Source organism: Pygocentrus nattereri, chromosome 14 (genome assembly GCF_015220715.1).
Source record: "Pygocentrus nattereri isolate fPygNat1 chromosome 14, fPygNat1.pri, whole genome shotgun sequence".
NCBI lineage: Eukaryota > Metazoa > Chordata > Actinopteri > Characiformes > Serrasalmidae > Pygocentrus > Pygocentrus nattereri.
Window position 1 is genome coordinate 35304686 of NC_051224.1, and position 64103 is coordinate 35368788.

General features: G+C 40.2%; 4 protein-coding genes across 12 annotated transcripts; 2 read left to right on the forward strand and 2 right to left on the reverse strand.

Annotated features, from left to right (window-relative positions):
* The first annotated feature begins 2236 nt into the window (after positions 1-2236).
* cltb (clathrin, light chain B) lies at positions 2237-15745 on the forward strand. 4 transcript variants are annotated; one of them, XM_017706240.2, is made up of 7 exons: positions 2237-2642; positions 5142-5242; positions 5890-6007; positions 6671-6782; positions 7181-7201; positions 9190-9243; positions 12460-15745. In XM_017706240.2, exons 1-7 carry the CDS (start codon positions 2504-2506, stop codon positions 12629-12631), a joined length of 717 nt encoding a protein of 238 aa, XP_017561729.1. In that variant the 5' UTR covers positions 2237-2503; the 3' UTR covers positions 12632-15745. The 4 variants fall into 4 exon arrangements, with proteins under 4 accessions (XP_017561729.1, XP_017561731.1, XP_017561730.1 ...); XM_017706242.2 differs by lacking the exon at positions 9190-9243 and having other exon boundaries at positions 2238-2642; XM_017706241.2 differs by lacking the exon at positions 7181-7201 and having other exon boundaries at positions 2239-2642.
* A 1589-nt stretch (positions 15746-17334) lies between these two features.
* higd2a (HIG1 hypoxia inducible domain family, member 2A) lies at positions 17335-21466 on the reverse strand. The gene is made up of 2 exons (XM_017706220.2): positions 21230-21466; positions 17335-17789 (listed from the first exon to the last, which is right to left on the reverse strand). The coding sequence occupies exons 1-2, from the start codon at positions 21414-21416 to the stop codon at positions 17623-17625; spliced, it is 354 nt and encodes a 117-aa protein (XP_017561709.1). The 5' UTR covers positions 21417-21466; the 3' UTR covers positions 17335-17622.
* Positions 21467-25555: 4089 nt separating this feature from the next.
* faf2 (Fas associated factor family member 2) lies at positions 25556-32744 on the forward strand. Its single transcript, XM_017706239.2, has 11 exons — positions 25556-25687; positions 27420-27488; positions 27605-27739; positions 27832-27908; positions 28032-28170; positions 28283-28368; positions 28460-28551; positions 29488-29665; positions 29935-30106; positions 31550-31693; positions 32024-32744. The coding sequence occupies exons 1-11, from the start codon at positions 25625-25627 to the stop codon at positions 32204-32206; spliced, it is 1338 nt and encodes a 445-aa protein (XP_017561728.1). The 5' UTR covers positions 25556-25624; the 3' UTR covers positions 32207-32744.
* A 906-nt stretch (positions 32745-33650) lies between these two features.
* On the reverse strand, positions 33651-56616 carry rnf44 (ring finger protein 44). 6 transcript variants are annotated; one of them, XM_037544537.1, is made up of 11 exons: positions 56470-56616; positions 47714-47912; positions 45709-45931; positions 44213-44332; positions 43148-43321; positions 42007-42171; positions 41505-41620; positions 40530-40617; positions 40275-40396; positions 40062-40161; positions 33651-38367 (listed from the first exon to the last, which is right to left on the reverse strand). In XM_037544537.1, exons 2-11 carry the CDS (start codon positions 47818-47820, stop codon positions 38305-38307), a joined length of 1278 nt encoding a protein of 425 aa, XP_037400434.1. In that variant the 5' UTR covers positions 47821-47912; positions 56470-56616; the 3' UTR covers positions 33651-38304. The 6 variants fall into 6 exon arrangements, with proteins under 6 accessions (XP_037400434.1, XP_037400433.1, XP_017561724.1 ...); XM_037544536.1 differs by having other exon boundaries at positions 42007-42162; positions 44165-44332; XM_017706235.2 differs by having other exon boundaries at positions 44165-44332.
* Positions 56617-64103: the final 7487 nt, after the last annotated feature.

The following is a 64103-nucleotide window of genomic DNA, read 5'->3' on the forward strand; positions in this document are numbered from 1 at the left end:
GTGACGCAGCGTCTTGGGGAGCCGTTATTTTTTTTCTCACCCGTGTTCAGTCGTTCCCCGCCTATAGGTGCTGGGATTGGCTAGCGGTTTGTGTTCCTGCGTTCCGATTGGCTAGAAGTTCGTGCGCGCTGTGGACGGATGAAATACCAGCCAATCCCACCGCGGGGGGCGGGGTTTTCCGAATACGGGTGAGGGAAACTGAGGTGTGTCCTGTACCTTGATGCAACTGAACTCTATAGCCGTGCTGGTACAGGGCTGAGTCAATGGGTGGAGGGACAGACAGACTGAATTTAACGAGCCCCAAAATGAAATCGAATCAAAAAAATGATTTCATTCGTACTTTGATCGTATAGCCAGGTTTTATGTGAAGAGAATACCCAAAAAAAGTACTTTTATACATTACTTTTCTTTCAAATACTTCTTCATGCTTTTCTGACAGCCTATTGTACTTTTTCATTTGTACACCTGTGAGCAATGAACTATTAGGAATGTCTAGATAATATGGTGTCCTCGCTTAACATTTTCCTTTTAACAGGTCCCCGTGTCCTACCTCATTCCTGTATCTTACTTTGTCCCCTCTGAGGTCAACTCAAAATGCTTATGTGGTGTAATATTCCAAAAAAGGTCCATATTCATTTTCCAAACCTCTCTTTATCCCTTAGAATTAGTCATGCTGATGTTACTGTGGTTTTAAGGAGCATGCCACCACATTTGTATTGTATATATATTTGTATTTATGCTATGCAATTAAAGAGCCCTGCTGGTAACATCTGGCGTAAATAAAAATAATGTGTGGTTGTGCCATTTTAACGCGTGGAAACAAGGTCCGAATACATGGCCACCACTTAGTAAGGCATGGGAGTGAGATAATTAAGTCGTGGGAGTGAGATAATTAAGTTGTGTCTACGACTTAGGCATGGGAATGAGATCATGGATAATTAAGCTGTGGTCAAGGCTTTTAGAGCTTTTAGAAGCATTTGACATTCTGGACGTCTGGTTCCTATCACCACCACTGTGTAGAATGCTGCACTGCCCATCAAACCAGTCTGAGCGACTGTGTTTACATCATAACAATTTCATTAAGTAGAGTTTTTGAAGAATCGGTGGAATTTCTCTTTAGGACTGATATATGCAAATGATCCAGGTTCTGATTGGCTGCCCTATACGCCTCTTTCAAAAAGCAGTCAGGGTTGGGGTTTTTTTGTTTATTTGTTTGTTTTTTTAACCTTTGTGACGTCAAACTCTTTTATTTCAAAGAAGTGAGCAGAATTCAGCACTTTAAATGTTTTTTTTTTATACATTTGTCACAAAGCAACATACAGGATGCAGAAAGTGGACCAAGCAGAAGAATATACAGTATAAGAACAGGACACTTCCCCACTGAATGGTTCCAGTATGACACATTACAACCTGGTGGAGAATAAAGTCAATGCTAAACACATCCACTTATTGCTAAACAACAGCTTTACACAGCCACCACAATAACATCTGAGGTGCACATGGCTCTGTCACAAACTAATTAAAGGGGAATTCCATAGATTTTCAGAAAGTCTGCAGTGCTGAATCATTACGGTGTAAACTGAGTCACGCAGAGTGGTTTGGTGTGAAATGCTCTGTTCTAGAGAAACTTACCAAGTCGTCCTGAATTACAGAGGTGGTGATAGGAACCAGATGTCCAAAGTGTTCAGTATAATAATGCAAAGCAGACAAACTGATCAACTCAGATCTCTTTACAGTGGCGGTGATAGGAAGCAGACGTCACTTGCCTGCAACTGAGAAATAACCGGTTTATTTACTATCCCAAACCACCAGTGAACCTACACTTGTCTTCTGAGTTTTTAAATGTAAAGTTAATAATGATAATCCTGAAAAAGAAGTTTTAATTAAGGAATTTGTGTAATAGCTTCCTATGAGGGAGCTTTTAGACGCCTTTAACTTTTCAGACATCTGGTTCCTATCACCACCACTGTGAACAATGCTGACTGTGAGTTTCTCTAGAAGGGAGCATTTCACGCCGAAGCACTCTGAATGACTTTGTTTACAGCCTAATCATTTAATTATGTGGAGTTTTTTATCGGTGAAATTCCCCTTTAGTGGTCTCATTAAGAATTTTGAAAACTTCGGTGGAGTTCCCCTTCAGCGCTCCTAATGAGGACCGTGACTGTGTTTACTCCGAAAACGTGGATGTTCACCCGCGTCCAGCAGATGGAGACATACTGCCACAAATAGGCACAGTGTGCGTTACAGTCGCTCCTCAGTCTTTCTTCCACCGAGTTCTGACCCCAGGTCTGTTCTGCGCATCCGACTGTGTGGGTTTTGTGGACAACAGTGCCAGAGTCTCAACTCGACCTGACCTTGTTTCACAGTCTGGATTCATTCAGAAGAGAGCAGAGGAATGCAGAGTTGGTCTTCTGAGCAAAAATAAAAAAGCCACAGCTGGACCTCAACCTTTCCAGTCGAGTTCTCCGGAAAAAAGCAGGTGTTCACTCTCTCTCCGCTGAAGATGGCCGACGCCTTCGGGTTCTCCGACTTCTCGAACGGCGCCGAGGCCGAGGAGGACCCGGCCGCAGCCTTCCTGGCGCAGCAGCAGAGCGAGATCGCCGTCATCGAGAACGAGGCGGATGGGCTCGGAGTGGCCGAAGGCAGGTCGACTTTATGGGGCGTTAGCTTAGCCAGTTAGCTTAGCGGTCTAAGCCCAAAAAAGAGCTTCACAAAGGCGCATCATTTAACGAGGCTGAAGTCGGCTTACCTATTCGCCAGCTTCGCGTTAGAATTTTCCCGTTCCACCTTAAATGATGCTCCAGTTTCATTCTCGCGTCCGAGCGCCAGCATGTAACTGCCACTCCATTTAAGGTGGAACGGGAAATTCGAAGAACGTGGCGAATAATACGCAGCTTTAATTTAGTCAAACAGAAGTCTAGAACTAAATAAAACAAGTTTATATGACTCGACAGCGCATCATGGACAAGTTTAATCCACAAACGAGATTTTCAGCGAACGTCTCGACCTTCATGGCAGTTGCGCTCGGTCAGTTAGCGTTAGCGTTAGCGAAGCTAGCCTGTTCTTGCTAAAGAGCGTCCAGCTGTTCCAAAGTCAGCCGCGGGAGCTGGATAGCCCCCCTAGCTAACGGAAGCCACCCCAAATGGTGTAAAATAGACACTCGGTTCTGTTTTCTCGTCGCGTTCGGCGAGATACTGAAGCAATAAGAGCCATGACGTTAACTTGTGAAACTTGACTGAAAGCTAGTCGAACTAACGTTTCTGCTGCACAGCAAACTTCGCTAGCTGCTGGAGTTAGCCAGTTAGCTTAGCTCCTGATGAGCGAGCATTTTATTTCTCTCGTCTTCTGAATAATCATCTGTCCACAGCATTTCAGTGACACGTTAGTTTAGTGTAGTAAACATGACGATGCCCTGCTTTGCCCTCGCTCCGAGTGCTTTATTTCAGTTGCTGTAACGTTAGCTATTTCGGTTAAATAGCTACTCAGCTAACCTCACAGAAGCGGCTGTGGAAGCCGGACAGCTGCTGAGCTCCCTTACCCACAGCTAACGTCAGTGGGTTATAACAGACACGCCGTTTTGTTTTTTGATAGTTTTCAAGGTGAGAATCAAGCAGATAAATGAGATATTAATATAAATCTGCCTACCTAGTTGACCTCTGTAGCCTCTGTTGCAACTGTAGCCATCCAAAGTAACAGTGATGTCTGAAAAGTCGGATAAAGTAGCTTCTTTTCTCGAGTTTTTGTGATGGACTCCGTGGAAGCCCCTGAGAAAAATGTAGTGATTTAGTATGTAGTAATAACGAAAGACTTCTGTGTAATAATAGTTCAATGTATTAATACTAAGTTCAGTTTATTAATAATAAATAGGGTCAGTCGTGTGCTGGAGGTTAGGGAGCTGACCCTGTGACCGGAAGGTTGCCGGTTCGATCCCCAGCACCGACAGTCCATGACTGCGGTGTCCTTGAGCAAGACACCTAAACCCCAACTGCTCCCCGAGCGCTGTGGATAGGGCTGTGTATGTGGTGTTTCACTTCATGGATGGGTTAAATGTGGAGGTGGAATTTCCCCGGTTGTGGGATTTAAAAAGTATCAATTAATTAATTGTGGCTTATTAAGTCTGTCTCATAATTGTGAGTTGCTGTCTTATAATAATGAGATCTTATGACTGATAAACGTGGCTTCGTATCTCATAATAATAACAGCGTCTCATAACTCTGAGAAAGTGAGTCATTGTTATGAGACACTAAGTCGTATTAACAAGAAGGCAAGTCGTAATTATGAGAAAGTGTCATAATTACAAGGGTGCTAAGTCATAATTATGAGATGTTAAGTCATAAGTCGAGTTGGAAAGTGATAGTCGTTATTATGAGAAGCCAAGTCATAAATCGGATAAGAGGTCATAATTGTGAGATGCTAAATCATGAGATACCTTAGTCATTGTGATGAGATGCCAAGTCATAACCATGAGGTGTAAGGTCATAATTATGAGGGTCCTATGAGCAATAAGGGTCCTTGGGCAAGACTCCTAACACCACCTTTGCCTACCTGTGTAAAATGATCAAATTGTAAGTCGCTCTGGATAAGAGCGTCAGCAAAATGCCATAAATGTAAATGTAAATGTGAGATTCTCGTTTTGAGATACTGAGTCATTATCATGAGATACTAAGTCATAATCAATAGAAAGCAAGTCATAATTATGAGAAAGTGTCATAATTATGAGATGCTAAATCATGAGATACCTTAGTCATTATGATGAGATGCCAAGTCATAACCATGAGGTGTAAGGTCATAATTATGAGAATGAATCTAATTTTTTTGAGATACTAAGTCATAATTCTGAGATGCTAGATCATGATTATTAGATATGATCTCATTATTCTGACATATGTCTAAATTATGATATACTAATTCATGATTGTGTGGTTGGGTCTCATTATTTTGAGATGGTAGATTAAGTTTTGAGATTATAAGTCATTTCTCATTGTTATGATTGACTCAGTTGTTGTATAGTATTTGTTTTTCTAATGGTGGAAATGGGCTTTCATAGGACTCCCTTACGGTCACAGCCAGGCAGGGTTGACAGCATTCCTGTGATATCTGTAGTACTTCTGAATGGTAAAACTTGATGTGTTGCTCAACAGGAACAGAAACTGTGGATTTTACAAGCTGCCCGTCATCTTTTATTGAAGCAGATGCATTTGGAGGAGCGCCCACCACAGCAGTAAACGGAGACATGTTTCAGGTGTGTTACTTCTTTTTAAAAGAACTGAGGTAAACGTCTACATCGTAGTGACTGCGTTGACAAAAGCTTTTATTTTTGAGTAGTTAAAACTGTATGGGTGTAAATCAGAAGACACACCCTTAGCTTTACTGTGTGAGGTTACTCAAACTGTATGGGTGTAAATCAGAAGACACACCCTTAGCTTTACTGTGTGAGGTTACTCAAACTGTATGGGTGTAAATCAGAAGACACACCCTTAGCTTTACTGTGTGAGGTTACTCAAACTGTATGGGTGTAAATCAGAAGACACACCCTTAGCTTTACTGTGTGAGGTTACTCAAACTGTATGGGTGTAAATCAGAAGACACACCCTTAGCTTTACTGTGTGAGGTTACTCAAACTGTATGGGTGTAAATCAGAAGACACACCCTTAGCTTTACTGTGTGAGGTTACTCAAACTGTATGGGTGTAAATCAGAAGACACACCCTTAGCTTTACTGAGCGAGGTTACTCAAACTGTATGGGTGTAAATCAGAAGACACACCCTTAGCTTTACTGAGCGAGGTTACTCAAACTGTGTTCAAACCCACACGATGCATATCTACTTCTATATAAACCACAACTAAACTGATGATTTTTACATTTTGTGATGGTTGTGGTCAATTCAGGACTCCAATGGTGAAGCAGACAGCTATGCAGCCATCGCCCAGGTGGACCAGCAGAGGCAGGAGCCTGAAAGCTTGCGCAAATGGCGTGAAGAACAGAAGACCCGGCTTGAGCAGCTAGGTAGGGGACTCAGCACTGAGTTTGTCACTTTATACTATTCAAGCTGAACAAGCGCACTGTTAAAGTACCAGTGCTGGTTTGTTGTGTACACTGGCCAAGTTACACTGGTCTTCAAGTGTACAGTTGGTTCCAGAATTGAAGTTTGTACTGTGAAAAAATGTATTGTATAAAGTGTAATTACCAAAGTAATAAGATGGTAATAGCACAAGTTTATGCACTTCAGTGTTGCGAACATATTGTGTTTTGTGCTGGGACCCTTTATTCATGTGTGTTCACATGAGAAGAAACACTGGAATGAAAACCAAGGTTTAGGCCTATTCACACCAGCTAAGGTTTTGTTTTTGGACAAAAAGAAACGTGGAACCGTCACATCAATTCTAATGTCTTTATTTTTAAACACTCTGAGAATAAAAAATTAGATGGAAGAGAAAGGAAAATGGATCTTTTATTGTTATTTTTATAATGATTTAATTGCTTGGTCTGATTCTCATCAGCTTTAATAAAATTTCCACAAAATGAAAGTAATCGGAGGCATGCCATTTTTAACAACATCTAATACGTCTTCTTCAGTTTTACTACTCCTGTACACCTCTATCTGGTTGATTAATGTACTTTAGATCCATATCGGGTCGGCAAGACTTAGTTGTTTGGTTTTCACGGCAGATTCGGCCTCTAAAGCTGCAGAAGCCGAATGGAAGGAGAAAGCAAAGAAGGAGCTGGAGGACTGGCACTTGCACCAGCAAGAGCAAATGGAAAAGAATAAAGCCAACAACAGGTATTTCTCCCCGTCTGCACATCTGTTCCAAACATCAGTGAAACCCGGTGATTTCAGTAAAGTAATTAAAATGTTATAAATGTGAAGAAGTGGAAATAAAAGGAAAACAAATTCAGCATTGCCTTGTTCAGTGTGGTCAAAGCAGGTTCCTCTAGATTATTGGCTTGTCATGAGTAATGAAAATGTAGTTGCCTGTAACAAGCTGTTTATTATAGACCTTCATATGGGCGGAGTGTAGCACTGTTAGAGCATAACCTATATGCTACAGTGTATAGGCTATATATGAGAAGTATGCAAAAAATGAAAGTATCTCTCTTCACATGTGTGTATTTAACCCAAGCTGTTCTGGTACTTTCTCTTCAGTACTAACACCAGCCTTCTTTCATCCTTTTCAACAGACTCTGTCCAAGTCTGGCACGGTATCAGATTCTGACTATCAGTGTGTCTTTACTGTAGTGTCCCATGCACACTGAGAAGACTGTCTGAGAAACTTTGTCTGTACAAGATTACTTGATTAACATTTTCATGCTAGTGTTCTGGACACATCTTAAATATTTGGGCTAAATTTTGACTAACAAATCACCAACCAGGGTTTTTTTCTCATTCATACCTGCATAATTAAATGGGTAAGATGAAAATGAAGTCATTCAGAGTGGGTTGACATGAGAAACTGTGAGTCAGAATTGGCAGAACGCCTCTAAAAGCCACATCACAGAAAATTGTACCATGAAATGGTTAAAAATGTGTTTGATGACTGAAGCTACCGTCACATTAACAGGTTGAAGTGGCACAAATCCAATTTTTTGCTCTAATGTGACTCAGATCTGATGTATTCAGGGCTGTGTGGACACACAAATCAAATCTTTTCTAATCTAATCCTGAGTCACTTTCATACGTGGTCCTAGATTGATCCTAGATTGGGTACGTATCCGATTTGTGGCCATGCGACCTTAATGTGACGCTCAGAGCGCCATCGTTTAGCACTACCATGGAACAGAAGTTAAAGACGGTGGAAAAGCAGCCCATCTCACCTTTTTCGCCTTCGTCTCACTCTAATATTGAAACTGAGAGCTGATTAGAGTTAATGATCTAAGCGAAGCTCATTCTGCACGTTAGTTTGTGCTGATGATGCTCGTGATTCATTCACGTGGCGTTACGGAGTAGGATGTGCTCATGCGAGCCATTTCAGGACGCCGGTTCGTTCACATTAACAACAGATTGGATTTAAGCAAAAATCGGATTTGAGCAATGAGGCTTGTAATGTGAGCGTAGCCTTGAAAATGATTGTATGATAGTTTTACAGTAAGTTTCTGGTCTAAAAAAGTTTTTTAACAATTCAGTTCTTGCCGAAGAGGTACATTCAGCGTTTTGTGAAACAAAGTCGTCCTCAAAAAACATGATTTTGCCATCAGCAGTGTTATGAAAAATCGGGTAGACGTTATGAAGACATCGTTGGGTTCACTGGCCAATTTAGATAGTAGTAGCATTGTACGCCATGGGCTCAGATTCCTATCATCACTGTTTTCAACAGTTTCAACAGTTTTCCACAATGCGCCATTTCACTTCAGTACACTTTTTTGACTTTAATGACATATAAACAGAAAATAAGGATGCAGTGATTCTGAAAAAAATAGTTCCCATTCAAGAGATGTCTTGAAGATAGATACTAATGTTTTTGTTGCAAAATGGAACAGTGCGTGGCTGTATGTCATGGGAAAGCGTCTGGGGCTGGCCCAAATAATTTGAATACAAATTGTTTCAAAGCAAAACCATGTCTTTTGGCCAAAGCGGTGCGGTGTTGCTTGCTGAACTGCATCATTTGTTTGGAGCCCTCCCCTTGCCTATTTCCTTCACGAAGCGGGAGGCACATCAAATTCTTCTTAAGTATAATTACAACAGCAGGTACGGCAGTTTCGTTTATAGCCATCATCATTTAAAGTGTTCTACGTCTGTATGTGACTCATAAAAGCTGTTTTTGAAGAAGGCGGCCCCAATAGCAACATATAGCTGCGCTTCAGCCTCAATGTTTGTACACTGTTATCGCCTATTTAGTATATTTTAAACTGCAGTAACAGAGGTGCTTAAAATTCTGGTTGTTTATTAGACACAAATATTGTTTTTTGGGGTAATCGAATACTTCCTTGGAGATATAAAGCTGTTTGGGCCAGATCTAGAAGAATCACTCTTGAACAAATTCTTGTAATTTCTTGTTATATTTATCACAGCCTCACCATCACAGTCTTCTTGGTGTCATGAGAAAGTTGCTGATGGTTTCTGACGCCTTTTTAACATCTTGTTCTTGTGCTTAACAGCTTGTGTGAGATTGACTCTCTCTCCCCCCTCCCCTCTCTCAATGTCTCTCTCTTTCTTTCCTGTCTTTTTTCCCTCTTGCCTACTTGCATACTAGGATCGCTGATAAGGCTTTCTACAAACAGCCCAACTCTGATGTGATAGGCTTTGTGTATGTTCACAGTCACATTATCTTCAAACTCACATACGGGACAAATCACAAACGAAAGGACACAATACCGTCCGCCCTGTAAATGAAACAGAATACGACTTTCACTATTGACTTCTCTCAGCATTCAGTGCACGAGTAGCGAGAAGTTGATAGTGACGGTCAGCATCTAGAGTCATATCACTTGCTGAGTGTGATGTGTTCCAGCAGATAGCAGTAAATAGTGATTGTTAATGGTATGTGCTGAATGTGCATGTCTACATCCGCAAGGTTAATGGTCATTGTAATTCAGTGTGGTCGTCCGTTGAGAAGAGCTGTAAATACAGCCCCACTTCCAGAAAAGTTTGGACGTTGTGCAGAATGCAAATATATTATAACGACAACACATCAAACGTTGAACAATATGTGCCTGTTTTGAATTTCATGCCAACAGCATGTTCCAAAAAAGTTGGGACGGGGCGTGTTTACTACTGGGTTTTTTCACCTCTTCTTTTAACAACACTCTGTAAGTGTTTGGGAACAAAGTAGACCAATTTGGTGTAGTTTTGAAAGTGAAATGTTTCCCATTCTTGTTTGATATAGGATTTGAGCTGCTCATCAGTTTGGGGCCTCCTTTGTCATATTTTTCATTTCTGGAGGATACAGTGTGCATGATTTCCAGAAAAAATGTCATGCTGATTTATCGGACCACAAGACATTTTCCACTTCCCCTCAGTCCATTTTAAATGAGCTCGGGCCCAAAGAAGGTGGCAGTGTTTCTGGATCCTGTTTATATTTGGTTTCTTCTTTGCGTTTTAGAGTTTTAACTTGAATTTGTGGATGCAGCCCTGAACTGTTTTCACAGACAGTGTTTTTCAGAGGTGTTTCTGAGCCCATGCAGTGATTTCCTCTACAGAATCATGTCTGTTTTTAATGCTGTGCTGTCTGAGGGCCCAAAAATCTTTGCCAGCAAATACTGGTTTTTGGCCTTGTCCCTTGCGTACAGAGACTAATCCAGATTCTCAGTCTTTTAATGATATTATGTAGCGTAAATGATGAAAAGCAAGAGTGCTTTGCTATTTTATGTTGAGAAACATTGTTCTTGAATAGGTGCACTATTTGATTGTGCAGTTTTTTAGAGAGTGATGAACCCCTCCTCATCTTTACTTCTGAAAGGGTCAGCCTCTCTGAGATGCTCTTTTTATACCCAGCGATGTTACTGACCTGTTGCCAATTAACCTTTTTTTAAAACAACTTAAACAACTTAACCAGTCTTTTGTTGCTCCCATCGCAACTTTTTTGGAACATGTTGGCATCAAATTCAAAATGGTCATATGTATTTCAAAAAACAATAAGTTCTCAGTTTAAAGATCTGATATTTTGTCTTTGTACTATTAGTTATTATTTAAACTAGGGTTTAAATGATTTGCACATTGCATTTTGTTTTTATTTACATTTTGCACAGTGTCCAGTCTTCTCTGTCATCGTTATTCATTTTTCTCACTCTCCTTACAAAGGGAGAGTTATATGTGGCCATGTGCTTGGAAAGGAAATGACCTATTCATGCTCCACCCACAATTGTGCTCTCTCATAGCAGATCTTGCTAGTTAGGACACGATTTAAGGAACGTTGGAAAAATCCCTTTCAAACTAATGAGAAACTGTAGTGCACAACTCAATTTATGAAAACCTACTGTCGTATGCAAAACTTTAGGCACCCCTGGTCAGATGCCCAACCCAGTACACAATTATTGTTTATGTACAGACATTACCTTAAGCAGTTTTTCCTCTAGGAGTTTTTCGGCAGCGGTGCAGGGTCACACTCCAAAACTCCAAAAACATTTATTGAAGTAGCGTTTAGGATTTACTGAGTTTGCTAACGTTAATGTTAGGTTATAATGTTATAATGTTAGGTCATTATATATTAATAATGATACTAGTAGTAGTGGTAGTAGTAGTAGTAATAATAGTAAAAAAAAAAGAATAATAATAACAATTAGTTGACCATGAACATTAATAGAGAATAACATTACATTGCAAAGACATTGTAAAATCTTAATGTTAGCTAGTTTAATCGACCTTTCTCTGTTATCTCGCCGTCTTATTTCTCCTCTTCTCATGGGGGAGCGTAGACATAGCAAGACTGGGTTGGGTGCCATTTAAATATCTCCATTTGGTGTATCCGTGATTTCAAATTAAAAGCCCTCTAAGACTTTTATAATTGCGACTTGACAGGCACAAAAAAAAAATTTCACAGTACATTTAGAGTACTTATTCATTTTAAGTGATATTTATTTGGTTTATGCGTGAAAGGTCAGACTGTTAGGACAGATCATATATATATATATTTTATGTAGTTGTTTTAAGGATTGCTTTTGATTAATAAGCTTGAAACTCACTAACTTCAGCTGTTTTAACATTGCTAATGTTTGCTGATAACATTATACTGAACTTACCATGTATTATAGCCATTATGGTGGAAATGTTTTCTTGAGCTGGGTCAATAAAGCCAAGATTCTCAGTGGAAAAGCAGAAACATTAAAGAGCCGTTGCTTCGTCCCCCCCAGCTGCATCTTTTTACCATGTGCACTGCAGCTCATTTAAACAAATAAATGTAAAATTTTAAAAAAATACTGTACATTTTAAAATTTTTGTTGGAATTCACTGATCATGAATTCTAATGAGCGTATTGATTTACAGCAAAATCGGCCCTTTTTTTTGGTAACCTGTCACTCATACTATTTGGGCTGAATTAACTAATAATTGCTCAGAATCAGGTGTATATTTAAATGAACATGAATCATTAAGTGCTAAACTGAAAGAGAGACAACTTGCTATTTACTCTGAGTCATGCATAATTATGCTCAGACATTTATGGTCTAGAAGTAGCAGCATTGAGATACAGCGCAAGTGCTTACGCAGCTTACTCATCTTACTTATTTACGTCGTAAAACCGCAGGCTGGTTCCCGTTTATGTTTTGTGTTAATGATTCCAGGCTAACACACTACCCACGTGTAGTTAATACAATACGTACATTTTTTGTTATGTTGTTACATCCCTGCTGTTTTGAGTTGTGTAAGTTTGTCCAACGTTTTTGTTGCGTTTTCTCCGTGGAACATTAACAGGTCAATTGCTTTTCCATTCCATTTCATGGTTTCTGTTGGCATGGCATGTGTCCAGTGTTAGCTGCGAGCGGTTCCTGCTCTCTGTCTAAACATTTCTGCACTCGTGCCCCTGCAGAGCGTCCGAAGATGCCTTTCTGAAGGAGTGCGATGACGACAGTCCCGGCTCCGAGTGGGAGAAAGTGGCCCGGCTGTGCGACTTCAACCCCAAGACGAGCCGCCAGACTAAAGACGTGTCCCGAATGCGGTCCGTCCTCATTTCTCTCAAACAAACGCCTCTGGTCCGCTAAGACCTCGTCCCTCTGCTGCATCTCGCCTTTTTCCTCCCTTTCCCTTTCGCACTTTACTTTAGTACGATTAAACACACTAATTATTTGGATTTTATTTTTAACAGCGTCACTCAAGATGTATGATATATTTAAACATTGGGCCTGTTACACCCCATCGTTTCTACTGTATCAACAAAAAAAAAGCCTTTCCCCACGTTTTTCCAGGTTTGCCTGTTTTTATAATTGAAGGAATGATTGTGCCTCCAGTGTAGGGAAGTAGAGGATTGTTAAAAGGAAAAACTGTAGCTGAAACTGCAGTGCAGTAGTTTGTCCTTCCGGCGTGGTGTGAAGTTTGATGATTGTCATCTTTAGTGGTATGACCCTCAGGCCACCACAGAGCATTATGTCTTTGCTTTGGTTATAGCAGTTCTCTCCAGCTAGGAGAACTTTACAGAGCAGGGCGTTCTTGGTTAACCAGATGACCTATGCCTGGAGTCAAGCCTGTCCAGAAGGCAAAGAGGTGAAGGATATTTGGACAGTCCTGACTTTGGGCTCAGAATTCTTGTTTTGTGAACTCTCTCCCTCCAAGCCACACTTATCTACCTGATTCCTTTAGACTTTAAACCGACGCAGGTCGACCAGACGCTTGAGACGCTTTCGCCTCATTTTGTTACAAAGGCACAGATTTAGAAGTCGAGACCTTTCATAAAGCCAGTCTTGGTTCCAAAAATAGAAATCCTGTCCCTCTGTTGTTTCATGACCAGCATTCTGGGGGTTTTCTCACAAAGCACGTTTAACTTAGCCAGGGTTCCTGACTAAATGCCAGTTCCAAAAAAAAACGTTTGTTTAATTTTACAGCTTTGTTTTTTAATACAGGTTTTGATACTCCAGCTATGATTAGTCCTCACGTGTTCACATAAAAACGTCACGTTTAATTGATATGAAACTTATTTTTGAAGATGGAAAGAAACATACTAAATTAGTATGTACAAAGAATTTTTAAATGCTAAAAAGCAGTTAATAGTAGCTTTATGTTCTACATTTAGCTAAAATGCATTACTTTTCATGTGATCGACAACACGGGCATCACGAAGAAAACAAAAATGAGTCGTAAAGCTCTTCATGATCTGAAATCCCTGACTAGGTATACAGTCGCCATGGTGATGTATCCTGGTAAGAAGCGATTCATCCACTTTCATGGAAATCCAAGGTTAGATTGAACTAACCTAAAGTTAGCTGGCTAATCACGAACTCCTGCTTTGTGAGACAGTCCCCTTGCCAGGTAGTGTGTGTTTTCATTAGCGGTGCATCGATATCAATTGTTAAGACCAAGTACGAGTACATGCTTTTAAGCACTTGCCGAGACCGATTCCAATACTGTACTGAGGACCCTACGTAAGTAGTTGTTGGTTTAAATGAGTACAATGTACTTCAGTGGTAAAATAATGAAAATCTAGCTGGTTTTAAATGAAGTGCTTTGGCTGGATGTGCTATTGAAGTAGCGTTGAAGTGGAAAAGAGCGGCTTTCGTTGTGTGTCAGAAAAGTGCTTCTGTACGGCTGTAAGTAAAGTACATTTCTTAGTTTTGATCCTCATCTGTCTCAACAAAAGTCTTTGTAGCACAGCAACAGCAGTTGTTGGAGTCTTTTGTTTGGCTGGTTGAGATGTAGGTTCATGTCCTCTGAAGCCACATGTGCACTGTGTGTACTAGACTTACGTCACATGGTATCGGTTTGTATCGGCTGTTGATATGGGTGCATTTATATGAATACAAGACTAAATGATCGTGGTATCGGGCCAATCCCCGGTACCAGTATTGGTATCGATGCATCTCTAGTTTTCGTTCAGTTAATCTTGCTTCATTGTGTGTAAAGAGGGATTTCCGTTACAGAATTACAGCACAACGTTCTTTTTCCCCCAAGCTATTTTGACAAAAGCAACATTTATCTTACAAATATTTAACAGTGCAAGTTAACAGATTGTTTCCAAACCTTTATTTCTTTATTTATTGGTGGTCTTGTTTATACAATTAACCTACTGTATATTGGTTATACTCCTATGATTGCGCTGTAGCAGGTTTGACTTGGCTTAATTAGTAAATCCATCTCATCACATTTGAGATGTAATTAGTTTGGCATGTGTTAAAAGTGTTACTGATGTTGCCCTTCGTTATCATTCTGTATCTTACAGCTTTGAGGCCTTTTTACGATGACAGATTGAATACTGTTACTTGCCTTTCGATTTACCAGTTCTGTTGCACAGTACGACAGATTGTGGTTGACTGGCTGCCAAAGAGTCCATCAGTATGTCCATGCTTGACTATTCTATCTTGACAGTTTTCCAGACATGGGCTAGTTAAAGGGGAGTTCCACCAGTTTTCACTGACATTTGAGCTGTCCTTCAGGGTGATTAGATGTAGTTCTATGTAAAGAAACCTGCTGGTTGTTAACGGTGGTGGTAGAAACCAGGGGTTGCGTGGTCGACAACACAAATCCAGCTATTTCATGTGCTATCTAAGATGATCACTTGAGCTTTTTTGTGTTAAATTGATAAGAGTATAAGTGGTAAAATATTATTTGGCCTTACATAGACCCTATATGTACCACTCCATCATGATATATATTTAAAAAGATAAGTTTTACACCAAAACAGTCATACTATAATAAAACAGTATCTCGTATACCGCAGCGTGTTCATAACTGTTTCTTTCTCTGTTTGGTCCCTATTACTATGAACAATTCTGACTCTGAGCTTCTCTAAAACAGAGCTTTTCACATCAGATACATTTGTAGATATGATTATTTGCCTTTGTACATCTTAATAGTTCAATTTGAGCAACTATTTTGACAGGTGGTGGAATTCCCCCTTAAAATTAGGCCTCAGCTACAAAGCAATTATGATGGAAAAGACACCTTTAATATATGCTTAATCTGTGTCTGGACAGTCATGAGTTTTTTCCTCGGTTACTAACGAGTGGCTGTTGATCACTTTCAGTAGACAGTAGTTCATAGTTTTTCCAGGAATTGTAATGAACGCCATTCTTATCTGCATATGAAGATGTGCTGTTGAGCTTAGAAATAAAGACCATGCAATACTGAAATGTACAACTCAATAATAAAAAAAGAACTTTTCAAATGTTGAGACTCTTATTTCAGACTTGCTTCCAGGGCCAGTGATGAAGAAGGGATTTTAAAATTGAAGTGTGAGAACACTTGTAAAAAATTGTTTCTGCAAGAATTTGCTTTATAGCCTTTATAAATGGTGTAAATCTAATAAAGTGTCATCAGAAAATGTCAGATGGTGCAACCACATATTCTATGAATTTTTAAAGTCAAATATGACAATACATTATATTTCCAAAAGTATTCACTCACCCATCCAACTCATTGAATTCAGGTGTTCCAATCACTTCCATGGCCACAGGTGTATAAACCCAAGCCCCTAGGCCTGCAGACTGCTTCTACAGACATTAGTGAAAGAATGGGTTGCTCTCAGGAGCTCAGTGAACTGCAGCGTGGTACCGTGACGCCACCTGGGCAACAAGTCCAGTCGTGAAATTTCCTCACTATTAAACATTCCACAGTCAACTGTCAGTGGGATTATAACAAAGCATCCAGCCTTATATCACCAAGCATTCATGTAATGCAGTGATGTAAAGAGCCGCCACTGGACTCTAGAGCAGTGGAGACGTGTTCTCTGGAGTGATGAATCACGCTTCTCCATCTGGCAATCTGATGGACGAGTCTGGGTTTGGCGGTTGCCAGGAGAACAGTACTTGTCTGACTGCATTGTGCCAAGTGTAAAGTTTGGTGGAGGGGGGATTATGGTGTGGGCTTGTTTTTCAGGAGTTGGGCTCGGCCTCTTAGTTCCAGTTTAAGGAACTCAATGCTTCAGCAGACCAAGAGATTTTGGACAATTTCATGCTCCCAACTTTGTGGGAACCCTTCCTGTTCCAACATGACTGAGCACCAGTGCACAAAGCAGGTCCATAAAGACATGGATGAGCGAGTTTGGTGTGGAAGAACTTGACCTCCACCTGACAGAACACCTTTGGGATGAATTAGAGCGAAGACTGCGAGCCAGGCCCTCTTGTCCAACTCAGTGTCTGACCTCAAAAAATGCGCTTCTGGAAGAACGGTCAACAAGTCCCAGAAACGCACTCCTGACTGGGGTCACACCACATGATTTGATACACTGAATTAGCCTGACCATCACTCAGAATGACCTTTTTTTTCAGTATTTGTGAAAGGACTAATGACCTTGGCATTGCACCATGAAGGTCACACAGAGTCTTTTATAGTGCAGTACTCCGAGCTCTCTTTCTTTACAGAATTTCAAAATACAAGTCCCTTGTTTTTGGTTGTGCCGCATGACATTTGAGAGATGAAGAATTTACAATTGTTTTGCATTTACATGAACACTTTTTGCAACTATGTCTCCCTATTTGGCAACGAGTGATTTTAAAGCGCTCAAACATAAAATCACACCAAACTATTTTATATACCGTAACAGTTTAATTTATCTTCACATATGGTCAGATGGTTACACCACCTGGCATTTGCCCAAAATCTATTTTACTTTTGATGCATTTCATAATAACTCTTGTGACATTTTGAGTCATTTGATATTTATAAAATCATTTTCAAGCAAATAATAAGCTTGGACACAGAAGAAAATGCATGTAGAGCCACTGGCCATCCCATCGTATAACACATGGAAAAAAAAAACTGTCCAGCCTTAAACCTCTTTAATATTAAAGTATTCTCAGACATTGCATATAATACATAACAGCACTGTCTCAGATGTACAAATATATCTGAGACACAATACATAAAAAACTAACATTTTATATAACAGCTCTAACTGCCCGAGATAAATCTAAAGACAACTAAAGACAACCAAATCAAAAAGTAAAAGGTGAATTTCTAACCAGTCCGCCGCTGTTACTCAGGTAAGGCTCTTTTCAGAGGGAGTATATGGGTGTGGTTTTTTTTGCCCTTTACCCCGCATCTCTCACTGTTTGGGTTTGAGTGCTGCTGCCGCCACGCCCACTATAATGGCAACAACTGTAAATCCTTGGGCGAAGATACGCGTCCGCATCAGCATCTGGGACTGGCGGGTTTTGCCCTGTTTGAAGGCTCGGAGACCGTACATCAGCGCCCCCGCCGTCCCCAAGCAACCTGCAGAACCAAACACAGACAATAAATTAATTTAAACAACAGAAATACCAATAATGTGGCCTTCGTCTTCTATCAATCATCACTGATTTGTCTAAATTTCTGCATAATTCAATCACTGAGGTGTAAACAAGGAGGGTGAATCTGATTTTCTTTGTAGTGGTTTTGATGGGAACCAGGGATTAACACAGATATAGCCTTTTTAATATGTGCAATTTTAATAATAAACCTGAAAATATTACTTTTATTTAGGGGCAACTTTCATAACCATTACTTTACTAACTTTATTTGTCAGAGCTTTTAGAGGTAGATGTCTGGTTCCTATTTCCAACAATTATGACTGTGGAAGTTTCTCTAGAATGAAGCATTTCACACCAAACCACTCTGACTTTGTTGACATGCTAACCAGTTCACTATGCACCAATTGCACCAATAACATAATTAAGACTAATGTAGCATGAAAGTAATAGATTATACCCCTAGACTTTAGGCCTGACTATCGCTTTGAGGATCCCAGTATCTTGGTACACAGAGCGTTTCCCTACAGCAGTCGAAGTGCCTGGTGGTGTTCTTTTTAAACAGTCATTTCCTGTTCCTGTTCGGGTTTATTTTTTGAGTCCCAACCTTTTTTGAGTCCTGGCCTTGGGGGGGTTCCTGATACTCATCACAGAACCCTCTTGGGGGTCCGGGGAGGGGAGCAAAGGTTTGGGGACAAACTGTTCTGAAGCCTGTTGGTGTTCACAGTCCCACGGCCTCCAGGACCAATGGAGCACATACTGGATCTTAACAGTTAACTGGGGCTCTGCTGCTGGAAGTCATGAAGGGGACCCTATTTTTCACAATTTCTACACAATTCAGTGATTAAGATGTAAATAAAGAATTTCAGAGCAGTTTGATGTGAAATGCTCTAGAGAAACTTACAGAATCAGAGTCTCTCATTGTAGTAGTGTTTACTAGCCTCTAAAATCTCCATCGCAGAAAGTTCTTACATGTAACGATTGTGAATTCAGGGCCTGCTGCCTGAACCAAAGAAAATCATGGAAACTAGAAGGGGCTGTTTGGAATCCCAGGTGGTTGCTAAGGTGTAGCTAGACCACTGCCATGGTCTCTGAATTCGTTATATATCACGTTATATATATATATATATATATATGTGTGTGTGTGTGTGTGTGTGTGTGTGTGTGTGTGTGTGTGTGTGTGTTAAAGTGCCCTAATGTGACTCAGATCTGATGCTTTCAGAGCTGTGTGGACACGCAAATCTGACGTTTTCAAATCCGACCTGAGACACGCTCATATGTGGTCTTAGATCGGATACGCGTCTGATTCGCGGCCTTATGACCTTAACGTGAGCATTAAGATCGTAATTTAAGTGTTTTCACTGCACCATGGCAACAGCCCCGAACAGAAGTTAAACAGTGGAAAAGCAGCTCATCTCCCCTTTTTCTCCTAGTCTGGCTCTAATAATGAAGCCGAGAGCTGATCAGAGCTAATGATCTTCTCAGCGAAGCTCGTTCTGCTCGTTAGTTTGTGCTGATGATGCACGCGATTCATTCACGTGACGTTACTGAGCAGGATGAGCTCATGCAGGTCATTCCAGGACGCCGGTTCATGCACATTAATGACTGATTTGATTCACTTACCTAACCGAGTGTCAGAGAATGTGAGCGTAGCTTATGTGTATGTTTTATAGACACTGGGGTGAATTTTCTCAATATCTGGTCATTCATTTTCTATTGATGGGGAAAAAAAGTCAATCTAAAGCTGTATGAAAACCAGACGTGCCCTCGGTCGCAAAAGCGCAAGCAAACTATTTTCATATCGGCTCTATGATTCTGCAGTGTTTCATGGTTGTAGCTCCAAAACCACATCCCAAAACAACTGGCCGGCTTGACCAATCCAACTTACTGTTTCCATGGTTTATTCATTTGCCTTTCGTTAATTATTTAACTTAATTACATATCAACATATCATTAGGTTCACTGGAGGATTTGGATGTTAAATGACTATATGCGGCTATATTTGCACTGTAGACCTTGCGAACCCTGGTTCCTATCATTACTACTGTGAAGGAATTCAAATCGGTAGGCTTCTCTATAACGAACCATTTCAAATCAAACCACTTTGACTGACTTTGTGAATAAATCGTCCACTAAACTTTCCAGAAAGTTTGAAAAAATGATGGTATTCCCCTTTAAACAGACTTTTTGGCTTGAAAGTGAAACATCAAGGTGGCTTATTATCCCGCGAGCATTTTTTCTCTTCTGATTCAGCCTGAAACCTTTCCCTCTCAAAGATTACACAACAGTGATGTGCAAAAAAACTCCAACACCTGACGCGTCAGCGGAGCTGATAAAGCAGGTGAAGCAGCCAGAAAAACGCTGGCCTTTCACTCCATTCTTTGTTTCTGACACACTTCAGTCCATCTATGGAGACTCTGGTCTGTTGTTTTGCTCTGTAAAGCACATCTATTGTTCTCTGGACCTTTAGGGCCCATTGGCTGTGTATCAAAGGCCATTTCCAGATGTTTTTGTTCTGACAAGCTGTTGATTCAGTACACTACTCTGTACCATAAGAGGCTGAGGGTAGCTTCATATTCACCAGCATTCGCTTCACATGTTCTGTTCCACCTTAAATCATGCAGTAACTACATTCTGTAACTGCAGCACCATTTAAGGTGGCATTGACGATTCAATTAAAGGGGAATTCCACCAATATTTCAAACTTTCTATAGAAGTCAGTAGTTGAGATACAAAGTCATTCGGAGTGGGCTGATGTGAAATATGGTTCCTTTGCTGAGAAACTTGCCCAACCAGATTTCTTTACAGTGGTGGTGATGGGAACCAGGGGTCACAATGTCTAGAACACAAATATAGCCATCCTATTTACTATCCAAAACGACACACGTCTTATGTTTTTATATAACACTGAACATCTGGAGAAAAAAATAAGTTTTCTGTGGGGACGTTTTGCCTTGGAACACCCTTCGTGTATCCTTCCACCATGAATGGGTTTAAAGAAATGGATGTAGCTTTCAGAGGCATTCAGCTCTTCAGACGTCTGGTTCCCATCACCAGCACTGTCAACAATTCTGACTCGGCTAGTGTCTCTAGAGCAGAACATTTCAAATGAAACCACTGTGCATTGCCATGTTTACTGCGTAACCGTTAAATTATGTAGAACTCTTGAAAAGTTGGTGGAGTTCCCCTTTAAGAAGCCATCTGAAGCTTTGAGCGGTTACTGAAGGCGAAGAGCCGCGCTGTTGACTCAAAGGTCATACAGGTTTATGACAGCTGGTCAACAAGAAATGAAGCCAAGCATCAGAGATTTGGGAGGGAAATGGGGTAAAATAAAGCCTCACTATTAAAAAACAACCTGCAATAATAATTTAATAACACAGTAAAGCTCCAGCAGCGCTGCGTAACCAGCGGAGTTACGTCACTCACCGATGGGGACGAAGGGGTTTTCTCTGGTCTTGCGGATGAACTTGTCCTGAAAGCTCTCCTCTCTGGCCCGGGACAGCGGGGTGAAGCCCTCTATGGCTGGGGGGCTGTGCGGGTCGAAGGCTGCGGCCCCGGGCTGCGCTGACCCGGCGGTCCGCTCTTCACGCACTGCGCTCGTAGCGACTGCCATACTTCAGCCGCTGCCGCTGCTTCTGCTCCTGGAGCAACAACTGCGCTGAACCCTCATCAACACTGCGCACCGCCCCCTACAGGCCTGTAGGCCCTGACTTCTCCTTAGGAAATACAAACGATGACAGAGCCCCGACGACGACTTGGCGACTATTCTTTAATAAGCTGTAGTCACCAATTAATATTGAGTTCGCGCGATACTATACTGAGGCCACAGATTACCATAGTGAGGCCACAGTTTACAATGCTGAGGCCATGCATTACTATATTGAGGCCACACTTTAATATACTGAGGCCACAAATTACTACATCCAGGCCACAATTCACTATATTGAGGCTGAATTATTATATTGAGACCACGACTTACTATACCAAGGCCACAGATTACTATATTAACGCCACAATTATTATAGTAAGGCTGCAATTTACTATGTTGAGTCCACAAATTACTATACTGAGGCCATAAATAATTATGTTAAGGCCATAACTTACTATAGTGAGGCCACAATTTACTATCTTGAAGCCAAAATTTACTATTTTAAGGTCACAAATTATTATATGGAGGCTGCAGTTTACTATGTTGAGTCCACAAATTACTATACTGAGGCCATAAATAGCTATATTAAGGCCACAACTTACTATAGTGAGGCCACAATTTACTATGTCGAAGCCACAATTTACTATATTGAGGCCACAAATTATTATATCGAGGCTGCAGTTTACTATGTTGAGTCCACGAATTACTATACTGAGGCCATAAATAATTATATTAAGGCCACAACTTACTACAGAGAGGACCCAATTTACTATGTTGAAGCCACAGTTTACTATGCTGAGGCCACGCATTTCTATATTGAGGCCACACGTTAATATACTGAGGCCACAAATTACTACATTCAGGCAAAAAATTCACTATACTGAAGCCACAAATTATTATACTGAGGCCACTAAAGTGAGGCCATAATTATTACATCCAGGCCACAGTTCACTATATTGAGGCTAAATTATTATATTAAGGCCACGACTTACTATACCAAGGCCACAAATTACTATATTAAGGCCACAACTATTATAGTAAGGCTGCAATTTACAATGTTGAGTCCACAAATTACTATACTGAGGCTATAAATAATTATATTAAGGCCACAACTTACTACAGTGAGGCCACAATTTGCTATGTTGAAGCCACAATTTACTATATTGAGGCCACAAATTATTATATCAAGGCTGCAGTTTACTAGGTTGAGTCCATGAATGACTATACTGAGGCCATAAATAACTATATTAAGGCCACAAGTTACTATAGTAAGGCCACAATTAATTATGTTGAAGCAAAGTATTATGTTGAGGCCACAATTTGCTATGTTAAGGCCACAAATGACTATATTGAGGCCACGAGTTACGTTTCTCATAACTGGCGTGTCGTGTTGTATAATTATTTTACACACGTTATTGAGAATGTGAGTGAATGATCTACTATTGTCATCATATCTTCATCAATGTAATGTTCCATTTGCATTTGAGACCTAAACATCACGCCTGACCTTCCGTTTAAATCTGGGTGTGTGAGACATTAGTGTGTGAAGTAAAAACACACTTTTAAATGATTATTTCAGGCTTTAAACGGCCTGAAATCTCAACGGCCTTAATCTCAGCAGGCGTTTCCTCTCCTGACTCAGTGATGTTACTCCTCTCATTTTTTGCCAAAATCAAAGCTTAATTAGACCTTTTTGTTCAAATGAAATTGAAATCATAGCTCATTCTCTTTCTGTACCATGGTGTAAGACTATTATGCGCAGGCTCACAAACATACTTAAGGAACCCACAACATGGAAAATCTTCACTTAAGGAAGAAAACAGTTCGGTAGTGCATACAAACATTGTTATATGCTGTTTTGAGTTCATTGTTTTTGTGATGGCATACAGCAGTTCAGCTCTGCCCATTACCGACGAGGCTATATGGGCTGTTTTAGGAGAGAGTTCACTGGCTGGGAACGCTGAACGGAACATCTGTTTACAGGGAAAGTCCCGCCTTCGGCTTCAGCCAATCGGCTTGTTGGTAAAGCTACAAAGCAGGAAAGGCCTGGTCTTGTATTACTGGAAATAACTGCCCGGAGGAGTCGCCAAGATGAACAGACTTTCCTCTGAGGACGTTGATCTGATTGTTTTTTGAATGAGAAATCAAATCATAGCAAAACAGAACTGAGCTCATTTACATATCTCAGGCTTAAAGGCACAGTGACAAAAACTGTTTAACGCTAAGGGATCAAGGGAGGTTGAGAAAGGGGCACGTAAGTATGAGTGCGTATTGGTACATAAAACCACACCAGTATGTTTTTAAGTGTATGTAATAAAAAAATGTAAACACAAGGAAACTATATAGAATACAGTCCCTTTAAATAATGGAATTCTTAAGAATGAGACGTGATGAAGATGATGGTGGAAACAGCCAGCAGGAAACACACTCCTGGTCTTTTTAAACATGACATTTTGTATTATTATGGAATTAACTGTATTAATCTAGATTTTGTGAAGCTCACCTTTTACAGGCTGAGTCAAGTTTGTAGCATCGTAAGGTTAGAAAAATGAATAGAATTCTTAAAAAGTGTATTCCAGCACAACATCTCTGTTTTATAAGAGGCTTCACAGATATTTGGACGATGAAGCCCAAATATTTTTATATTTTTTCCAATGAAGATTATTTACAGGGCAATTTCGGCAACATGTGACCACATAAAGGTTTGATATCACATCTCTTAAAAACAGCCTGCGAATACTGCTATTGTTTTCTTCTACTTCTTCTTCCTCTTCCTACTCTTTTTTCCTTTTTTGTAGAATAGAGACATATCTACGCAATAAAAGTGTCTTGTAAACAACGGTGGATAAAGTACACAAACCATGTACTTGAGTTAAAGTTGAGACACCCAAGGTAAAATATTACTCCAGTAAAAGTAGAAGTTCCTCCCTTTAGACCTCCACTTGAGTAAAAGTACTGAAGTATTTCCCTTCAAATGCACTTAAGTATCAAAAGTAAAAGTACTAAAGGAGAAATTAAGACTTTAATGTCTTATTATCATTTTTATAACCAGACTGGCTTCATGAACTCATTTCAGGTGAAAGTCCTCCAGCGTCTCTCTTGGTAAACCAGTCTTTTAATAGAACGTCATTAATTAGTGACGCTGACATCTATTAAAATGATCAGAAGCACAAAACACTGAAGGTAAACAGTTTCCATCAGGGAGAACCGAGTGGCTCTGAAATCACTTTTTACACACAAGCAAAGTTTCAGTTTCAGATTTATTTACAACTTCAAGTTCAAATTTAATAAAAACTGGCTTTAAACTCAGGATCACAGATGAGCTCCTTTACTATGTTGATCTGTAGGTCTCTGTTCATAAACATAAACCAGCCCAAACTAATTTACTATAAAATGAAATGGTGTTTGTAGAAATTCAGAAAAAAGCCGCGTCAGTCTCGACTGCATATGTGGACATATTTCTATATTGTGCTCTATTTACACAAAGTTAGGTTAGTTCATCATTTATGTTGAACAGACTCTCCCAAAGTTTTATGCTGCTGCGCTGACGTTGAACCGCGTGCTGCACTCGGTCGGTATGACCAACAGGTCAAAACCAGCTCTAAACAAAGTGACCGCTGGGCCCTGATTGGTGCTCTGGCTTTGCGCTTCTTTTGTTTTGACATGTTACGTTTTTATACACACAGAAACCAAAAGGAACGACAGATTTCTCAAAATGTAGTGGAGGAAAAGTAAAAAGTTGCCCAAAATGGAAAAAAAAACTTCAGTACAGATACACGAAAAAAAAACCTACTTAAAACCACTGCTTTTAAAGCTAAGAAATCATCTATTCTAACTATTCTTAAAAGAGCTGGAAACTAAAGGACTGCACTGTCTCCTTAAAGATCGTTTGTTCTGGGTATCATTATTATCACGTTATAATTATTAAGATGCCTGTATCCCCTGTGTTTTCATGCCTGTATGATTATCGACGCGCTGTATTGTTGAAATAAATAAATAAATAAATAGATAAATAAATAAATGGAAAAAAAAGGAAAAAAAGAATAAAAGATTTTGAATCGTGTCAGATCCGAACAGGACGCTCGGGTCTCGACGTCATCGCGTCGGATCGAAACGTCATCACGTCGCACTTAAACGTCAGCACGTCGCGGTGGGGGGACTGGCGAGGTAAGATGGCGGCGCCAGAGGAGCAGGAATTATCTCAGGCTCAGACTGAGAAACTCCTCCAGTTTCAGGTAGCAACGGCTTCCCTTTCACCCGCTCAGTAATCGAGGCCGCGTACACGGTGGAATAAACGTGTCCGCGGTCGCTGTTGCGGGTCGCTCAGGTCATTTTATTTGGCTGAAAACGATGAGTTTGTCTGGAGCTAAGCTAAGCTAGTTTGCCGTTACGGAGCATTAGCCGCCGCGGCTAACGAGCTAAGCTTATTATTTAACTCTTCACGGTGCTGACGAGGCTCAACGTTTACCACATTTATACACACTAAATACGTGTTTGTGAACATTTACAGCCAGAGTAGTGCTTAAATGGGCATTAGGTGTAGCGCAGGTGTTGGTTAAAGAGCTCCCGTTTCGTTAGCAGCTGTCAGTTGCCATCAACTTTACGAGGCTGAAGTTGGCTTCCTATTCGCCAGCTTCTTTTTCGAATGTTCCCGTTCCACCTTAAATGATACAGCAGTTACCTTCTGGCGCATGTAGCTGCGGCACCAATTAAGGTGGAACGAGGAAATTCGAATAGGAAGTTCACTTCAGCCCCGTATCAACTTTGTTGGCTGGAACTTGCTCAGCATGCGGCGGTTTACCTCGTTCTGTTGAGCTGGTTGACGTTTTACTTTCTGTTTGCTGGATGTGAAACTGTTTAGTAGCCAGCTACGTTAACCCGAAAAGTGCTGGTCTGGCCTTGCTGTCTGCCCTAAATTAGCCGTTTTGAGTTGACTCGGTTGACCATCTTGCTACATTTCACGTGGTTAAGGAGTCAGAATGTAGTAGCTTGAATGGGAGTTTGAACAATTCCACCGATTTTTCAAAATGTCTGTGCAAATCCGCCTCTGGGGTGTAAACAAAGTCATTCAGACTGGTTTGATGTGAAATACGTCGCTGTAGAGAAACTAACCCACTCTGGTTTTCTTTACAGTGTTGCTGACAGGAACCAGAAAAGCAATGTCTACAACGCAGTTATGGACATTTTACTTACTGTCCAAAACCACGAGTCAACCTACATGTTTTATAAGTACTGTTGCTGATGGTAAAATAGTGGAAAAAATGGGGGGAAAAAAGGATTTATTTAGGGACTGTTTTGCCATACGCTGCCTTGCACGGACCGCTTTAGCCAAGAATGCATTAAAATGGGACATTCTAGGCCAAAGCTATGGTAAATTGATGTCTCATGCATTACACAGCATATATCTCCCCATTTTATGCAATAACAGTGAGGGAGCTTTTACAAGTGGACATCTGGTTCCCATAATCACTGTGAACATTTCGGTTTTTTCACCCGTTTTAATCATGGTTTATTTTTAGGAATGCCTGATATTATAATCATATCAGCATTGGCAGATAATTATCAAAAAAATGTATAAACGTTGGCCTAAAACTTAAACTGATGTTGATGATGTCATGATGATGTCATATTTATTGCACTGCAGAAGAGCAGAATATTTAGGGTTACTTTACTGAAATGCATTTTATTTATTTAACTGCACTGAAATTGTTATAGTTCTCTCTGTATTGCTAATCTACATAGATCTATTCTCGAATTTTATATTTTACAAGTGTTTGTGTTAGAATTGGCAGATAATCAGCCTGAAAAAGGATATTGGCATCAGCCCACAATTCCCATATTGTTGTGTCCCTAGTTTTTCAGTGTTTACTGAAGAAACCCACTACTGTGTCACCTCAGACTATTCTAAATCGGTCCCAAAAGTGTTGCAGAAAAATACTAAAATAATTATTTCTTTCTGCCTTAAAGGACCTGACAGGACTGGAGTCAATGGACCAATGTCGCCGCACATTAGAACAGCACAATTGGAACATTGAGGTGAGAGCTGATGAGTGAGATCAATGATTCCTTTCAGGGAGATGCTGTGTGTGACATTTGGCAGCTCACACTGCATTGTTTGGCCCCCTGCAATGGAGATTCTCGTTGTGTTGCAGGCCGCCGTACAAGACAGACTAAATGAGCAGGAAGGAGTTCCGAGTGTCTTTAACCCGCCACCCTCCAGACCCTTACAGGTCAACACAGCAGACCACAGAGTGTATAGCTATATAGTCTCAAGGCCACAGCCTAGAGTAAGTGTTTTGACTGTACCCACCCAAAGATAAAATCTCTGTATAATATTTACAAAATATTCCAGTTCTTTTTTTCTTCCTTTCCTGTGTAGGGGTTATTAGGTTGGAGTTATTATTTGATAATGCTCCCATTCAGGTTTACGTATTACACTCTTCTGGACATATTCAGGTAACACATATTATTACAACTAATGTATCACTGTCGTTACTTTTTTTGATTGAAAGTGCACTATATGTGTAATTTGTCTGTGAAATTGTCTGTCAGTCCTTGATGTTTTTCTTTTTTTTCCAGGTTTGCCCTGAGATTCATTAGGCCAGATCCACGGGGTCGTGTCACAGATCCTGTCGGAGACGTTGTGTCCTTTATTCATAGTTTTGAAGAGAAATATGGGCGATCACATCCGGTTTTCTACCAGGGAACATATAGTCAGGTTTGTTTGTCCTCATGATGTTGATGGTCATCACATCATGCTATTTTAGACTATTCGGACATTTAAAAAGTTGGCATGCTTTTGAAAGAAAATGATCTTGTTCTTCTTGCAGGCTCTGAATGATGCCAAACGAGAACTTCGCTACTTGTTAGTTTACCTTCATGGCGAAGACCACCAGGACACTGATGATTTCTGCAGGTAGGCGCTGCTTCTTAACGTCTAATGTCTGGATTCATTGATTCTTTTGGTGTATATTCATGACCGGGTCTTCATCCTGTTCCTCCTTAAGAAACACATTATGTACTGAAGAGGTACTCACCTTCATCAACACAAGGATGCTCTTCTGGGCATGCTCCACTAGCAGGCCTGAAGGATACAGAGGTACCCACACTCATGTTGTTGGGTTTTTTTTTCTTTGAGAAAGACAGATAACACTTCATAAACACTATCACAAAAGCAAATTTCACTGACCGTGTTAAAGCCCTAGTCAAGTTTTTTTGGGGTGTAAAGCTCTAAATTAGAGTAGTGCGGCCATTACATTTGGTTTAGCCCATCAGAAGGTTGCCCCAACTCCCCCACCCTCTTGCTTAAAGAGGGAGCAAATCGTTTTGTAACTTCTTATTTCCAATATTTTTCCTAATGTTTTCCTAACAAAATATACAGTATAATGTTATAAAACAGTATTTTTAAAACGCATACAACCATTAACACCACATAGGCATCAGTAATCACAGATCAGATATAACGTGTAACTACCAGTTATGAGTTAATGCCAGAAATGCACAGTGGTCTTAACAGGCAGTTGCGCATAGGCAAGAGGATCACTGGAATAAAGAATATCTTTTCAGTGAATTTAAAGACAAACCAGTCTGCTACAATAAGGAAACTGTCACAATATTTAAAGAATACAGCGTTTGTAAACGTTTTAAAAGCACACATGCTCCAAATTTTTCCACATATACTGACATGTGAAAATGTAAGGGTAACAGGCTGGATAGCTGTTTTGTTTTCTTGGTCCCAAGCCCAGCACAAACATTACACCCTGGACCCAAAGACAGAGAGTTTGGCACCCCACTCTAAATAAAATGAAAACTGTTCAATATTTTACTTTGTCTATGTACATCATAGAAAACTGAAACATAAAGTATCATGCCTGTAAGTAACTTCAAAAGCGTAGGAAGGGGAGAGAAATCAGTATCAACCATGATTAGGACTTTCCGATAGGCCTCAAACCTCGGCACTTTGTGTTGGAAGCTGTAATAGAACAGAAATGTGGACTGAAGTTTAAATCTGCATGTAATACATCATTGTGTACAGTGTCTCAGGCCTTGCGGGAGAACACGTATCCCTTCCTGGCCATGATCATGCTGAAGGACCGCAAGATGACAGTGGTGGGTCGGCTGGAGGGTCTGATCCAACCAGAGGATCTCGTTAACCAGCTCACCTTCATCATGGAAGCCAATCAGACCTATCTGATGTCCGAACGGCTAGAGAGGTGAGGCGGCATACAAACTTATAAGGGTTATGGAATGCACAAAACACAAGTGAAACCAGTTAAATTAGACTCTTATAAATAGCACAGCACCTGTCTGAGTCTAAAGTGTGCCCCCCACCCCCCTTTTAGATATGATCTGGACACATACTCTCTCACATTCAGGTCACATTGTGAAATCCCTAGTTTTCTGTTCAATGGATGGCTTGGAGGTGTTTTTGCTATTACAACACAATGATACAGTATCTTGACTGTCTATGCGTTTAAATCAGAGAGGAGAGGAACCAGACACAGGTGTTGCGGCAGCAACAGGACGAGGCATACCTGGCCTCCCTGCGTGCGGACCAGGAGAAGGAGCGGAAGAGGAGGGAGGAGCAGGAGCAGAGACGGCAGGAGGAGGAGGCTGCACGCCAGAGCGTTCTGGCTGAGGAGAGGAGACGCAGGGTCAGTAGCTCCACACCCACAGCACACAAACATGCCGCTGTACATAAGTTCACTAGTACTCAAGAGGCCATGAGCTGAGTTCTGCTTGTTGGATTCACCGGGTCACTGATGCAGGCACTTGGATGTGATTGGCAAAACATGCAGTTCAGTTTTGAACTGGAGCTACAAGGCTATTATAGCTAACTTGTAATGGAAGCTTATTGCCATCAGTGCCAACTATATGCCTAAATCAGTAGAGCTAATTCATCTCAATCTTTGTAATGCCAGGTGGAAGTAGCACAAATTAGATCTTTTTCTCACTCACTTTCTGGCCCTAGATCTGATACATATGTGGCCATGTGAGTTTCATTAACATGCAGTTGACCTTCTTTTGACTTTGCACTTAATTGTCATGATTTTATTCATTAGGATATACGCGAGTCATTTCAGGGCACATGTTTGTTCAAATTAGGGAGCGTTAATACCATTTTTTTTTTCAGATCAAGTATGTTTTTTTTTTTTAGTACCAAGTCTGATGCCATACTAAGAATATTTAGAATTATGTTGTTAAATAAGTGCAACCTTAGAAAGTGCATTAGCTAGCTGTGCTACATTAGTTACCTTTGATTGAGTAGCACTGTGGAAAAGAGCAAGTTTTGCTCTGCATAAAAGCGCTTTTGTACAGCTGTAAGTAAAGTACAGTTCATAGTTTTGAACCCTGATCTGTCTCTTTCAACAAGTCTCTGTAGCCCAGCAACAGTCACATCTGAACAGATTACTTGTGAACTTTATCTGTGAAGTCTTTTATTTGGCTGACTGAGCTGTATCTGACTGTCCTCTACAGCCAGACATACACAGTGCAATTTTAGTACTTTTTCTGTGGTGACTCTGTTTGAATAGTCCACTGTGTATGGACAAAGCCTATGATTATATACTCACACTTTGAGTGTGAGTATATAGTATTTACTCCATCAATGTTATGTGAAATTCTCTGTTCATTAACAATTTAACATAAAGCTGTTAGTCAAAATTACACAGTGTGTGCCGACCACTGAACATCAAGAAACTGAGCACCACTGCTAACACTGCGCTGAAGGTCTCTCTACAGCCTATTTTATTAAAAAAATCACTGTATTAAGATTTATACCCAGTGATTCTACTGAGTCAGACAGTCAAGTCTGCTTAGATGGACTTCTGCCTACGTTTTCACGAACGTGAATCAAGCTGCAAGGATCAGACCTGAGAAAATAATTGTAATGGGGCCTGTATTATAACTAGTCTGACACTGCAGTTAGTACTATTATGTTAACAAAAGGCCAAAATTCACAGACATTCGAATTTTCCTTTTTTGGCGCCTGAACAACAGCCTTGAATTGCTTTGGGGGGCAGAGACTGTAGTTGCATCTGATAGCAATGCTTTTGGGTTCTGTGTTTATAACACCTGCATGGCGTTTGTGTTCACAGACACTTGAGGAGGAAAAAGAGCGGAAGTCCGAGTGTCTTCCCCCTGAGCCGGCTCTGGACGACCCGGACAGTGTCAAAATAGTGTTCAAACTGCCCAATGACACACGTGTAGAGCGGCGGTTCCTCTTCTCTCAGTCTCTGACGGTAAGGCAGCTCTTGTACATGTCAAATGCACATGAAAGTGCTTCGCACAGTTAAGAGTCAGTTGTTGCAGCCTTATTCAGGAATCAGGCCTTGGTACTACAAGCAAGACTCTTCAGATCTGTGATGGAGGGACAAACAGTTCTGGAACTGTTTTGGAACATTTCCTTCCCATTTCTTCCTGGGAGTCAACATAAAAGAACTATGTATAAACTTTCAGAATCAATAGCTGCTACACTACATCTCTTATGTGTATGAACGTATGTAAAGAAGCATAGATGAATTAGCAAATCTCTTTCTAACGTGTACTTTTTCCTCCCCTCTTCCTCATAGGTAATCTATGACTTCCTGTTTTCCTTGAGAGAGACTCCAGAGAAATTCCAAATTGTAACGAACTTCCCGCGCCGGGTGCTGCCCTGCCTGCCCACAGAGGAGCAACCAAACCCCCCTACGCTGAAGGAGGCCGGCCTGAGCCGGTCAGAGGTCCTATTCGTGCAGGACCTCACAGACGATTGACATTTAGCTCAACTTCCTCTTCCTTGCATATGACTTCACTCGTCCCCTCCAGCCCCCCCGTTTCTTTTCAGTTCTGTGAAACGGCCACTGTGTACAAGGGATCACTGAAATTTCCTTTAATTCAATTAAGGATCCAACCCACCCTCCCCACAGGTAACATTTTATGTAAGCTGAGTGCAAGAAAAACGGCCCTGTAAATATGACCTAGATATTTAAAGACAAGCCTGAATACAGTCCACAATACTTGTTTTTTTTTTTTTTTTGTTTGTTTTTTAACGCAAATCAAAGTTGACCATATATCTGCCATACAATGACCAAATGAGAGTTGATTGAAGTATTTGACATAACAAATTGACTTCACCAGGAGATAAAAAAAGGCCACAGCTTTTCTATGTGGCTCTGTATCTATAGTAGTAAAGTCTGCCCATAGTGTGCCTGTGGTAATTCATGAATGCCTATTTTGCCCATCTTCCACCTGACTGGGCTGGTCATGTAAAGATGTAATTTTCCAATTCTAAATTAAACATTTTAAAATGTCGTTGTGGTTTGACTTTGATAATACTCTAGTTGGAGCTCTTGGTAACCTTTGCATTGCAGCCTGCTGCGGACACTGCTAACCTTAAAGCCATGTCAATTTTAATATTTTTGTAGGTATGTGAAAAAAAAAATAAAAATATTATGCTAAATTATGGGTTAAAATATTTATTTCAGAGCATACACGCAGGGGTTGAGGAGACAGCAGGTACTGCCTTCATGGGTTTAACGGTTTCAGGCAACTCAGTTTTAAAGATTTGATAAATCTCTACATAAATAAAAGACAGAAGTTATTCAGAGTGGTTTGACAAAACTAAGCTAGAGTGGTTCTCCATGTTGTTGATGGAACCAATGTCATTTTATGTCTTGACACTCACTCATGGAAAGTTATTACACAAAATGGTTGTGAACGTGCTAGCCAATACCTTTAAAGATGAGCTTTTGGCCTAAAAAAATTAAAACAATTATGGCTTTTTTTTCCCCAAATTTACATTAAAAGTAAAGGAAGATTTTTCCTTCTCCTGTAAAGTTGTCATGTTGCAGATATGAGGTTTTGTTCCGACATCAGCAATATAATAAGCGCTGTATATTCACTGGTTGTTTTGGATAGAAACTAAAATGGCTGTTTGGTAGATATTGTGATGCCTGGTTCCCATCACCACCACTGTAAAGAAACCCAAGTCTACATTTCTCTACAGTGAACCATTTTACCTCAAACCACTCTGAATGACACATTACATCCCATTGTTTGACTTCTACAGAAACTTCAGAAATCCCCTTTTACTGTTGGGTTGTCTTCTGCATAAACTAGGCATAGTGCAAGAAATGTTCGGACAAAGATTTGAACGGTAAATAACTGTATTGTGCAAGATCTTTTTTTTTAAAGCAGTGATTACTTAAGTCAGCGTAGTATTGGTATACATCATACATTTATTAGTGAACAACCCTCTCAAATCAGCCACAACAATTAAAAAAAATATGATTGCACTACTCAGTAAAGCAGAACTAGCAACTTTCATTTAAAAAAAGTACAAATCTTAAAAATTTCAATCAGTATACAGATGTGTATATAATAATACACTATACCTAGTTATATGTTAAATGCTACAAACAATATGATTCAAATGGAATGAAAAAAATTATAGCATTAAGAACCATTTCCTATATATAATATATATTAGCTTTTTTATTTTTTTTTTGTACTTTTTTTCTTTTTTCATCGTTTCTTCCAAATACAAACATGGCAAAAATGAGGTAACTGTAAATGTGCAAGTACCAAAGCAAAAATATCTTCCTAACACAGAACACATGCCCCTGGCCCCAGTTGGCGGCTGGGTAGTCTGGAGTTCAGGCAGCGACCCTTCGAGGCCAGGGGGGCTATTAGAACAGTAAACAATCCACTATCCCACAGCAAGAAATCATTGGTAAACAATCAGTGGCATCTACGGAGCAATCAACAAATCACAAATCCTAAATAATTTTTTTAGCTGCTTATTGGAACACAATTTTGCACCACACAAGCTGTGAGATTATTTATTAATTGGATCACAGAAAGACTACAAGATTTTTTTTTAAATATGTATATTTTTTTGTATGTATTTTTTCAGTACAGGTAACACTGAGGGTTGTTTTTTTTTCCTCAAGGAATTGGGTTATTGTGAAAATTTCCTTATAAATCTAAATAAGAGTACATTAGAAACAGCCATTAGGTCCCCCCGCCCCAAGCTAAAATGCTCGTGTATATGGCAACTGAATTCATTTTAACCATGACATTTACAGATAGTGCTTGTTTAAGGTAAAAGACCCTATGGCAGGTACATATTTTAACAGTTTTGGTGAGAGCAAGACGACGTTTTATATAGTCCCCTTTTAATACGCACAAATTTAAGGCAGATGCACTTGATCTGATCACCCGGGCAGTAAAAGAATATTACACATCGAGCGCACGTAATGTACCGTACCGTACTGTAGGTGGCGCTCACTTAACAGTAGCCTCAGTTCAAACTTTATGTTTAGCTTTTTCCTCCTCTGTAAAAGTCAAACCTCCTGTCAATACCGTTAACACACGTCACTGACCATTTGTAGGGGCACTACTAGCACTGCATGCTGTAAGGAATACATGAGATTCATAGCAAACTATTGCATTCCCTTATGTGAATGTAGCAACATACCTAAAATAGAACATCTAGCACCTTTGCACTATATGGCTTTCGATTATCTAGTTTCCAGGCATGTCAGTTTCAGTCACCGAGGCAACAGCAGAAGCACTAATGTGGTCAGGAGCCGGAGCTGGAGCCGGCGCGGCTCCCGTCTTGAAAGCGGCCCTCTTCCCAAGCCGAAGACTAGCATCTTTCTCTTTTTTTTTGTTTGTGTAAGTGCTAGCGCAATAAAATCTTGTAGTCATTCAGTTCTGTTACAAATGTGTGCAGTACAACGCATGGCAGTTTTCAGCTGAGCCGTAAGTCCCCGATCCCCCGGAACCCAAAGCCAACTAGAGCTTAAAAAAGAAAAAAGAAGAAAATGAAAAGAGAAAGAAAATGAAGGAAAAAAAATAATAAATAAAAAATAAAACACCCAGCTGGGATCTGGTTAGACACGCATGCATACTGTGCACAATTAAATAGTTGCCCACCCATGTCTAAATATCTTACTGAAAATACAGGTTTTATTCTTTTTTTTTTTCCATTTTTGTTATTTTTCTCCTTTTAAATCATGCAAACACTGTTAGAATACGTTTTTTTTTCCTTTTTGGAAGTGGTTTAGGTAGGATATTGTGCTCGGCTGCACGTTCTTCGACGGGATCACGACCTCTATGTGTGGTTCAAGTACAAGAACACAGAAAATCAAACGTTAAAAACAGGTTTGGTGTAACACTCGGATGATTGGTTGCAGTGAAACATTTGCCTATTCTCGCTTAATACAACTGTATTTATTTATTATTATTTATTTTTCCCCCTTGCATGCCGGTCTTTAGATGGAGTAATATTAACTACCATTAAAAAGGAATATTAATTCAGTTGGTTACACTTAAAATATGCATGGCCTGAGGAAAACGACCAAGAAAATTCAACAAACATCCCCTTCATGGCATCAATCCCATTTTAAACGGACTGTTTTCCTTTATTTTTCAGTTACTGAGAGGCCCTGAGAGTTTTTTTTTCTTTCTTTTCAAAATATATGCCAGTGAACAGATATGTATACACAGATTATTATCAAAAGTGTGGGTTAAATTCATCACAATGGCTTTTTTTTGTTTGTTTAAATACCTGGCACGCATCGGCACAGACTCACATGCTTCTAAAAATCACAGCAACATCCCTTTACCCAAGAAAGCAAGTCTGTCTATCTGCTTATAACTGCTACTCAGTGTACACAATGAAGCAGGAATATAATTAAATTTTATATATATATATATATATATATATATATATATATATATATATATATATATATATATATAAACCTATAATTAGCAGTACTTTAAGAAAAGGAAAGGGGGGGGGACAACCCTTCTTAAACATTATCCCTCCCTTTTCAGTTTGTTTTGTAAAGAGTTCTAAGCAGAGTGGACCAAGAGCTGAGCATGTTTACAGTGCATTTCTATCAATGACCACCCCCCCAATCCGACTCGCTTCACTCCGACTCGCTATAAAATCCTGTCCGGGTCATTGCGGAATTAACTACAGTCAGCTGGCACACAAGTAGAGTCTACATATTATGGGGTTGTTTTTTTTTTCCACATTCTTCTGTCTTAAAAAGAAGACTTTTTTTTTTCTTTTTTAAAACTTCTCAAACTAAGCGTACAATGCTTTATCTTTTAACAACATTTTCGAACACCACTAGCATGGCCTGGGACCTGACAATGTTGCCAAAACACATACACCGAAGACACACCGTACTAGTATTCTGCCCTTATCCTTCAGAAGTTTTTTTTTTCTTCTTCTTCTCTCCAGGAAGATAAAACCAATAAATAAAACACCGTTTTTTTTTTTGTTGTTTTTTTTTTTAACCGCACACGTTAAACCGACTACGGCTTCTCTTTTAAGATTAGTAACAGGTTTGTGCTTGTCAAAAGGTCTTGAAGAAGGCAGAGCTGAATTCTTGTAGAGTATATTGAATATTTGGCTCACAAACGAGGAAAAAGCCTGGTCCTCCAAAAAAAAATAAGAACAACAAAACCAAAAAACGAAAAAGGACAAAAATGTAAAATGTTTCATTCACTCATTGCACATATTGCTTTCTGCAAAAAAGGGGGTTCTCCAAAGTCGTTTTGCTCTACGGACGATGCCTCCGTGGTCGACCCTCCTTTTCTCTCTCTCTCTCTCTCTCTCTCCTCTGTTTTCCCCGCCGGACCTGGGTCGTTAAAAAACTGAAATGCGGTGGAGCTTTCTGTCGGTTGAAAAAATATTGCTAACCTAAAAAGAAACGGTCCGTGCAAAGGCCTGTGGTGAGTTCTCCTGGAGAGAGCCAGAGAGCTAGAGTGATGGGGTGGAGGTCAGGAGGCTTTCCCAGAGGGCCGTGAGGCCTGTCGGCAGTGGAGTGGGGTAGGGCAGAGGGGTGGGTGCGGGTCTTTTGTGCAGCACACCCTGGAGGGAGGCGGCTGGAGGTCGGGGTGGGGGGGTGGGTGGGGGTTAAAAAGGTCAAAAAGGTCAGAGGCGCGGCGGCGTCTGAGTTTCTCCTGGGCCGCGCGGCGACCTTTCCAGCGCAAGCAACAGTGCAAAAGTCCACAGCGATGAGGCCTAGAGTCCGTCTCAAAAGAGCACGTGTCCCCTCAGTGTCTCTCTCACCGCGTGGATTCCCCACACACGCACACATCCGGTCATGTTTGCAGTACTGTGTTTTTTTTTTCTTCTTTTACCTCAGGCCCCCACTGCAAGTCATACTTTCACATTAGCATTCGCAGGTTAAAAAGAGTCGGGATAAAGATATTGAAATCATCAATACATTATTGCAAAACATACATTATTAACAAGTCACTTGAGCCCATCACCTATACAAACATGCATCTTATGATGGTCGAAACTTTTTCTTATGGCGTCTTTATGGACAAACCACCTTTTTTTTTCCTTTCCTTTTCTTGCCCGCTTTGTCTGATTGCACGTCATCAAACCCAACCACCGTCCAGGTCCTCTCCTGATCTCCCTCAACACCACTAAAGCACAACTTGAATTATCGGTGATCAAACAACTAGAGAATATTCAATTGTGTAAACAAAGATGCCAACACAACACACATTACAGGTTATCTTTGGAATCTGCGAAAACGAGGGCAGAGAAAGAAATGAAAAAGGGTCACAACTGCAGAACTCTAAAGGGGGTGGAGTTCGTAAGCGGCAGTAGCTTTCATGAAAACTCGCACAATGATGCACAGCAGAGGTCTAACAGGTTTCCGTACAAATTCCAAGATTGCTTATTTGTCGAAAGTTGGGGGGGTGGGTGGGTGGTTGGGAGATGCATTTGCATTTGGCTGGAGAGCACGGGGTCGGGTGGCATGGTGTGTGTGCCTGCTCGCACGACACACTCCAAGGTTTGTGCCGTTTTCCAGTGAAGGACGAAGGCCTGGACTCACTCCACGTCCCGGTGAACTTCAGACGCGTCCGCGCGGCAGATCGGACAAGTGCGATTGGTCTGCACGACATCAACAGTCAGTCAACGACAAACAAGTCAGCCCTCCAGCCAAGTTATTATTTGACACATATGTTGTCTACAACTTTATTATTCATTCACTGGGACCAAACTTGGAAAAAAAATTTATGGAATTTCTTTTTATTTGGATATACAAACAATGACGCCTGATTTCATCAATTAAATGTTAATGATATAATTAACTTTAAATAGGGTTTTTTCAAAGTTTCCAATGTAAGTGACCAAATTCTCATTACCACAACAAAGATTTGAATATAAGTCCAATGTTTTTTTTTTGTTTGTTTGTTTTTGGTAATCTGTATGCTGTCCAAGTCTAATTTTAAAAACACATTTAACCAAAAAAAAAAAAAAAAAAAAAAAAAAAAAAAAAAAAAAAATCACACCAGATAACATTTGTTTTTTCCTTAGAGTTTATAATGATCACATTAATGCAGACATTCAACAGGTAAAACTTACAAGTCTTATTTTCTAAAAAGATTTTTAGAAATATCAGTAATTAGAAGCAATAATGTGAGTGCACTGTAGTAATGAGAATTAGGGTTAAAAAAAAATGTGCAAAATTAAATTAGTAAATGAAATTTAACTTCTTGTTGTACCAGCTAGAGCTCCAACTGATCTATATTATATGAATATTATTGATCAAGGAAATGAACAGGTTTGGCTGTTTTAAAGGGGCCTAAGACTAGGATTTCATGCGATTTGTAGTGTTATGGAGTATTCTGTAGTGCTCAGTTGCATCCCCTCTGCTTCATCAGATTGACAGAATTAAAATGATATTTTTCTGTTCTCACAACAATACCCAGCATGCAGTACACAAATATGTTCTACTACCACCAGGAATCCCAACCAGCTAATATAAAAATACAGACATAATATCTGGTGACAACAGAGCTGCATGGCTACAGCCAGCTAGTTAAAAAAAAACAAACAAACGAAAAACCCTGCTCTCAAATATGTGCTTAAAATGCCTTGTTTTCAAATGCTTCCAAGATACATCGCCATAAGGGGGCGGGTTTCCTGATCTTTAAACTGGAGAATTGCAACACTGGTGTAAGAGGCAATTAGGCATGTTCACAACAAATGATGTCATGGTTGAATTTTTAACTTTGGCCATTTAAAGCCAATCACTTTTAATTAGTAACTACTTTTAATTATTTAATGAATTAGTATTCGCTTCAGATGGTGGATTAAACTGACCTATGCTCCGCCCATAAACGTGTTCCAGTTTAACAGTTTAAAGGCTGTTGGCAAAAAAAATCCTTAAGAGCTGTTTGATAGAGTTGACACAAAGTCCTGACCATTAAGACATGTAACCCTCAGTACAGCCTGCATGTCCAATACTATTAAAATATGTTCCATAAACTAAGCAAAGTAATTTATGTACACTAATCTAAGTGAACTCAAACAGATCATGTAGCCTTTCCAAACAGCAGGTACTACAAAACAGTTTTGTGGGCAGAGCATGAACAGGTTAGTCTTAATCCTTTCTAAAGTCTATTTTACCTCATGACACCTATTATTATTATTGTTATTATTATGTTATAAAGTGGGTATAAACTGATGTTATTCATAACCCTTTCAGAAATGAACAAAACAGTTTAAATGTCTGCAGCGTGGAAAAGTGCTGGAAGGTCCCTTTAAGAAAAATGTCCTATGTGATTAATTGATGCACTTACCTTTAACCATTTGTCCACACACTTTGCATGAAACTCGTGATTACAGGGTAATACTCGAAGTAGCTGCCTTGACTCAAAATCACTAAAGCACACAACACACCTGAAAGGAACAAAGAAAAACAGCACTGTATGGAGTATGTTTTATGGTAAGAGGAGTCCTATCAAAGCAGTGAAATTTTACATTGTGGTTACATATAAGAGCACATCACTTACAAAGTTTGTTCAGATTGGTGATTTTCTGAATTGAACCTGTAGGATGGAAGCTGTTCTATGTCAGCTTTTGTCAGTCCACGAGGTTTAGCCTCCCCAAGCCGTTCAGCAAGGTTTAGTAACGCCTGAAGCAGAAGACACAATCTTGAACACATGCTCTCTGAAAAGTACACTAACCCCCCTCTAGTTGTGCTTCTCTTGGAAGCTTGTGACTTAACACAGTAGGAAAACGGTGCCCAGCTTGGTCTTTGCACTCACCTCGTAATTCTCCATCTCTACGTCATCCACGTCCAAATCCAAGCTGATGGCCGGGCCCACAGCAGTCGGAGGCACAGGAAGCATTGAACTGTTCACAGGCAGAATGTAATAGACACGTCAACATCCAGGTAAACTAGTTAAGGGCAAACCTCCATGTCCAAAAATTAAACAATATTTATAGTTGAGGCAGTTGATCTGTTAAAGGAAATCTCATTTATTTTTCAAAATAGCTCCATAATTTAATAATTAAAACAAACAAAGTCATGGTGAGAGGTTTGATGTGAAATGTGCCATTCCAGAGAAACCTGAGACAGAACTGTGCACAGCGATGGTGACAGGAACCAGACATCTTAAGTAATATGTGGCCTGAAGCCTGAAACATCAGTTTCCTGTCGTTCTGAGATCATATTTTTGCCCAAAAGTTCGTTTTTTGCATCCATTCATGGTGGACTGGTACATGTGCTGTGTAATTTTTACTACTATTTTACCATTATTAACATCACATAAATAACTTGTCTGGGATTGTAGACATCGCAACTCCCGGTTCCAATCACCAACACTGTAAAGAGTCAGCGAGTCTCTCTGCAGCGAACCATATCACATCATACTTCTCTGAATGACTGTTTACATTCTCAAGCACTGAATTATTGCAGACATTCCTGCGGAAAAATCACTAGAACTGTTTAAAGGTCAGGTTATCAAGTCATCAAGCTGCATTATCTGACATTTCTCCAGTGTCCAACACACCTGAGGCTGGCATGAAATTCTCACTACCTTGCTCAGGTGTGCTGGGATCTGGAATGGAACGAAATGTTGGAACAAAAATGTGGTTGGGTTCCTAAGGCATCACATATAAAATACTTTCAGGTTAATGTTTTGGCTGTTGGGCACCACACATTAAACAAAAAGGTAGTTAATATATGATGTATTTTCAAAATGAGCATTTGTATATTCAAAATGAGAAAGGGCTCTTACAGGAAGTAAGGTAGGAAGCCAGGGTAGTAAGGTGGAGGTGGGGGTGGCGGCGGCAAAGGCTGCTGTAACCGGTATCTCTGGCCACTCCCGCGCCTGGGCAGCACATGTGCATATGGCTGGAGAAATAGATAGAACAGAGTGAGCTCAAGTTCTACATGGCAAACTGTCTAGGAATACCAAGAATAAATCTCAGCATGGAGATTATGTCAGAAGCAAAGCAAATAATTAAATGTCAAACATTTTAAAATTTGTAGGTTTTATTTAATAAGCACTGCAAAGAAATGGGTACAATGAAATACTGCCCAACCTTAACTCTCTACTCCTTCTTGGAGATGTTTGGAAAAAAAAAAGGGACATAGCCTGGGTACCATATGGCCTAGACCAGTCTGGAGTTAAATTATTGACATATGGTTACATAACTGAGGATAATATGCACCATGCACTGTACAAACAGCTTGGAACTGTTAAAATAAAGAAAGCAATCTCAAACAGGCCAACTCACCACTCCGAAGGGCAGCTCTTGGTGGAGGGGTTCTTGAGGGAGATACTGGAGGGGCACAGAGGGGGGCATGGCTGCTGGTGGGTGATGGGCAGGAGGGTAAGAGAATGTTCCCAAAGGATGCTGGTCTCCTCTCAGGTCCACTTCATTCTCCACTCTCTGCAGAGGCTGACAGACACTCTTGTTAACATCTCACTACATTTCAGTAGAATAATGTACTCAAAAATGCTACTGTGGTTAACACTGAATAAAAGGTCATGGAAACCAGAAAGTTGATGGCATCAAATCACTAAATACAAACTGTGCACTTACCATTTTTATTATTATTACTGATAGCACTGGCATATTCGTGAGAAATATTCCTTTAATGGGCCAATACTAATTTTACATCAACCTTTCAGGACTAAATAAATGCCCTTAAAACTCATTTGGTAATGGCAGAAATACAGTGAAGAGTACAGACAGTGAGGAGAGTCAAAAAAGCAATGTAGCTGCTTAACATTTACAAATCCATGTCACTACATTGGGAATACTGCAGACACAGTGTTCTCAAAACAACGAGAGTCCAGACCTCTGTGTAACAATGCGTTTGGGATTACTTGGATCGTGAGAGGCACAAAACACAATGAACACAGAAAGTAAAATGATTAATCTGTACTTGTAATGAATTATTACTAGAAACTAAATAGACAAATGGTGGTCTTTTGCACAGTACTATGAGCCTCTTTTTTGTCCCTTCTGGTTCAAAAACACTGTATAGAAAAAAGAATTACATTTGCATTACTGTAATAAATTAATGGCACTGAGCTTTTGAAGCATCTGTCAGCTGAACAGCAGCTGAACATTTAAAAATGTACCAGTTATGTGTAAATCTCACCAACCTCCAGTACAAAGTACACACTAAAGTTCCAGCATGGCCTGATTTCATTATTAAGCTCAACTCACTCCATATGGAACCATAATAAATTAAATGAAACAATGTTGTGCAAGTTTATGTGCACATATGTAGGCCTTTATATATGAATGCCTGTATAAATGCCTAACACATGGGTGCCCAGTCTACCTCTTAGATATCTATACACAATGGCTGATGAGCCAATGAACAAGAAAGGGGTAATTTTCCTAATCAAGTTGCAGGTCTTACCATCCGCGGGTGCTGTGGCTGCAGGGGGACGAACTGGCTCAGAGGGGCCAGGTGAGGGGGCTGGTGAGGCGGCACTGGAGGACTTGGGTGCAGAATGAAGTGCTCGCTGGAGATCAGTGGTGGAAAGGCTTGGTAAGACACTGGCAAGTGCTGCATGGTACATGCCTGAATTAGCTGCAGAGCAGAAAGAGAGCAGAGAAAAAAAAAACAAAACGATCAAATCTAAAGACAGTTCCTCGTTTTAGAGGGCCATCTGTGTGTTCTCTTCCTTGGTCATTAAGATCTTTCATAGGAACTTAAGCAAGCAGTAGTGAACCTATATTGCAAACATCAACATATTCAAACACCATCTGACCAGAAAAGAAGCCAGTATATCTCAACTCTGCAAACATATTTCAATTAAACTGCTTTCTAAGAGCTTTGGTGTTTACAGGCTGTGAAACAGCTGCAGATGTAACTGCACTCACATGACAAACCACCTTACGATGCTTGTCTGCAAACAGCAAACCAAGAAGAGCAAACCGTGTTGAAAAGTCCTTAATCTGGATCTATCACAATACAGATTGGACAGTTGCTCGATCACTACCATCACAGTGCGTACACTGACATAATACAATGGTGGTAGGTACTATGTTGACAAGACAGATGCAATGAGTTAAGCAGATGACAAAATCAGCAGACATTACGATTCGCGTCAGTATATATTTATGTGAAAGGGATAAACAATGCACAGTGGCTGCTATGACGGCCTGGACCATATGCACAAAAGGAACTGTTCGACCAAAATGTTCTAATGGCTTATGAAAAATGCCAGCTAGCAGCCTCCAATTAACATGACTTAATTGGCGTAATAAAGCAGTCAGCCTTCACTTGTCATTAGCCATGTTACCATGTAAATGTTACTGCCTTTTGGTCAAACTGTTCTTTTAAGCTGGCGTAAAGCTGGAGTGGTGTGATACAGTAAGTGCGCTCTACACAAACGTCACTGACATTCCAGCTCTTCCTTTTCAAACTCACAGGAGGAGGAAGGCAGCAGAGCAGAGAGAGCTGTCCGCTGAACATTACCGAGCATGCTGGGAGCTGCTGGGCGTTGCACGCTGGGATCGGTTGCCCCGTGTGGATGGGAAAACCGTGGGTCGTCACCGTGGTTACTGTGTAAGATATTGGAACTGATCCTTGATGCATCTTGGGGGGGGAGATACAAGAACATTATTTAGAACATTACATAAAGCTAAATTTTTTTTAATAAATGATGCTCTGTCAGTTCACTTGACGAAGGCAATAGATACATACAGTCGAGACTGTAAGCAATTTGAACATACATAAAAACATCTTGGGGTCGGTACTTGTCCCATGAAAGAATGTTTTGTGCATTTTAGCTGCCATTTAATAGTGAGAATTTTTTTTTTTTTAATTGGTGATATGTTTGGGGTTTGTTCTCAATTTCCACGCTAAATCTAGTAAACTTTGTGTGGTTCAGGAAACCTTTGACAACAGTAGGGCAGATGCACTGAGCTGAGGGTAAGAAGGAGGGTTGCACAATAAATCATTTTTATCATTATATTTATTCGTTTGTGTATCTGTATAAAAAAACTATGTACAATTTTTTTTTATATGCTGATTTTCTCAGCCTTTCAGTGCACAAAAAAAAATGTGCTTGCAATTCTCCTAAGTAGCTGTTAGTATTTATTTTTATTTTTCACAACAGTGAAGGGTACTTCTGCAATTTAGTGTTTTGCTATTTGCCTAAAAGAAAAAAAAAAAATCTGTTTACACTTCAAAGAAAAGGTTTGTCACAGCCCATCAGAAGCACTCTATTTTAATAATAATTCATTGCTTCCCATGTAGGCATCGTGATATCCATCAGCTTTATTTAACATTGTATTTTACATCAATATTTTGATGTAACTTTTCACTGTTGTAACATCAACTTTTCACTGCGGTAGTCTGACTGGGCCGAAGAAAGGAAGAACTCGAGTATGAGCTGTGTACTGGACTGTAGCTTTATTGTTACTGTAAACAATGTTATAAATAACATTATGACCACCTCCTTGTTTCTACACTCATTGTCCATTTTATTAGCACAGGGGTCCTGACCACTGAAAAACAGAGTAAAAGGGGGTAACAAAGTATCAGAGAAACAGATGAACTACAGTCTGTAACTGTAGAACTACAAAGTGCAGCTATACTGTAAGTGGAGCTGATAAAATGGACACTGAGCATAGAAACAAGGAGGTGGTCATAATGTTATTCCTGATCGGTGTATGGTTACTGTTATTGTACTTGAGTTTGAAAAAGGCACTGTATAAATGCAATGAATTATCACCATATTATCATTACACCTTTATCTTTCTTTGTACTTTGACAAGTACTACATTTCAAACATTTTTCCATAGCCTTTTATAAACATGGCACTGTTGTTCTGCTGGTGCGTTCTCTCTGTTGCAAAACTCAGAAAAATAAAAAATCGTGACATGTAGAATGACAATGACCACCGTTACTGTACACGAATACTTTTATCCCCAAACACATTTCAGCAGGCCTGCAGGAGCGCAGCCCACCTGTTCGTGAAGATCCACCATGATGGAGCTTTGCTGAGGCGGGTGCGTGGCTGGATGGAGCATGCGTGGTGGTGCGCTGGCGTGGCTGTACTGCCTGGACTCCTCTAGAGGAACGTGCTGATGCTGCTGCGAGAACACAGGATGATGAAAGGTCTCATCCTGCCGTAGGGAACCATGCAAAACAGGTCTGTCTCGCTGTCCCCACTGCCGTCGCACTGGAGGACTAGAGTGCGACAACGCACACAGAAGAACAAACCCCACACACACACACACACACACACACACACACACACACACACACACACACACACACACACACACACACACACACAAGCTTTACCACCAAAAAATGTTCTCACGTAATTAGGATTCTGCATAAGGCAGGAAAACACACAACTGGAGACCACTTATTTTTCCAAATGGAACCAACTAAGTCATATTCTTACTACAGAGCACCCAAATGCGTTGAAAAAATGTTTAATATCTGAAGTACATTAATATGTAACCATAGTCAATAGTTGTTTGAGCCAATATCGACCCCTCTTCAAGCCAAAGAGTTCCAAAGTAGTCTGGCTGTACTTTTTGAAACTTGATAAAGAATGTCCGATGCCTTAAACTAGTAAAAGACATTACTAGATATTTCTAGAGAACATACTAGGTTCTCCTAGTCTGTTAGTGTTGTCACACAGCTTAAACACATGACAACCATTGCCTATAACTACAACAAGATCATACGTAACCCTCAGTTGTCCAAGGAGCCCGTTTCTCAAACTACTGCAAACCGACAGGAAAAAGACTTTAGTAAATCCTCGGCTATACAAACTTCTCATATTTACAGCTACTTAGTTACTTTACTTAGTTTGAAGGTTCTGGTGAAATCCAAGGGTCTTGTAGCAGATATTTTCATCCAAAACATTCATTGTTTGAAAGCTGCACTCTGGGCTTCCTTGACTGTGCATAAATGTAAAATGCATAAGTGGCAATCCACGCAATTTACCCAAATAACACATTTTTGTAGCAATTTTGCAGGTATACCGCCATATAAGGCATGGATATGGGAAATCTAGATTTTCTCCTTAAACTCAGGCCAGTTAACGAAGATAAATCTACCGTGCTTAAATTTATTTTTCACTTTCTGTTTTATTAAACTTTGCCATACAAGTAACCCGATCAGATTTAGGGTGATGGGGAGCGTAGGCATACTAATTTATGAAATTATTTTGTTGCACACATGCTGTACACAGGAAGAGAGATAGTGCCTCACAAAAGAAATATGCCAAGACATCAGAAATAAGGGATTAGAGAGTTGAGTCGTAGAAAAACACAAAGGTTGCTGGGTCTGAAATGCATTCAACCGTAGAAATGCATTAAACTGTCTATTTAAGTCACATAAAGTAAGTATGAATTTCTGATTCTGTTTTAAAGAAATTAGAATGTTTACCAGAGGAAGGAAAATCAGGACTGGATAAACTGCTCTTGTTGCTAATGATTTAGATCATAGGAATGCACTACCCAGGTATCAATGGCCTACAGTTTGGAGGTTGTAAATCTGGTTTATAGTTTCTAGACGTTGCCTCTGGTCACCGTGAGTGCCTCTATAATTTAGAGTTCAATTTCTTCACACATTGTGTTTAACACTGATACTTACTAAAATACAAATTTTGAACGTATTTTTTCTCAAATTATATATTTCATTATTTTGAAATGTTTAGAAATCTGAAAGGCTAAAACAGGCTGTAGATCGGGTATGCTTATCATTCAGGTATCAACACAGAACTCAAAGTGCTGTTTTCAAAAACTTTCAACAATATCCTGCCCTAATCCTCAGGTTTAGCAGGTGTGCTTGAGCAGAATCATTACGACACTGTGCTGAACTCTACAAAAGCTGAGTTGGGCTTCCCTGCACCAGACTACGCAGTGCTTAAGCCCAAACATATGTGATGCTGAGCCAATCTACTGGAATTCTACTGAAATCAATCAACTGAAAAGGCAATGGGTAGCCCACCTTCTCCTGAGGTGCACAGGCGTGTTGCAGGGCTCCCCGAGGAACCTCCTCTGGTTTAAGGGGGCTGTTGGCGGCCGCCTATTCACAGCTATTTCCCATGGTCGCATTTGTGACGTCGTGCCGAACGAGTCACAGCTGGGGGTGGCGGAGCGGTAGTGCTAGAGGCACTTGGGTCTCACAGCCTCAGATTGTCTTCAGTCTGTCAAAACACAAACTAGGAAAGTTGAGCAAAAACAAACATTATTTTACATTTATTATCAGCATCAATGTGTATATGACTACAAATTTTTTAAAAGGTATGTGACAGTCCCGACAGTTCTTTCCTTTCCTATTAGTGTATTCTGACACTACTGCAACAAGAGGCAGCAGAATATTATTTAAAATTCATTAAATCCAAAATACAGTTTCTAAAAGCAGCTTATTAAAAGGAAATGCCACTGATTTTTTCAAAAACTCTTCATAAATGGTTGAGATGTAAACAAACTCATTTAGAGTCGCCTGGTGTGAAATGCTGTTCTTGACAAACTTACTAAGTCAGTAATGTTCACAGTGGTGGTAATAGGAACCAGACATCCACCTCTAAAAGCTCCCTCAGAAGAAAGTTATTACAAGAAATGTTTAGATATACGCCGCATGATGCCCAAGACACAGTTTTGTGCTAAATGTTTGGTTACATTTACATTTAAAATGTATTTTAATCGACAATGGATGAGTGCTGCAAGGTGTTACATTGCAAAAAACATTTTTCTGATTTGACTTTTTTGCCATCATCATCATCACATATAATGACTCAGAAGACAGATGTAGGGTCACTGGTGGATTTGGAAAGTAAACATAGTCACTACATATGTTGAATCATGATGACCCCTGGTTCCTATTACAACCACTGCAAAGAAATGAGTCTCTACAATGAAACATTTCACATCAAACCACTATGAGGGACTAGTTTGACCTTTCAATAACTGAATTATTCAGAAATTTTGAAAAAGTGGTGGAATTCCCAATGAATTCAGCCAGCATCCTGGACTGTTTACCTTCGAGCAGGCCCTAAACTGACTGTGCACAGCATTGGCTGTTTTCAGCAGTCCAGCTTTCACATAAACCAACGGAAAAAAACTAAAACTGCTACCTCAGACTCTCAAAGTTGTTAATAATGAGAAACACTTAAGGCATGGTTGGTAAAAGGCGGAGATAATCTGCTGGTAAGACTCCAGAGCTGGTTAAGCTCGTACTCCAACAAAGCGCGGACGGCCATGTGCTCATAAACAAAGCAATAACAAAGAGGCGACACCAAATGAGCGCCTGCCTGCCTGGTCCAGCCCTGATCTGCCTGTGCAAAAGTGCACCCAGCGCGCAAATGAACCACGTTTTACATGGGAAAACACTCAAGGTGTTGAGATTTTGCCTTAAGCTTCAATATACAGCAGGTTCTTGCAGCACTTCGTGCAGCTATACGTGAGGGAACGAGGAGCCAGCCAGCACAAAGACAGTGCAGCAGCAGCATGTGGCTCACTTTGTTTGGGTTCGCTAGCGCTAGCTGCAGTTTTCTGAGGCCGCCAGCTTTGTGCCTCAGAAAAACGATTAAACACAAATAAAACAAATACACATCGGCATGAAAACGAAACACAAGACTGACCACCACTTCTAGTACTGCTACTCATTTCTCAGAAACTGTTTTTAGCGCAGAGTGTATGCAAACAAGCTCGAACAGGAAACGCAAGACGAAGCTAAAGTTGGCTTGTTTGATTTCCACGTTCCACCTTAAATGGCGCAGCAGTCCCCATTCTAACGCCACGCGCCAGAATGTAACGGCTGCACGATTTAAGGCGGAACGTGGAAATCAAACAAGAAGCTAGCTTCAGCTTCCCAAAGTGCAATGTAGCAGGTTAGCTTAGCTGAGCTATGTTGTTTATGTCCGAGACTGGGCTTTAGACAGCTGAAGCTGCTTTAAACAATGAAGTCTGTCGTTTTGAGCGCGCTTAACGCCAACGACAAAAGGCTAGCCGACCTAGCTAGCTATGTATGCTAGCATTTGGTTAATTGTGGTGTTTTTTGTCGCGAATAAACCAACTAACGTTGACCTAGCTGGCTGGGCTAAAGTGCTTGCTAGCATACCTTACTTGTTTTCAACTCAGGTGCGTCCCTTGCAGTTTGGCTGGTGGGTTTAAGGATAAAGAGAGTTGCCTTTTGTAAATAAATAATCCCAATCCAGCCGTTAGCAGATCCACATCAACGCTCATGCATGCTTCACTGTGGGACTGACGCTATCCTCCCTTTTTATTGTCCGTTTACTTCCTTTCGCATGAGGCTCGTTAACGGCAGCCTTGGTGAAGTGTTCATGTCCAACACGGGCTTTAAAACACGGAAAAGTCCATCAGCGCTGGGGGGTTATTCCTTTTGTCTGGGTTGGCTTTGTCCATTCCCGAGTTAACAGACAGAAATTTTAACAGTTTCTTTCAGAACCATCGCGTCTTCGCGTTTCAGCCACATTTAATTCGCAACATTCCACTGTTGTCATTCTGCTGCTGGGGTCCGTTTGCTCATGAATGAACCGGATCTTTTCAACGAATCGATCGAACCGACTCACCAGCTCAGAAAGAGTAACATTTTTGGTAGTACTTAAAGGGGAGCTCCACTGATTTTTCAAAATTTCAAACTTAATACGTAAACAATCATCCATAGTGGCTTGATGTGAAATGCGTTAACTTGCCAAGTCAGAACTGTTCACAGTGCTGATGATAGGAACCAGACGTCTGAAGGGTTTAATGCCTCTAAAAGCTCCTTTACAGACAGAAAAGTTATTACACGAAATGGTTAATACCGCACCTGATGTCTGAGAAATTGTTTTATGGTAGTTTTCTGATAATATTTCAGTGTAAAATGTATTTTAATCAACGTATTATTAATAGTGAAAGGTTACATGAAGGTAAAATAGTTCCCAGTCGTTTTTTTTGGTTCAAGTCGTTTTTTTGTGTCCTATCGCCACCACCGTAAAGAAATTAGTAGGTAAGTTTGTCTAGAATTAGTGAGTTCACATCAAACCACTCTGAATAACTTTGCTTATGCAGAATCTCAACCACTGAATTATGCAGAAACTTTGAAAAACAGGTGGCATTTCCCTTCAAGCAATGTGTGCTTCAGTGTGGTAAGTGTAAGATGTCTTCTAATAAGACTCCTACACAATTGAGCCAATCATAGCATAAAATACCACACTGTAACATTCACAGCAACCACTAAACCACGGACGTGCAGTGATATAACATTAAAGGTATCTGCAGATAACTGCACTGGACCAATGCTTAGATCTGAATGATGCAGGAAGAGCAGAACTTTCCGCTAAAAGTTTGCATTTCAGTAAATTGTATATGTCACATTTGTTTGTGATACTAATTTAGGTGGTTTCTACGTAATGTGTATCGGCAGCAGCATCGACAAAAGCCTCTGAGGCATGTGTGTGCCATGTGGGTGTAACTCTGTCCCAATTGGTGCATTTGGGGACCTCATTAGCACATGCCTGCGAGGGTGACAAGGCTACAGGGCGTCCCATTTCTCATTCTGGGGGTAAAAAGTGGCTGTGCACCTTTTGGTGCAGCATTAAAACGCCTTGCCTAAAGTTGTCTGACTGACATGGCAGAAAAGAAGATTCAGATGTGGGTTAAAATGCATGTGTTTATTCATGTACAGCGTCATTGAGCTGCAGCATGTTTGCAGTCTAGATTACTGATAAGCAAATCAGCTCATTTACAAAAAAGGGAGAACAATCATGAACATAATCTCTGCAGCAAAATGCAGAAATAGGGGGGGACAGAAATAAAGCTGATTTGAAAAAATCATCATGGATGATAAGATGCACTTTACTGAACTGAACATCACTGTATACAGAGCAGAATAAAGTTTCAAAACATGCCGTTCACTCTCCGGTTCTTACACGGAAACTAAGCTGCTTAAGCATCCTGTTTCAAATTCACTGCTTATGTGAACACAAATCATTTATATATATATATACGCCTATTCAGTTTAGCCCCGCCCATTCTCACCAAAGTTAGGAGTGCTGCTTTTTTAGAATAAGGAGCAACACACACACACACACACACACACACACACACACACACACACACACACACACACACACACACACACACACTTTCCAAGCCGCTTCTCCCTCAGGGTTGCTGGGGGGTGCTGGAGCCTATCCCAGTGGTCATCGGGCGGAAGGAGCAATACAGAGCAGCCAATCAGAATTATCATATTCAAATATCAGTCCGAATGGCACAGTAACAAAAACAGTCCGCTTAGCTCTAAGGGATAAACAGAAGTTGGAAAAATGGTCAAGTACAAATGAGTAACTGGCTGTCGACTCTCCACCCTTGAAGGTCTTTGCTCATGTAGGATGAGGAAGACCCCTCATGCAACGGTCACTCTCTCTTCATGTGGTTTCCATCTCAGCGGAGACCAAAAGCGAGAGCTCTAAAGGCTCGAACCAACCGTCACCTGCACAGCTTCAATCCTCAGGCCATCATCTTCCTAACAAGGAAGCTTCGCACATCCCTCTGATTTAACCTGCTGCACATGCACTTTAATACACACACACAGTAATGAACACAACTGTCTATCCAATAATCCATCTGAATGAGAGCCTTTTGCACTTTCTACTGCAGTCATATGCACTTTAACTTTTTAACTTACAGCAATGTACATATTAAAAAAAAAAAACTGATTCTTTCAGCTATAATATTTATTTGTGTGTGTGGTTACTGGACTTGTATGTTGACCCCGCACCAAGAGAAAGTCCTAGTACATGTGATATATGTCAAATAAAGATTCTGATTCTGAACTACAATCATTTTTCTAAAGGCATAAACCCAAAAAATGTTATAAATGGCAAAAATTGTAGGATATGGGCCTTTTAACTAAACAGTCTTGCTGAATTGGTCATTTACAGTGAAGCGTCTAAAATGTGTCTAAAAATGCTCACTGACTTGAACAACGGTGTGTATGAAGAGAAAAGGCATGTAAAAGTTCACGTTTTAACTATTGTGGACCTTAAATTCAATTACAAATATATGAATGAGGTGAGAAAAAGTTGCTCTTACCAAATGAATCGAAAAACTGAATCCTTTGAGTCAGATGTTCAATTGATTAAAACGGACGGTTCAAAAGAATCAGACTCATACAACTGAATCAAACGTCCCCTCACTGCCGTTTACAGCACAGAGCGTGACGTCAGGGTTCATTCGTAGCCCCGCCCAATTCTACCAACAAGCCACGCCAATGGTTGACGGAGCAATGAGTGACAGCTCGCTTAACAAAACTAAACGACCACAATGTGGCATTTTAGAGGTCTATTAAAGCTTCAGATCACTTTATTTGCACTGATTTGCTTTTTGCTATCAGACAACTGATTCAAACCACAGCCAAACCGACTCACAATGACAATGAGCATCTGATTCAACTGTCACTCTAATAGTAATACAGTGAATTATTAGCAGAAAATGTACCTAACACACTAATAAAAATATTTTGTATGTTAATAAATGTTGCAGCACTGTGTCCTGCGATATGGTAATTAACGAAAAAGGCTGCAATTATCACCTTCCATTTGGCAGAACGCCTGGCGCGTCTGAATCAGGCTTTCCCACTTCTAACCTCAACTGAGCAAATGTTCTGAAGAATCACAGATCTTCACATGATCTGACAAATGCAGTCTGCACTCTTTTTTCCCCCCACACTCGCATCATCCTGCTGTCCTATTTTTTTAAATGTCATGGTAATTTCAATCATTCACTGATACTTTTTTCTTATATTGTTACTGCAAAGTATGGTTCTACGTCCCTGTCGATTATAAAGGCCCTATATCCCACGTTTTCTTTGTTTTGTTTATTTATGTCCATGTATGAGCTCATTTATGTGGGTTTACACACCAAAAACAGTCAACATATAACCCAATCTCCCTTTATCCCTTAAACAGGCTGTTTCTGTTACTGTGCCTTTAAGACAGAGATATGTTAACAATCTTTATTCTGATTGGTTGCCCTATATCATGCTTTGTTCATAAGCAGTCTGGATAGAAACACTTCTACTTATTGGTGTAAGTTATAGAACTAATAGGTGGATTAATGCAAATGTAGTTTATGTGACATCACAAATGTAGTGATTTTAATTCAGGCGAATTAAGTCTTCATACAGTGGGTGGACTGTATGGACTGGAGAGTGAATACTTTTTCAAACTATTGTTTTACCACCGACATTTAACTTCTTTAACTAAGAAGAAGAGAGTTTTCCATGATATGGGCCCTTTAAAGCATAAATAATGCTGAATGAAAGGTTCGCCAATTAGGATATTATCACATATTTGACTTTAAAACATCCCATGCGTCTGTTTTGTATCATGCAGACAACATTTTTTCCACTAAACGACAACAGCAGAGTACGATTCTATAACACCAGTGACTAAAATGATGTGCATTTCAAAGAAACAACACTGATTTACAATAGATATTAACATGCCAAGTAACTTAATATAGCCTACTATTAGAAGTGAGCGTTAGCAGTTACAAACACGGTCACTAAACTTATAATAACCAGCAATAAACCTATTTAGTGACAGATTAACATGACTCTAAAGCTTGGCACTTGTGGGGGTTAACAGTTTGAATCTTATATTGCAAAATATCTCCACAATTAGCAGATCAGGATTCTTTAAAATCTAAAACCAACATGCATCTGAACTGCAATATGGAATATAACAGTGGTCTCTTAAAGGGGAATTCTACTGATATTTCAAAACTTCTGCATAGTTTAACTGTTACATTGTAAACATAGTTCAGAGTGGACTGATGTGAAATGCTCCATTTTTAGAGAAATTAGAGTCAGGATTCATATAGTTCAGTGCTGTGGTGATAGGAACCAGATGTCTGTTTTTATTTTTTTAAGCTTAATGCATCTAAAAGCTACCATGCAAACTTATTACATGAAATAGTTACATTCCCTGGTGCCTGAGACATTGTTTTATGACAGTTTTATGAAGATTGTGGCCCAAAAATATTCTTTTAACTTAATTCTGATCATGATGGACAGGTACATGGACAGGCGTTGTAAGGCAAAACCCCAGGAAGTAAACGTTTTGGATGTACTACTGTTTTATTAGAGATATTACATCAATATAAACTCAGAAGACATGTCTAGGTTCTTTGGTCATTTTGTATAGTAAATAAAATGGCTCTATTTGTGTTGATCCCCTGGTTCCTATCATCATCAGTGAGTCAGAATTGTTTGCAGAGGCGTTGATAAGAACCAGACATGGGAAGAATTTAATGCCACTCACAACAAGCCTCTCTAACAGGTCACTTACAGAAAGTTATTACATCAAATGGTTGTGTGTGTGTGTGTGTGTGTGTGTGTGTGTGTGTGTAGGCTGCCAGATGTCTAACACATAGTTTTATGATCAAGCTTCGGCCTAAAACACCTTTGTTAATCCATTTTAATGCATTCATGGCAGAGGGGTACATGCAAGGCATTGTAAGGCAAAATAGCCCCCCAGAAAAGTGTTTATCCAGATTTCCCACTATGTTGCCATCAGCATTACATCTGAAAACTTGGAAGACACGTTTAGGTTCCCTGGTGGTTTAGTAATAAAATGCCAATAAAATGGCTAGATCTGTGTTGTAGACATCTCGACCCCTGGTTCCCATCATCACCACCACTGCAAATAAATCTGAGTAGGTAACTTTCCTTACAACGAACCATTTCAGATCAAACTCTGAATGTCTCCGTTTACATCTCAAGGACTGCATTACTCAGAAATTTTGAAAAGTCGGTGGGGTTCTCCTGCAATCTCCCAGAATTGTTGAAAAAGCGGTAAAATACCCGAGTTAACGAGACAAATGTCGACCTTAACATAAGTGAAGCACGTTTCTATAGACTTTTTTCTGAAAAGAGCCTGTGAAACACGCCAGTTTCACGCTTTATCTGCAGACGGCGGGCTGAACTGAACCCGGGCAGTGTTGTTGATGTGCAGCTCTGTCAGTGTTAGCATTAGCGTTAGCCTGTTACGTAACCCTTGCGCCAAACGGGCAGCCGGCAAACAGCACAGGACGGGGTGTTAAACTAGGACTGCACACTCAAACCGGCGAACGGCAGGCAAAGATAACTTTTAGAGACATGAACAAGCCTCAGCAGCTGGAATAAGGAACCAAACTGGCCACCTGAGAGAACCAGAGGCGCAGTACTTGCAGTATATTTTCATATTTCCTGGCGAAGCTGAAGTTGGCTTCCTATCCGAATTGTCCCTTTCCACCTTAAATGATGCAGCTGCTACATTACAGCCTTGGGCGCCAGCATGTAGCCGCTGCATCATTTAAGGTGGAACGGGCGAATTCGGTCAAGAAGCAGGCGAATATAAGACCCCTTGCTATTTTCTGAGTCATTCATTTTCGGAAGCATTTCCGTTATATTCACCGCAGAGCAGAGACAGAACAACAAGATACTTTGACACGAATTCATCCTGGGTTTGCTCGTTTTTCTTAAAGGGAGCTTATTTTTGATTTATTTGAGTACAGGGTCGTATGTGTTTTAACGTCCGAGCAGAACTAAACGAGGCCGCTGTCTGTTGATATAAACACGACCTCGGCTCTGCCTCCCTCTCCGCGCTCCCAGCAACAACACGGCAAAGGAGGGGCAAACAGACGAGACACACACGGGAGCAAAGCGCACAACAACCCCCAAACGCGAGGGGAAAAGCCGGGACAGACGGTTACCTGATTGTTAATTTGCGCGCATTTCAGTCACCGACATTTTCTCTTTTTGCCGTGTAATCCATCGCCCCGTCTCTCGGCCACTCGGTGCGGCATTAACGTCCCCGGCTGCCTCCTGCCAAGTGGAACAGTCCGCGGGCTGCACCACTGCTGCGGCGACGGGGGAGACAGACAGAGCCCGCACATGAAAAACACCGAACGGGCATGGTGTACGTGCCAATTCTCACTTCCTAACTAAGCAGTTATTGTCTTCCTCTGTTGAAAACAACTTTCTGTGCTGTTAAGGCCCGATGTGACGCTTCACACGTCGTCGCGTTTTTCGTAAAGCCCCCTATGTGGAGCGCTTTAAAGGCGTCCACCATTACGACTTGCTGTACCGTAAGGAGTGTATAACTTCATCCCAATGTCACAGCTCGGTGGCCAAGATCATAAAATATGATGCAGGGCAGCGAGTCGTAAAGTGCAAAGCCATAAATTTATATCTTCGTAGTGTCACGTCTGATAGACCTGCTGTGGCCATCAAATGTGCGTTTATTTTAGAAGGCTGTCAGCTGTGAAGTTGTGTGGGGAAGGTGGCTGAAATCCTGAGATCATCTTCACGACTAAAGCACATAAAGCCTTTAATGAGGATGAGCACGTTACTTTGTCCTCGATCCGGATCATTCAAAGTTAAATATTCAGGACAATAATAACGAAAAATAATACTGAGGACAGTCTGTGAAGCAATAGCTGCTTTGTGCTCCTTTTTGATGGACTAATTGGTTGATTTTTGGTCGTTACTTATTTTTTTTGGTCGTTACCTGTTCAGGATTTTTGATTCTGAATAAATGTGACGGTATGACACTCATACGTGCAGCGTTGCTATTGGCATTACATGGCGCAGTGATGTGGCTCCCTCTGCTGGCCATGTGCTGAAAGTGACTGGGTGTAGGCCAGAGGATACAAACTCCAGGCTTCATTTTTGCACCATTCCAACCTTCAGATCACCTGAGACCTTCGTTATATTGGCTCATGAGTGACTAGAGCTGAAAAAGACTAAAAATGTGAGCTGGCTGAAGGTACCAGAGTGATTTTAGGAACCTCTGAGGAACCTTTTACACAGCCCATTAAAAACAAGACCTCACCCAACCCAGGTAGCGATCATATATCAGTCCACTGGCTTGGCACCCTGTTCACTATATACTATCTATACACTATATATATTGTCCTGTGTATAAGGTATAACTAGTTTTTAATCTCCTCAATTAGTTTTAAATGCACTTTTATTTGGGAAAACAAGCTAAGGCAATTATAACAAACAATTGAGAGGGGAAAAAAATGACTAGGCCTAATATAAAATGACTTTGAATATGTTGTTTCTGAAACTGTGCTTGGTTATCGATTTGATTTATATGATTTACTGAGCTAATTCACAAAGGATAACGAAAGAAATGAAGGAAAAATAAGTCCATTGGACTGTAAGTGGAAAATGAGCTTGGAAAAGTGGTCTTCTTAGCCAAAAGCGGGCCACCCGGACTACCCTGAGGTAAAAGTTGGTGGGCCGCAGGTTTTATCGTCAGCACGCCAACAGTGGCCCGCTGTCGTCTTGCTGTCAGGGAAACAAGATCCAACAGAAAGAAGGATATAGGCCTGGTTAGCTTGAGAGACGGTTCTGACTATCATAATAACTTTAACAATGTCATTATTTTTGTAATTATGCCACTCAAAAACGTCTAGTTTGGCTAATTAGCTACTTAGCTTGCTAGTTACAGCTAGCTTGACTTCTTGGCTGAAGAAATGATGCGCTGCACTGTTCTGTACTTACTCGCCAACATAAAATGACACAGATGCAAAGAACGCTCACAAGCTTTACTGTCAAGTGTGGAATTGTGAGTAAAAACTCAGGAGTTCATTAGCATAAATGCTAATTGCATTAGCTGTAGATTACCTTAGCGAACCCTTTACATGGTATTAATTCTAGAAAGAGTAATCAACACGTCACCATGCAGTTCTTGCTGACTTTTAGAGCACGTATTGGTGACGTAGTAGTGCTTGGTGACTTTATCCTCATGGGTTGTACTCAATTCCGGTCTTGGTCTGAAGACTCTAAGTCTTCAGTCTGTTCCTTTTCTCAGTCTTGATCTTGTCTCAGCAAGGTGGGCTCAGAAATTGGTCTCAATAACAACAGATCGCGATGCCTCCCTCTGAGGTAACTACCCAGACAGCAGACAGTTCTGGCCTGATTCTGACTTTAATACGCCCTAGTGTTGGTTGACCACTGGGCAGTTGTTAGGCAGATGCTGTACAGCTGCATACATTTTTTTTGTGGGCCAGTTCTGCCATGAATGTTAAAGATTTGGGCCACATTCATTAGTTCTACTCACTTTACAGTATGTAGGCCAGATCTGAACAGAGGACGTGTGCTGGACAAGAACAAACTCAAGGATGTGACCCACAAGTGGGCCAGACCAATTTTGCTAACTGGATGGAAACTCTTTTTTTCTATTATTATTAAATATCAACCCGTCCTTCAAACAAAATGCAACAGCTCATTCTCTGCATGTTAAAATCTGTTTGCTGCTGGTTGAGGGGCATAACTGGGCACTAGTAGCTTGTTGATGGTCAGTAATCCCCTAAGGACAGATTGGAATGTCATTATAAATATTTTAATAATAAAAATGGATGTATATTGTTTGGTTTATATTCAGGTGACTTTATTTGGTGATTCTGAATAGCTTTTAGAAAAGAAGGGACAGAATAACCTTCTAAACATTTGCTTGCAGTTATAAATTGGACTAAGAAGTTGCAAGATTGGACTAAAGCTTGGCTATTTAATAATAATTAGGAATATTTTGAGGTTATATGTGATTCAATGTTATATTTTACAAAATATATAAAGAAAGAAAGAAAGAAAAGCAGAAGGAAAATGAAGGATGGAAAGAGGTGAAAGAAAGAGGCAAAAGAAAAGAAAGGTAAAGGAAGGAGGTGAAAAAGAAAGAAAGAAAAGAAGAGAAGGAAAATGACAGAAGGAAAGAGACAACAGAAAGAAAGGAAAGGAAAGAAAGGAAAAGGAAGGAGATAAAAGAAAGAAAGAAAGAAGCAAAAGAAGGGCAGGAGGGAAAGAAAAAGAAGGAAACAACAGAAATAAATAAAGGTAGAAAAAAGAAGGAAAGAAAGAAAAAGATAGGAGATGAACTTAATAAAGGCAGAAGGAAAATAATGGAAGGAACGAGACAATAGAAAAATAAAGAAAGAAAGAAAATAGAGAAAGAAAGAAAAAAGAGAAATATAGAGAGAGAGAAAGAAAGAAAGAAGTGGGGGGAGCGAGAGGACCCGCAGTTTCCCCCTAATCTAACGCAGACTTGGTCAAAGCAGTTATATCTTTATGCAAATTATATGTAAAATAGACAAACTACATTTGTAATTCCTGTTCCATCGTTACAAATCAGAGATATTATAATCCAGGCTTGGATCCAGTGAACATAGACAGCTTCCATCATGTGCATCTCTCGGTCAGGCCCAAAGGCCTTGACTTTTCCCAAATGGCCACCCAGGGATATGATGGACTAACCCAGTTCCAACATCCCTGCACCACAGGCTGCCGCCGTGTCTGGTAGGACAGAAGAGATGAGCATAAACAAGTCCTTATCTCACATCCAGAGCGTCTTTCTCAAGCAATGTCACAAACCTCACAGAGACACAAAGGCCAAAAAGAAAATTATGCTAAATGTTCTATATTAAAAAATCCCAATCTGACAATGGGAGATAATCTACATCCCTTCAGTCCAGATCTTGACTACAACACTACCTGGAAGAGTAAAGGAGTCATGCTAACTTGGTGGCTTTAGCTGCATGTGTTACCAAATACCCTCAAGCACCACTAGGTCCTGTTGGTAGCAGTCTTGAACAGGTATACCAGTGGTCATTGGAAAAAGCACAGCCTGGGTTGCTTTTTGAATGAGGTACTGCAGGGCAGCCAATCAGAACAGAGCTCATTTGCATATATCCGTCTTAAAGGCACAGTCACAGGAACAGTTTGTGTAATTCTAAGAGATATAGAAAGGTTGGAAAATTGTCATGTTGAAGAATTAGGACACACACCCACACAAGCATCATAAGTGGAAAAATGTAGGATAAGTTGTGTTTTATGCCGGGTAAGAGGGGTCACCAACCCCCCTCCTGGAGATCTGGCAGGTTTCACCTCCAATGCACGTCATTTGGCTAAGCAGGGACTTGTGAAGGTAATAATTAGGTCAGCAGGGTTGATTAGGGTTGAAGCTAAATTCTAGGTCTTCTATCTTAAAGGTAGATCTTCAGGATCAGGACTGATGACCACGGTTAATGATCCTCAAGTGTATTTTACTATAAATATCATAAATCAATGTTTCCCAGTCCCTAGAACTCAGACGGTCCACATTTTTTCTTCCTCCTTGTGTGTTGCAACTTGAATTGGAGCGACAATGTGGACCATCTGGGGGCCCTGAGGGCCAGGCTGGGAAATACCATGATTAATTGCTGTTAATAAGACATGGAGACATGAAGCTTCTTGTGTTGTGTCTAAACACACCTGTCCAATAACTGCAGTCACTGATCCACCTTGTATATTATAACTTCATCATAAGTGATGTTTGAGCAGTTAATAGCCCGAGTTAGTGATCTTTGCCCCGCGGAGTGGACATTTTATTACCAACCATAAAAAATAAACACAGCAGAGGATGGCACAAAGCATCGCTTATCTGATTGGCCCATGTGTTTTTTACAGCCTATTATTAGGAGAACACACCAAAGACTATTATCAGATATTACAGCAGACTACATACTGAGATGTGTACTGAAAACAACACTTTCACTAACTATGACCAAAAGGCTTACTGCAAAGTACTAAAAATGGAGCTAACTTCTAGCCGCAGAGTTAGAGTTCAGAACACATTTCAAACTTTTAACCCCATAACACTCCAGGTTTATTTCATACAAAGGCTTATTATTCAGTAGCCACAGGGCCTTCAATGCAAAATAAAGGAGGTATTCTTAAGTTACAGAAGTGTGTAATAATACTTTGGACCTGCTGGCTTGTTTAAGACTAAAATCTTTTGTTTTAAATGACACTATACCTTAATTATGTTTATTTTATTAAAAATGATCGAATGTTCCACTTTTTCCAGATAGTACATGAGCCGTGTAGCCGTGAGAGACAGGGATGGAGTTGAAACAAGGCTCCGCCTACAGACTAAAACTTTATAACTGTGTTTTAGTAGTGATGTAAAAATGTGGGACAGCATTTTTAAAATAAAGTTTTTCTCTTTAATAATGAAAATTAAAATTTCTGTTTAAAAGAAGAAAAAAAAATTAAGAGTAAATTTAGAGGTTGGTGCAGGGCTTGGAAATGCAGCCCTTTTAGTAGCCTGCTGCAGCTCCACAGCAGAATTAGATTTTTAGCTAAAATGAAATAATCTTCCTTTGCGGTAAAAAAGCTCTGCTGTTCGTTCCTCACAGTTTTAACAATAAATGGTCTTAAATGTTGGTGGTAATGTATGTATAACTTTTAATTCACCATCCCTGATGGTTGGCGCGTAGACTGCTGATCACCATAGCAATACAGACAACAATCTCGCCTAGCTAGTAGCTAACGAAAAGGCGAAGAGAAAGATGTAAGGCAAACATTGATCATTCGGAGACAAATGGGCTTATTTGCGTTTATAATCACTCCAGCTGGTTTCCTGATGTCCAATAGGAAAATTCCAACAAGAAGCTGGCGAGTGAGAACCTGTGAAAAATCAACCATTAAGAAACATTTTATAAGAAACTGTTCGACTTTTGGAAAAGTTTCCTGCCAGAGATGTGAGAAAAACGCTATAGCTGAGCTAAAGCTTAAAACAGAGAAAAGTATTATGTAATATTTTCTAGCTTGTACTAGTACATCAGTACATACCGAGATGTATTTACAGCCAAGACAGTAAAATGGATATAAAATGTCGTGGCTCCCATGTTGGTTTGATCTTGATGAATTGTCTTACTACCACCTTTAGTAATGCCTTGGATAGTAAATACCTATAGTATGAGTTCAAATTTTCATTGTATGACCACAGTTTGAACTGATTTGGTAAAATGGTCCATGGATGACTAAGCTATGTAGACCATAAACCAAAGTCTACAAGGATAAGATTGGAAGCTTATGAAATATTCCTATCAGTACTTGGTTTCAGTTACCGTAAGCTTATTTATGATTTGATAGTTTAACTGCACAGTTATTTTTACTCAGTTTATTACTCACACCCAAACACATGACCACCTACTAGTTCTTTTCTCTTCTTCCCTTATTAGTCCCACAATGGGGAAATTTTTCTTGCTCAAGGACATGTACTGTTGGCTTCTGGGGATTGAGTTAGTGACCTTCCGGTCACAGGGCCAGTTCCCTAACCTTCAGGCCATGACTGAATGCCCCCCACCTCTGACTGCCCCCCACCTCTGTAGGCCTCATTCACGTTTGTCTTGTAATGACACTTATTTGAGCTGGTGGTCTTATTAGTTGCCATTCTAAAACCTTGCATCTCTGAAATGGCAACTTTATATAAGCAGAAAAAAAAGCTTTTACGTTCATGTAGTTCTGTTGTAACTGATGTTTTGGGGAAGGAACATGCCGGATACCCTTCCTTCTTCCAATCATATGCCCTATAAATTCACACCCTCACCTTCCATTCCCTGTTCCTCAGTCCTACATCAGTCCAACTGCAGCTATGAGGGGGTCAGGCCTTCTAGCTACAAGCAGAAGCAGCCCAGATCCCAAGTTCCCTGCCCTCCAGTCTTCTCTCATGCTACCACCACATGTTGAACACATGGTTTGAACTCACAAAATGTACATTGTATTGCTCTATTTATTATGAAATTGCTCACATAATATAAAAGAAAACGTGAGTTTTATATAAGATTAAATAAAAACTTCCATGTTTGTAGAAGAGTTAAAAAGACAGGCCGCATCTTTAACACTTGTGAGAAGTAGCAGATTATATGTGTATAGTGTATATATATATATCATTGTGTACTTACGGCCTTTTAGGAGCATGTAACATTTTTGTTGCTTGTCAACTGGGCGAGTAAAAATTTTACAGCACCATAATCTTCGCTTCAGCAGGTTCCAGTTAATACTCACTTCAGCTAAGCTGCACTCACACTGTACAGCACAGACAGATCGAGACTGTGTTTGTTCTGCTATTATGGGCCTAATAAGACAAAAAAAACAATCAGACAAAAGCAGAGAATATATTGCTGAATATTTTATGGTGCAGTAGAAACAGTTTCTCATTTCATGTTTGGTACATAATTAAAGTTCATACACCCACTAAATGGCCAAAAGTATGTAGACACCTGACCATCACGCCTAAATGACCTTTTTTTGACATGCTGTTCCAAAACTATGGCCATTAATATCGCCCCTTTTTTTGCAACTGTTACTGCGTCCACTCTTCTGGGAAGGCTTTCCACAAGATCTTGGAGTGTGTCTGTGGTCATTCAGTCGAAAGAGCATTTCTGAGGTCAGGCACTGATGTTAGATGAGAAGGTCTGAACTTATACATTTTATTTTATTGTATTGCACTGTTTATTGTAGTTTATTGTATTGTAGCGTATTGTACTGCACAGAGTTCTGTGTTCAACTCTATTCC

What these genes read in the sequence shown, in the direction of transcription:
- rnf44 (XM_017706235.2), bottom strand. Translation starts at nt 47,820, where the DNA reads ATGCGACCATGGGAAATAGCTGTGAATAGGCGGCCGCCAACAGCCCCC. An exon ending in GGCTTCCTACCTTACTTCCT is followed by an intron (nt 40,618 to 41,504) that starts GTAAGAGCCCTT and finishes GCCTGTGAACAG; the next exon opens with TTCAATGCTTCCTGTGCCTC. An exon ending in CACCAATCTGAACAAACTTT is followed by an intron (nt 40,162 to 40,274) that starts GTAAGTGATGTG and finishes TGTTCCTTTCAG; the next exon opens with GTGTGTTGTGTGCTTTAGTG.
- higd2a (XM_017706220.2), bottom strand. Translation starts at nt 21,416, where the DNA reads ATGGCAGTCGCTACGAGCGCAGTGCGTGAAGAGCGGACCGCCGGGTCA. An exon ending in AAACCCCTTCGTCCCCATCG is followed by an intron (nt 17,790 to 21,229) that starts GTGAGTGACGTA and finishes TTGGTTCTGCAG; the next exon opens with GTTGCTTGGGGACGGCGGGG.
- faf2 (XM_017706239.2), top strand. Translation starts at nt 25,625, where the DNA reads ATGGCGGCGCCAGAGGAGCAGGAATTATCTCAGGCTCAGACTGAGAAA. An exon ending in ACTCTTCTGGACATATTCAG is followed by an intron (nt 27,909 to 28,031) that starts GTAACACATATT and finishes TTTTTTTTCCAG; the next exon opens with GTTTGCCCTGAGATTCATTA. An exon ending in ACCAGGGAACATATAGTCAG is followed by an intron (nt 28,171 to 28,282) that starts GTTTGTTTGTCC and finishes TTCTTCTTGCAG; the next exon opens with GCTCTGAATGATGCCAAACG.
- cltb (XM_017706240.2), top strand. Translation starts at nt 2,504, where the DNA reads ATGGCCGACGCCTTCGGGTTCTCCGACTTCTCGAACGGCGCCGAGGCC. An exon ending in AAGAATAAAGCCAACAACAG is followed by an intron (nt 6,783 to 7,180) that starts GTATTTCTCCCC and finishes CCTTTTCAACAG; the next exon opens with ACTCTGTCCAAGTCTGGCAC. An exon ending in TCTGATGTGATAGGCTTTGT is followed by an intron (nt 9,244 to 12,459) that starts GTATGTTCACAG and finishes GTGCCCCTGCAG; the next exon opens with AGCGTCCGAAGATGCCTTTC.